This window comes from Triticum aestivum, chromosome 6B (assembly GCF_018294505.1).
Source record: "Triticum aestivum cultivar Chinese Spring chromosome 6B, IWGSC CS RefSeq v2.1, whole genome shotgun sequence".
Taxonomy (NCBI): Eukaryota; Viridiplantae; Streptophyta; class Magnoliopsida; order Poales; family Poaceae; genus Triticum; species Triticum aestivum.
Window position 1 is genome coordinate 688871103 of NC_057810.1, and position 72089 is coordinate 688943191.

Here is a 72089-nt window from a genome sequence, read left to right on the forward strand (position 1 = left end):
GTGCCCACCGCGCTGTTGAATCCGCCGCTGATTGTAGCCACTGCATACAGTGTTCGCGCCGCCATGATGGTGCCCGACGAGGACGGCACAGGGCGGCGGAGTCGTGCATATCCAGCGGTGAGATCGAACAGCGAGGCGAGGTGACCGGCAGCGAACGGGCAGGGCCTGCGGCGTCGGCTGCAGATCTCCTGGAACAGAGAAAAAGAGAGAGAGGTAGAGACTGAGGAAGGAGAGGTAGGGCGCAGGAAGAGGAGAGGGATACTGGTGTCCATGGCGAGGCCTCCGTTGTCTACCGGCAAACCTCCATGGCTAAGGTAAGGTGCACCTACACCCGTAACACACCAGCATGACCTGACGGTGAACGGGTTCACGTGACGAGCGCGGGGCTGGCAATCACCATTTCCTGGTCCTCCTCGCTGATGCATAACGGGCACGCATCGCTGCCTGGGTCGCTCACCATGAAGAAGAAGATAGGGTGGAGGAATTGAGCGAGGGATGAGGAATCAAGCGGCTTGTACGGCAGGGGGCCAAACCATGATAAAAATCAGTACAACCCGTGCGAGGTGGAGAACGAAATGACTTACCTATAGCTCATGATTCGATTGAGATGATAGGGAAGGAAGGAAAATTGTGATTTAGTCAGACAAAGTTTTGGAAAGTTCTGATTCAGCTGAGAAATAGATGGAAATAATGCCTCAGGATGAGAAGGTCACGATTAGGGTATGGCAAGAAGAACTTTTTTGGAAAGCTTTGATTCTGGTGATAATTACCATATTCGAAATTTCCTTAGTTACAGCCTTACCCTAATCGTGGATTAATTGTGATTGATTAATTGTGATTTCTGAGTTTATAGCCTTACCATACGTGGATTAATTGTGATTGATTACCATAAATACGTTGGGTATTGTCGGCCAGATTATAGCATTACCATACATGGATTGATTTATTACTATAATTATCATATTTGAGATTTCTAAGTTTATAGCCTTACCATACGTGGATTAATTGTGATTGATTACCATAAATACGTTGGGTATTGTCGGCCAGACGAGAAAGAGAAAAACCGGTAGGAGGGGGGTGGTGGGAGGTGGGACGAAGAAAAACCAGTTGAAAATAAACCGGTTGATATTAAACCGGTTGAAAGTGGGGGGACTATTCAACCAATTCGTCTATTAGGAGTAGAGATTAATCAATTTGTGTTGACTTTCAAAAAAAAAACTTGTGGACGAGAGAGAGGTGATCCTCCTCCAGTTATCTTATCCTTCCCCTCCTCTCCTTCTCCAACCCCACTACTCCTTCCTTCTAGATCCGATTGAGAGAGAAAGAGAGCTCAGGGTAGATCGGGCTCGTTACACTGCCCTAGACTCGACCCGAGACGTTTCCTCCAAACTGCAAGCCCTCGATTTAGATCCGGAAGCCGATCGACCGATGGACGCGACAAGACCGACGACCGAGCAGACGCCGCAACTTACCATCATCGAACAGATCCGGCGCCATGCAATCTCCGGCGCCGTCTGCGGCTCCGTCGTCAACTTCGTCGAGGGCGCCTTGAACTCGCCGAGCGGGAGACGCCTCTCCGGCGGAGCTCTGGCCGTCCCCAAGAACGCGCTCAGAATCGGCAGTTTTGCGGCCTGGTTTGGCGTCGTCAAATCGATTAGGTTGGCCGTGGCACCGGATTACCCCTTTGAAACCACGGTCGCCTGGGGCGTGACCGATGCCCTCTTCTCCATGCGTCATGGGCTGCGCGCGGCCGGCCGCTCCGGGATCAGAGGTGCGGCCCTCGGCGTGCTCGTCGACATGGCCGAACATAGCTATAAACGCCCCGGTGCCTCACATCCACCGGCGGCAGATGATTGCTGCAGCACCCCTGAGTCGCCTGCTTGCCCGGCTGGGATTCCCGCTGCCACACGTCGTGTTTGCTTCCTGTTAGTTTGTGTTTACTTTTTTTTTGTTGCGGGTAAGTTTGTTTTTACTTTGCATGCTAGTCAAACTGTATTCTTTATCTCTAAAAAATTAGAGTATAACCCAACATTTCTCCAGCTTCTCATGCGAAACAATATTACCAACTGGTATTTTTTATGTATATATATAAATTCGGTGCAGCAATAAAAATCTGTTTCCTAGCCCATCACCCTTTTTGAGGAGTCCAGAAATTTAGCATGTCTTCTCCTTTGCCCGAATTTATCTTCTCATCTCAAAATACAAATTTGCACAAGCTACACGGATTAGGATAACATAATTCATGATTAATTATACATAATATTGCCACATTGAACTCAAAAGTACTCAAAGTAACCTTAATTCTCGTTGGAGCTTATTGTTTCGCTGGTGCCCCTCGGTAGACTTGTTTCCTGTTTTTTTTTTAGAACGAAGACGCTTAGACGCGTCCGGCTTTAAATTAATAAAGCCCACATAAGGCAACGTATCGGACATAGACTTGAACGGACGACACGAGCACGGAGGCTCCAGGCCAACGGTAACATAGAGTTTACGGACGAAAGACCTGACCAAACGAAGTACGCAGCGAGGCAATTACATGGCACTTAGCCAGAGCTTAGAGCACGCAGGCTCGCTCGATCGCGGGGCAAAAGGGCCACTATCATGACAAAGAAGTGGTGTTTCGTGTTACCTACCTGTAATTTTTCATGTACTCCTATGAACTTGGTGTTGTGTCTTGCCTTTATCTATAAAGCGAAGCAAATTCATTTATCTGGCTCTTTGCCCTTGTTGGAGCCCAATGCCTCGGCGTTGTCGGTACGTGAGCTCGGTAATCAACTCCAATGGTGCCCTTTCCGTCGCCATGCATGGCGGGCAGTAGCCCTAGGCCTCGCCCGTGGAGTCAACCAAGCCTCGATTGTGAGGTGCTCCATGGCAGCGAGGGGTAAATGCAGATGGCGGCATGCGTGGCCTCGTCGACACGCTCTGTAGTGAGGTGCCCCTCGAGCTCACCCTTTGTCACCATCTCGATCTCACACTCAGTGAACTCCCCTTCTCCTCCTCCTCTTCCTCGTTCGATCACGCCATCTCCTTGTCATTGGAGCTTGATGAGCACAGCGCCGCCATGGCAACCACCATTGTGGCGGCCAACTCGGCCCTCCACGGACCCAATAGATGTAACAATGCGGGTGGCTAGCTCATCACCATGGTGCGCCGGCAATTTGGTCAAGGCGGGGCTTGTATTGGGCAACGTTAACTAGGGGATCATTAAATCCCTGGTGATCATTAACAAAAAAAAATGACTGGCTATTTTGGTTTATTGAATTGTAAGAAAAAATAATTAGTGAATTATAAGAAAACAAAATCAACACTCCAAAATGCTTTTGAAAATGGCATTTTTGGAGCGTCGATTTTTTTCTTTTTGCCACCACTTCCACAAATATGATTTCTTGATGAAATTTGGCAAGCACACAGAAAAGTTGCCAATGTTTCGCACAAACAAAATTCAGAATTATTTGAATTGTTTTCAATTTTTTATGATTTTACTCTTCATACGGGCTCATTTGAGCTTGATCTGAGAATAGTTGCGTCCATATTGCATTAGCTATTGTTCACATCGTGATTTGTAATTTTTGTTTCTAGATATGCTTTTTGAATTTGGATCTAAAATTTTGTGTCAATGGTACTCCTCAATTTTTTTAATGCTTGTTACGTCCTTAAAAAAAGGTTATTTTCTATTTCTTCTAAAGCAGGTCACAGAGATCAGGTGCATTAGTGCACCAAATGCTCCGGTGCATTAGATATCTTCCCGTGATGCAGTGGTTGCGGCAATAAACTCCTTCCATCTCTCTTGCTAGCGAGAATTTCTCCTAGCATATACTCCTAGTGTTAATATCCGGTAAATGCTCTGGTGTAATTACTAGTTAATGTATATACAGTATCCTAGGGTTAGCTGTATCAATCAAATAGTATTGATCTGATTATTAGATGTACGTATTGTATATGCCTAGCACTAATATAAATAGAGAAGACGTTGGCTGGTGTAGACCAATACTATTTGTCTTTCCTCTCCCACAGACAAACTGAGAGAGTGAGATGGTCTGAGAGGGAGGTCTCGTGTCTTGCTTTGCCTTGGAAAGCAAGCACCGTCGTCGATGCCTTCCGCCGGCGGCTACAGGTGAGCTGATCCAGTGATACTCATGGATTCTTTGTCTGTCTTCTCCATGTGTTTGCTCTCCCTCACCGACTCACTCTCTGTCCAACAACTCCACGGCTTCGGCGCAGGCCACCCGCTCGACAAAATGTCCGAGCGGCTTGATGATGAGGAAAGCATGGAAACGGCTGTGGCCGGTGGTGAGGACCGCCTCGGCGCCCTCCTGGACGAGCTCCTCCTACACGTGATGTCATTCCTTGCCTCCCGCGAGGCCGTGCGGACGTGCGTGCTCGCCCGGCGTTGGGGCACCCTCTGGAAGTCCGTGCCCGCCCTCCGCATCGACGACCCCGACACCTGCCACGGCACAAAAGGCTCCAGCACGTTTGTGAACAACCTTCTTCGCCTCCGTGACCCGGTGCCTCTGAATGTGTGTGACATCAGTTCCCATAGCTGGGGAATGGATTGGTCCGGTAAGACGTTTCGAAGAATAATTGAACCGTGGGTCCAGCATGCCGCGTCATGTCAAGCTTGGGCGCTTCAAATTTCCTTTGTCTGCCATGCGGCCAACATGACTCTCGTCTCCTCGCACTTGAAGAGGTTACGGTTCAGCCGCATGACCTTCTGCGGAGGCTCTCTGGATCTGTCGAGCTGCCGTGTGCTAGAGGAGTTGAAGATGTCAGGTTGCGACATCGTCGTGGATGCTATCCTGTGCCTTTCATTGCAGCATCTTAACATCCACGACGGATGCTTTGGTAGTGATTACCGGACTCGTATTTCTGCCCCGAACCTCATTAGCTTGAAGCTGACTGCAATGGAAGGTTTGAGTCCTTTGCTTGATGGCATGCCATCATTGGTAGCATCGATTTTTACGCCTGAAGAGATCGACGATGAGTGTGACTCTGACGACGGATCACGTGAGACTGAGGGTGCGTGTGACTGTGATGACGGATCATGTGGTGCATGTGTCATGTAATGTGTTGTCAGAATGATTACAAACACCCTACAGTTTGTTTGTGGGAATTACATTATGTATGCCGGTACTTGGGTACTCTTTAGTCACTTGAAACATGTATGGTTGAGATTACTCTGTGAGCCATTTAAATTTATGCAATGCTTGAGTTGTATTTCGGAGCAGTCCAGGGACTTGCTAAACCTTCTTCACTTTGCCCAGTTTATATTTTCGCCATATGTTTGGCAAGTTTAAAATGTTGTTGCTCAATAACTGGTGTGCGGCTAATGACTTCGAGGGCGCAAAGCTGGCGGAACATTCGTGCTTGTCAAGCTGCCGTTGTTGGCATTTTTGTCTTCTTTTTTCTTCGGGCTTGTTGTGCCGTTCGCCCCGGCAGTTACCTTGTGATCGGTGTTCGTGCTTTATAATATAAAGTGGGGAAAACCCTATTTCGTCTAGGATTCACCAATTCTAGAGGCGCTTATGCTTCAGCTTGATTCTGAACTAGTGAGATATTTCAAGTATGATAGTTTTCTGTCTTTGAAGTCGCCATGTGCGTTTTGTTGACTTCAGGATCAAAGCTGTAACTCAAGGCCGCAAGTTTACAACTCAACTACTCAAAGGGAACAATCACTGTTGTCGCAGCATCTCAAGGTAGTTAAAATTGTATGTGTCCGGAAGGAAAATGTAATAGTTGACCCAATAGCAACCGTAGTGCACCTATCTACGTTTTTTAGTTTATTAGAGGTGACCTTACCTACCGGGGAAATAACCAGCATGAGCAGAGAGGATAGCACTGCAATAAAAAAAATTCTGAACTTTATGCATGATTAGCAAAGTTTTTTTTAAAGAAAAGAGGAAGATCCCCGGCCTCTGCATCAGAACGATGCATACGGCCACATTTATTAAAAAGCAAATAAGTTCAACATAGGTCCTCAACTCTCAACATGAATGAAGCAAAAAAGCTCACAAAGAGCATGAAGGTAAAAATAAAGTCACAACCGGCTGGCCAAAAGAAAGATAGAAAAACTAATTGTCTATCATATTACATGACCGCCATCCAAACCGATTGAATATAGCCCGAGCTACCATCTCCCATCGGATAGATCCAGTAACCAAACGCTCCCTGGCGTCCGTCTGAGTGAGTAGCGACCACATACAGATCAACGCAGTGGCTCGGAAGATAACCTGCAAAAAATGAGTATTTGTTGTTCTGTTAAAAACTAAATCAATTCTGCAGTTCCAGACTGCTCACAGTAAAGCACATACTCCTACACGAATGTGTCTCGCTGTTTCGGAATCTATCCCATCAAGCCACGTCCGAAATAACGTGTTGATATTATTCGGAGGAGTAATATTAAGAAGCAATGTGAACAGTCCGCCATAAATTTTTTGCCATCGAACAGTCAAGAAAGAGGTGTTTGATGGTCTCATCCCGATCACAAAAACTACATCTTGAAGAACCAATCCAGTTGCGTTTTGTCAAGTTGTCCTTAGTTAAAATGACTTGTTTGTGTACAAACCACATAAACACTTTAACCCTCAAAGGTACTTTGATATTTCAAACATGTTTCGAACTAGGAATAGAGCTAAAGTTGATAACATCCAGATACATGGATTTAACTGTAAATTCTCCATTCCTGGTTAGCTTCCAGCACAACTGGTCTGGAAGTTGAGAAAGTTGCACGTCCATCAGTCTTCTTATCAGATGGAGCCGGGTTTCCCAACGGGCACCGGCAAGTGTTCTCCTGAAATGAATGTTAAGAGGAGTGGACTGAAGCATGGTTGCAACGAAAGCATGATTAGCAAAGATAGCTCTAGTCCATGCTAATGTAGCCAGTACTGGAGGTAGAAGACTTTAGTGAGTGTACACTTTCCCCCTCATAATGGGACAGTTTGAATGCACCTATTCGTATGAACTCATATGCTATGCTGCGTGGGCATGGCTTGTTGCTTGGGTGCACCTGGAGTAGGATCAAGTGTCAGTGCGTCACCGTGCTGCGAGCGGTGCACTCTGCTTATTTCCTCAATTCGGCGACAGGCCTGAACTGGTTTGCCGGCTCAAGAACTATGCTCATTTTTGTTAAGACGTACGTGGAGCCTTTCCAGTGTTGTTTTCAGGCTCGGCTTTGCAAATTCCGACCCGGAGCGTATGAGTCGGCGTATGCAACTGCTCTGAAATTCAGACTTATGGTTTCATCTGGCAAAACCAATCCTGAAATTTAATCCGAAACACGCGGCTCGATCCTTGGTACCAGTCTCTGGAGCGGGGTCTTGTGGGTTCTTTTTTTAACTTCGGCAACTTTAATTAATTAATACCCATGTCTTTTACAAAAAGAGGTCTGGGGAAATCAGGAGGTTTATCAAGCCACACCCCTGATTCTTGCCCATAAAACTAGAACGTGCAATAGCATGAACACGTTCATTGACCTCTCACACACAATGATTTATAGTCACCTTGCCGAAAGAACTTATCAACTTTTGACAATCATGCTTTCCGCAAAAAAAAAACTTTTGACAATCATCAGTAATAACTGCTTCTGACGCCCGATAGTCAGACGGATTCCGAATAGCTTGAACAATCTCCATAGAATCGCTCCCAATAGAAATCGAAAAAATGCCAAGCTCTTCTGCTAGTTGTAGACCGAATAACAATGCAAAGGCCTCCATTGTGGCAGCGTAGAGAGCGTGTTGTTTAAATTCCATTGCCGCAGCCACAAAACCTCCCTTAGAGTCACGTAAGTTGCACCACATGCACCTGCACCTGCACCTGAGTCCAAATGGTAAGAAAGGGTCTTGTGGTTTTTTATGGAGGTTGCAAACCAATTATGAATACACAGCTCACTGATTTTCTCCAAAGTTAATCTCCATAACCTTTAAGCAAATTTATAGAAAAAAAATCTACATCTACAATACCAAATTTATATCCTATGGTAATATATTTCCTGATGATTATAATGCTATTGATATAGATCTGGTATTCTAGATGTTGACAATCTTTTTCCCATATCCGCACCAAAAAAAAGACAATCTTTTCCTATAAACTTGATCAAAGTGAACAAAGTTTTACTTCTACAAGTCTAATACAAAGTTTACCAGCCCAGCCAGTCGTATAAGATTTTTCTTCCATGTGCCACGCAACAGCAGCAAGCGGACGCGGCAATAAGACATTAAAAAATGAGATGCTCACCTAGCGTTGATTTTTTTTTTAAAGACTGAGAATAAATTGTGAACATTTTTTGCGGGGATTCTACACATATTTAAAGACCGAAAATATGTTACCACGTAGATGCACCATTTCCTTTGTTGTGTTCCAAATTTTGTACACAAATTAGACTTTCAGCTCAGAAACAAAAGAAGTGAAAACATGCTACGAATGGTAGTTGGCTGAGGATGGGCCACAGTTTTGGCCCATTAACATGATCAATGCCAAATCTGTTTCTCAAGCCATGTTTCAAGTTTGGACATGGAATTTTGTGACATTGTATTGCTTCTATGTCGTAAAAAAACAGACATTTTACAACCAGTTTCACCACAAGTGCGAGTGCACTGGCTAAGATCTCCTGCTCTGGTCACCCTTTGCTGCCTCGATGTGACTTCACTTGCACGTGCACCTTGAGTCCAAATGGTAAGAAAGGGTCTTGTGGTTCTTTATGGAGGTTGCAAACCAATTATGAATACACATCTCATTGATTTTCTCCAAAGATAATCTCCATAACCTTTAAGCAAATTTATAGAAAAAAATTCTACATCTACAATACCAAATTTATATCTTATGGTAATATATTTCCTGATGATCTGGTATTCTAGATGTTGACAATCTTTTTCCCATATCCCCACCCAAAAAAAAAGACAATCTTTTCCATAAACTTGATCAAAGTGAACAAAGTTTTACTTGTAAAAGTCTAATACAAAGTTTACCATCCCAGACAGTCGTATAAGATTTGTCTTCCATGTGCAACACAACAGCACCAAGCGGACGCGGCAATAAGACATTCAAAAATGAGATACTCACCTAGTGTTGATTTTTTTTAAAGACTGAGAATAAATGGTGAACATTTTTTGCAGGGATTCTACACATATTTAAAGACCGAAAATATGTTAACACGTAGATGCACCATTTTCTTTGTTGTGTTCTAAATTTTGTACACAAATTAGACTTTCAGCTCAAGAAATAAAAGAAGTCAAAACATGTTACGGATGATAGTTGGCTGAGGTTGGGCCACAGTTTTGGCCCATTAACATGATCAATGCTAAATTTGTTTCTCAAGCTATGTTTCAAGTTTGGACATGAAATGTTGTGGCATTGTATTGCTTCTAGGTTGTAAACAACAGACATTTTACAACCAGTTTCACCACAAGTGCGAGTACACCGGCTACGATCTCCTGCTTTGGCCACCCTTTGCTGCCTTGATGTGACTTCAGTGGCACATCGAAGCAAAGATTTCATGTTTCAAAGCAATTTTAACTTCCCACATATCCAACAAAATGCACCACCCTAGACGTAATCACTCGGCCCGGGCCCGAAAGCTTGACCTCCGAGCTGAACTCAGGCTCCACTTTTCCTCTCAAAGCTCAAAAAAAGCACTAAGTGACCAAATCTGTTACTTTATATTCAAAAATAGGAATGGTGCAGTATGTTTTGCCCCAAAATTGATTGCCTAAGTTGTGAAAGTGACATTGTTCATGGAGTTTGGCCGGGCTTGGAATTTTCAGACTGGGCTCTGTCAAGCCTGGCCCGGCCCAGAGAACGATCAGGTTTACACCACCCGCTTGCAGCTTGCTCGACCGTGGCAAGGCCCCTGTTTCCAGGTGGGAAAAAAAAATCAAATCCCCTGCTTCTGTTCTCCTCCCCGCGAGCCATCCCCATCTCCTACCGACCCCGCCGCTTCATCGCCGCCGCGGCCGCCGACGATGACATGAACCAGTCGATGCAGAAGAACACCCTCTACATAGGTACGCGGTAGCACCATACTCCCCACACTAACCTCCTCTCCGTCGCCGTTCTCCGCGCTCGCTCGCCACCTGTTCGACGAAATTTCTCAGCGAGATGCATGGTTTCTCCCCGGGGGAGTCTCCTGGTTGCTTCCCCGCCTTTTCTTGCTCCCGTGCGATGGAGAACTAAGCCGAGCTTCGTTCCCCAGTTGTCGTCGGTGCAGGTGGGCTCGCGGAGGAGGTGGTCGAGAAGATCCTGCACTCGGCGTTGGTGTCGTTTGGGGAGGTAAGGACATCAAGATGCGGCTAGACCAGGCCACGCAGAAGCACCGCTCCTTCGGCTTCGGCACGTTCCTTGAGCGCGAGGACGCCGCCGCCGCCATGGACAACATGAACGGTGCTGAGCTCTTCGGTCGCGTCCTCCCCGTCAACTAGGCCTTCCCGAGAAAATTAAGGAAGGAGAGCAGGGATGGGCCGTGCAGCCAGGTATGTCAGGCGCTCCGCGCTTTCTCCTCTGTTCATTTAGCAGTTACGCTCTGCTTTCGTGCTTGCCTGCTTGGTTGCTTCACACTAGGGTTAGAGCTGCCAAATGTTGTTCTTACCTGGTATGAAGTTGGAAGATTAAGGGCGAGGAATTTCCAGGGCTTGTGATTAGAGAGACTTGATATGGTGTCAATGTCCGTGAATTATGCTTTTGTATTGTGGTTTGTCTTTATGTTTTCATTATAATGATTTTCTCTAGTTCGAATTGGGTAGAAAAATGAATGTTCATGTACATTTAGTTCTTGTGCTGACCAACAAGTTGTGGGTCCTAGATAGTTCTGTATTGGATTTATTCTAGAGTGGCCGGCAATTGCTTTCTACTTAGATCTGTCTGTATTGGAAATATATTAGCTCTTGTTTGGTTTGGTACGAACAATATTCAGAATTGGTGCGCGCAGGACGGTGGCGTTGTCTGGCGCCATGGTGGTGTCGACGGCAGGCCTGGCAAGGTTGGTGCGTCAGTGCATACTCTGGAGATGGATCGGTGGAAGACGGCAGCGATGGCCTCTACGGTAGGCCTGACAAGGTTGGTGCGTCAGTACATACTCTGGAGAGTACACTCTGGAGATGGATCGGTGGAAGACGACGGTAGCGGCCTCTAAGAGTATGCCAGACCGGTTTGTGACCCTGTCCCGGTATTGTGGCTTGGCTGGGGCATCCGGCTTTAGATGTTAGACTTTGGTGCGATGTCTGTTTGGTAATTCGACTCAGACATTCAGCATCCCTTCACCAATGGGATAGGAGTAGCGACAGGTTGCCAAGATGGTGGCTTCAGGCTTACTGAAGTATTACTTTGTAAGGTCTTTATGAATAATTAATAAAATGACTGCATGCATCCTTCAGATGTAGAGGCTGGAGGCATATCCTCATTTTCTATAAAGATAAATAAACAGTGAAAATTGCTGCGGCAGCTACACCCACACCCAGCCTTAACAGGCTCTCATCTTCTATCTCGTTGCACAAGCTAATAATGTGCACCGGGTGCTTCATCTCTTGCAGTGCAGCCACGAGAACAGCCGCGTCATAGTCGCCCACCACTGTCAGCACACTCTCGTCCCCGTTAGATGTCATCGACTTGATCCCTGACATCATTACACACCATCAGTCGAGAAAAAAGACATGAAGACAAGAGATCGGAAATCACGCGTATAGTGGATAGAAAGTCTAGGGAATACCTTTGATGTTTGCCACAATCTGCATGATGCATGATCTGCATTTCCCACAGTTGATAGACACCTTAATCTGGTTCAGAACAACAATGGCTAATCAGTAAATCACATATATACGGAGTATATAGTATCATCTTTGTTGAAGGACAGTTGAGTTTCTTTGCACATGTTTCATATACTCCATCCGTCCCAAAATAAGTGTCTTAATCTTAGTACAACTTTGTATTAGAGTTAGTATAAAGTTGAGACACTTATTTTGAGACGAAGGGAGTACTAGATTGCACGTTTTTTTAGACATGTCTCTACATAAAAGATGCTTTTATTTAGACATGTCCCTACGTATTGATTTTCACACATGCAGTCAAAATATTTTCAGAAATATCTGTGGTCAGCTTTTAAATTTTTCTTTTACAAAAGTTGTGCCTCTACAGCTGAACTTAACAAACCCGGACCACTATACGTCCACGGGCGCATACGAGCACGTCCCGACCTCTTATATTTTGCGCGGTACATTCACATATTTCAAATGCCGATTCTCGAATCCATACAATTCATGAACGTCGATCATACGATACAAATTATCCGAATTCAACAGTTCGAAACAAAGCAAAGCAAATCAAAGTTCAACAAACCGGACAAGCCAAAATGAAATCAATGTCCAAGCGTGACAGATGGCGCGCTTGTTGGATCACAGAGCAGGCGCCATCGTCCTGGTCCGCCTGCATCCGGGCTGCATGCTCCGCCTGCATCCGTCCTGCCTCCTTCGCCTGCATCCTGGCCGCATGATTCGCTGCTGCTGCAGCCCTTGCCGCCTCATGCTCCCTACGGTTGTTGGTCTCCTTGTCCGCAAACCACTTCTTTTCATACTCATCCAAGAGAGTTTCGTCCACCAACATGATCTTCGAATTCTCCGCGTCCCGTGCGAATTGCAACCTCTCCAAATGCATTGGCCTTCTTGAGTTCCCATTTGATTGCAGCTTCTTGCTTTTCCAACTCGATCTTCTCTCTCTCTCTCTCGCTGCCGGAGTCGCCACAACTTCCAGGCAACATTCTCCGCCTTGCAAGATGAGGCCGATGGACGAGGCAGACTGCGTCTCTGTTGGGGACGGGGTGGACGACATCTCTGACGGTGGATCGGGACCGGTGGTGAGGATGGGGAGCAAGGGTGGAGGGCGGCAAGGGCTCATGCGTAGAAAACGTTGGAGGGCGACCGGAGGAGGAGGAAGGGTTTGGTGAATTTGGTGCAATTTGCGGTGGGGTCGAGCTGTCGGGCCTGACATGGCGGGCGGGCCTGGGCTTCCCCATATCCACCCCATATTTGGGCTGGATATGAGGGGTGCCGATCAGCCGGGCGTTTGAGGCCCGTTTGAAGCACCCGTTTGTGTCCAAATTTCGCGAACGGACAGTGGCCGGGCGGCCCACCCGGGCATATGAGACGGGTTCAGGCGCCCGGCTGTAGTTTCTCTAGGACTTCATTTTTTATTATTATTGGAGGGAGCAGGAAAATCATTCTAATTTTTCCGCTTTTCTTAGGAACTTCGAACTCACCTTAAAGTCCAGCGACTGTAGTCCTCCTAATCCTAGCACACGTGGTAGCCAACGCACCACCGGTGAAATCATCTGCATGTTCGCCATCAAGTTAGTCACTATATATGTTGTCAGTTCAAATTAAGTTTTGGTCAGGACTCGGGACTAAGTATATTTGCGACCAAGATGCATCTGAAGATTTCCTCTACACAGATACTCGAGGAAGACAAGAATTTTGGGATGGAGGGAGTACTCCCTCTGTTTCTAACTCTGTAGATATTCTACTATGGCCTACATACGAAGCAAAATGAATGAATCTATACTTTAAAATGCATCTATATACATTTGTATGTGGTTCATAGTGAAATCTCTACAAAAACTTATATTTAAAAACGGAGGGAATACTTGACGATTCTCATATATCAACAAGCATCCAGCCAAATAAATAGAAGAATGACATTGTGTAGTTCATAACAGCACACTATAGCAGCAAGCCATAAAGTAAAGAACTGTGCTAGATTTCAGTTTTGGACCCTCCAAAAAATGGGCCAATGCGGCGGGAGATATAGCCTAACGCTAAATGACGACCAGATTTAGCGCTGAATGGTCTTTAGTGCCGCTATTAGCGCTCGTACTATTTTGACCTGAAATACATCTTAGCATAGCACAGCTCCTCTCTGGTGGCTATAACGACGCTATAGCGCGCTATTTAAAACAATGATTTTTATTTACATTCACAAAAATTGAGTCAAGTATGGCATACCTTGTAAATAATTTCTAAACTACTTGGAGCAATATTGGGATCGTCGGAGCAAGTATCCGTTGTGTCCATGTCCGGGACATGATGTTTGTAAGCTTGGTCTGAGAAAAAAGATGAAAGGTGTAAAAGAAGAGTGAGGACACTCAATTTGGGACTTTGGAGGGCTGCGTGTTCACCTGGCGAGCTAGTAACCCGAGCTCTGCTCGATTCTCCTTCATCTGGGTTACGATAAAGCGGTACTTTGACCTGAAAAGGTACGCAACCATGTTAAAGCTTTACCTTTAAAGAATGGTATAACTTCGTTCATTTAACATATACATCTGTCAATTTGCCTACCTCAGTTTCGGTCTTCGCTGGTCCGATATTCTCATAAACATCCGTCAATTTGGCATGATGGTCTCCAGAGCCTTCCTCTTGATCATGGCTAATCTGCAATTCAAGGACTGCTGGTTCAGTTGATTGGGGGCATCACGTTGTTTCAAATTGACAATCTGGAAAAGGGATTAATGGATCTACATCGTGTGATGATATCAAAATTTATAAATTTTCATAAGAAAATAATGGTTGAAGTTGTATACACAATCCATGTCCAAACATCATCTATTGATGGAGTATTTTTCCAGTCCATGTAAAAACATTTGTCAAGAAACTTGGGTCACTGGGGACACGTCTTATGACGTGATTGAACATACCTCCGTTGACGTCGGAGTACAACTTACCCCAATTTCGATAGGTCCATCCATAATAATCAGTTTACCGAGCTTCTTGATGATATCCTTTGTAAATGGTCTATTGTCTGGGTTACATTCAACACATTGTATCCCTAACTCAGTGCATACTTGTATTTGTTCCAACATCACAGAGTATCCTGATCCTATCTTCAGCCTATTTCTCCAAGCTCCAAGTATCTGTAAAATTGCACTCGTGAGTTTATGAAAAAAAAAAGGGTCAGGATCCTTAGCAAAATATGTGATACATACAAATCCATTCATCATGTTAAAGCGTAGTAAAGCATCAAACAATGGAAAATCTTAAGAAGTAACCATAGCTTCAAGTCAACCATAGCATCATGTACACTATACAAAAACATCGTGAAAATAGAAGGTAAGTGTTTCTTACAGATAGTAAATTAAATGAAAATAGTTATTTGCAGCCTTTTATTACTATACCTTCTTGTTTAAAGTTAACTGTGTTATCTTTTAGCAGTCGTATGATTCTTTAAAGACTATGTTCACCTTACCATAGTTTGACCAGATTTAATGAAAATTAAAAAAATTAAAAAAAACTGAAATTTGAGCATAACTTTTTTCCTTTTAGAATTTGTGGATTCTAAAAATTTGCTAACAGGCCGTAGGCAGTCAAAATCGGATGCGGATTTTCGTGCTAAACATTTTGATATATTATATGTTTTTTTCTGACATAGTATGTAAAAGTTATAGCCGTTTTACATTTTCCCTACACTTTTTGCAAAACATGTCCAAATTTAAGTTTTTAATTTTTCCTAACTAGTAGATGTAGTAACATAACTACATCTCGAAGGATTTTAATTTTTGAAGTTTTTATCATTTTCTTTTGCTTTTTACAAAACTGAAAAGGCGATCCACTAGGGGGGGGGGGGGTACAGTTTGAAAATGGGACCTTTAGTACCGGTTCGTGCCACGAGCCGGTACTAATGGGCATCGCACCCATTAGTACCGGTTCGTGGCACCAACCGGGACTAAAGGTCCCAATTGAACCGGGACTAATGACTTTGCCGCATGAACCGGGACCAATGCTCACATTAGTCCCGGTTCATGACTGAACCGGGACTAATAGGCTAACCCGGCCTGGACCAAAACCTTGTTTTCTACTAGTGTTGTTAAACACTTATTGGTAAGAATTTATTGACTTACCTAAGAAAAATATTATTAGGAAGAAAGATCAGAGATAGGAGAAAAAATGTCATCTTATTGTTAAACACTTATTTGGTAAGAATTTATTGACTTAATAAAGAGTATTATTATTTGGGAGAAACTCAGAGATGCGAGGAAAAAAATCAAACAGGAAAAGGGAAGGGGGAGAGGTTGGACGAAGGAGGGAGTGAAACGGGAACCTTATGTTCTTTTTAAGTAGTAGAGATTTTAAGTAGTAGAGATAGAGATTTAAGTAGTAGAGATAAAGATATGTACATAAGCTTGATTAGTTCGTCTTACTCTGTCTTTGAAGTGCTGGAAAGATGTGTCTGTACTATGGGGACTGTTGTCCTCGTTGAAGTGTAGGGGATAGTCTCTAGAACCGGTGAGTATCTCAATAATGGTGACACCCAAACTGTATATATCTGCCTTGACGGAGATAGTGCCTTGAATTGAGTACTCTGGCGCCATATATCCCTGCAGCGTGCTTTCAAAATTTGAGTCACTGCAAGAAGGAACACGATGCTATAAGAAGACATAGCTTACATCGTTCCCTGACGATTTTGAGTGATGGTTCGGGTTTGCTCAACACCAAATATCCTTGACAAACCAAAGGCCGCAATCTTTGGCATCATAATAGCATCCATCAATATATCTTGAGGCTTCAGGTCTAGATGAACAAGATGGCATTCCTCATGAAGGTAATGCAAACCAGCACAGATGCCCCTGATTATTTTATATCTCATTTTCCACTCAAGGCCCGAAGATTCATCTGTTAAGTTGATAAATAAAGGAAATAAAAAGTTATAAAGCCGTTGAAAGATTATACCCGTGGTACCCCTAACAGCACCACCCACCTCGTTTGAGTGGTTTAGTCTATGTTCTCATAAAGAAAACTTCAGAAAGGGTAATGATAAGGAAATGGACAGCGTAGAGTTTTTCATAATCGTACCGGAGATATACTTGTCAAGGCTTCTATTACATACATGCTCAAAGCAAAGCAATCTTTCTGGTCTTTCGGCCAAAATATAATTGCTTCCTCCTTGCGGGTATTCCACCGCCTCGGCACTTGATACAGCACAGTAACCAACAAACTGCACTACATTCTGGTGCTTGGTCATCATAAGAGAATTGACCTCTTTTAGGAATTTTTCATCTCCCAGCCCATGTAAGTGAAAAAGCTTCTTTACAGCAATGCTTTTCCCATCTGAAAGAATTCCCTGTGATGCAAGTTAAACCTATGTCATATATATGTCCTTGTTCTTCCCTTGGTCAATGGCTATTACTCCCTCCGGTCCATATATTAGTTAGTCGCAGATATAGTACAAAATTGTACTAAACCTATGAGAATTAATATGCATCGGAGGGAGTACTGATTTCTAACAAACATTTGATGATTTTTGGAGCGGAAGGAATTAGGCATACCTTGTAAACTACTCCGTACCCACCCCTGCCGAGTTCTCGCTCGGAGGAAAAATCACATGTGATGGCTTTCAAAAATTCTAGTGGCAGACACACTGGAGTTGCACTTGGATCCTGCAGCTTCTTCTCCCACATATCATTTGCACTAGCCATTTCCAGGAGCGACTCTCCCGGGGATCACCTACACCATCTACTCCTGGAAACAGATAAGATTAACATTTAAGTTGAGTATATGTTAATCTTATCTGTTTCCAAAATCCCAACTTTGAATTTCAGTTATCACGCCACGATGATCCACCAGAAGGAAGAAAAGCATATATATTGGAATAACGGACGATATGTATGATGTAGCTGGGTGGGGTTTTAACCCTGAGCGCAGCACACATCACACCGCTAGCGCTATGATACAATCATAGTACTCATAACTAAAAGTGATATCAGTCAGACGTATAATACTGCAGGATCTGCTTGTTGAAGCGCACCCGAAAGATATAACCAGGGAGCAGAAGAAGGTAATACTCACCGTACCTGGTTAGCTGAAGGCTTGTAGTGCTTGTACTCGAGTCAGCAGGATAGTTTGGCTCCCGACGCATAAAGGAGCTTAACTAGAGGAGAGACGACGACGCGGTCAGGGATAAACGCGTACCAGCCCCTTGTCGCCCTCCTCCAATTAAAGAGTAGGTGGGTGGGAGCTTACAAAATAGACCGTCCACACGCATGCGGAGTTGCATTGCATCAAGCGGCAAAAGAGACCTTGCATGCACGTAGAGAGTCGCACCAAGCGACGACGAGGACGCGGCAAGGCCAGGAGGGGTTGACGGCTTCGGTTCAGATGACGCGGGACTGAGCAAGTGGCTACGATCTTCAACCAAACGTCAACGTTGTTCATAGAATCATAGCAGCAGCTTCTTGGAAGCCGACGGGCGTGTGCATGAAGGCTGGCGCCGTCCTCCAGCATGCGCGCCAACATCTCTCCGCTTCATCTTTTGTTTTATTATTAGGAGTATCTCTCGGCTTCATCTAGACGCATGGCATTGACGTACCAAGAGTAGGCGTTCCTTTTAGGCGTTGTGTCGAACGGCCTACATGCGGGAGACATCGACGCCACCGTGGCGATACTGCGCGTACAGGTTGAGCAGCGACTCACGGAGGACGGGCACGGCGAAGGAGGTGCGCGTGGACCGACCTCCCGAGACGCAGACCGGGCGGGTCGCGCGGCGTGGTTGAGGAGCGCGCGCGCGCCTAGAGATAGAGGCCGGGACCGCCCTGGCGACGTGTACCGTTACCAACATCCCCGGGCTCATCACCTTCTTCGCTCTACCTCATTTTGTCGAACAAAACATTTACGTTAGGGCGAAAAACAATCGGAAACACGCCCACACGTGTGGGCGTTTACATCTCGCCCACACGCTTGGATCCGCGTCCGTTTATGGATGCATAAATCTTGGCATGTTTGTGGTGCCACGTAGGACTGTGCTAGTGTGTGGGCATTCATCCGGTCGCCCACACGTCCGTTTCACCACACGAAGGGGTTGGTGTGTGGGCATTTAGCAGTTCGCCCACACGCCTCACGCACAAGGGCTGATGTGTGTGCATTTGTCTTCTCACCCACACGCCCGTCTCCTCTCCCACACCCAAGCTGCAAGTTGCCATGTGTTTTGCAGTGTATATGACAACTGCCCTAATGTGCTTGTAAGCAGATGGCAACTCTCTTTTACCCGAGTTGCCATGTGAGTTGCAGGGTACACGGCAACTGCCTAGTGTACACGTAAGCATAGGCAACTTTCTTTTACCCGAGTTGCCATGTGTTTTTGCATTGTACATGCAACTGCCCTAGCGTGCACGTAAGCAGATGGCAACTCTTCCTTTTACATGGCAACTGCCCTAGCGTGCTTGTGAGCACATGGCAACTCTCTCAACTGCCTAGTGTTAGTATGTGGCAATTTCTAAAGTTTGAAATCATGGCAACTGCAGTAGACCAGACCATACATGGCAACTGCAGTTGAGCAATCATGACAACTGTAGTTGTCCAACATGGCAACTGTAGTTCAACGACATGGCAACTACAATTAAATAAACATGGAAGAGTGTCCAGACCATGACAACTGCGGGGCGCTGGTGACTGTCACGCGGTGCGTGCAGGACCATAAGATAGGAGGCCTGACGTACAGGCGTGTGGGCGATATCTATTTTGCCCACACGCAGGCATGTGAAAGGGACCACGAGGAAAAAAAAACGTGTGGACATTATTTGTTTTGCCCACGCATAGGTGTGTGGGCTGATCTACTTAAACACCACACAAACTGTGTGGGCAGACCCCTTAACACCTACACGTGTGGACGTTATCGGCGTCCAAAACAATTTGCATCCTGAACACAATGTTTGCGACAGGCTGCCGCGTCTTGCCGACAATACCTTGCCTTACGTTCTAGCACCCTTTTGTAACAGCTCATGGTGACGGCGCTTTGAGTAATGCATTTAGGTGGGGATCATCTCCCTGTCATTTAAAATGAAAACAACGTTTGCGGTACAACTTCAGATTTCCTGCAACGTGTCGCTCGCGTATTTGCAATAAACAACACATGAAGTCCCAGCTTGACAAAAAATATACTTCCTCCATTCCACCGAATAAAGTGCAAGTTGTAAAAATTTATTTTTTTTAGCCATTTTTCATTTGAGATATTTTTTTGACCATTAATTTGTTTATCAAAATAATTTAACCAATCCCCTCAAAAAATTAATTTAAAAGAAATCAAATACTAGTATGAGTCAAAGTCACTTCTCTTCTTAAAAAAATTGAGGGGATATAAAATTATTATTAAAAAAAGGTACAAGTGATTACTTGGGCTGATGCCCTAAAGCCCATGCCGAAAATCTGGGCCCATGAAAGGTAGCCACTAATGCGGCATGCAGTCTGGTCGTCTCCCAAATTTAGACCGCCGCAGTCCACTTTAAGAGCAACTTCAACTTCGTACGTCCATAGCCGTTTCCGTTTAGATCGCCGCGGACAAAAACGTGAGCCCAACGCAGCGATCCAAACCTAAAATGCGTCTGCTTCATGTCCGCGTCGACAGATTTCAGACTCAAAATTGGGTCTAAAATGCGTCGGCGCGGACAACGAAGCGGACGCGTCGTGCGTCCCTCGGTGTCCGCCAACACCCCACATGTCGGCCGGCCAACCACCACACGCGGTCGTAATTAACGCGACCGCCTAACGAGGGCCCGCCTTGCAATGTTTGGAAGGGCAGTGTGTCCATCCTTTTTAATGGAGGCGTGCGGCAGGGCCGGCCTCATCCACTTTCTGTTCACATCTGACCACCATTGCTCCCTCACTGGCGACCATTAAATCCTAGCCAGCCAGCTCGAAAACCCTAGCAAGCCATGGGCTTCTTCAGCGGGAAGGGGAAGGGGAGGTTCAGCACCGGCGTGAGCTCTTTTGGATGACTCCAACGCACGACCGCCCCGTTGGAGTAAGGCTAACTCCAACGCACGACCCCAAATGGATATCCGTTTCGTCCGCTTTTTATTCGTTTGGGGTGGCAATGGGGTCGTGTCCGCCCGAATTTCTGGATGTGGCGGCCGTGCGCCCAACGCATGGTCGCATTTCGGCTGCATCTCGTCCGTGCACAAAACACAAGCATACTAAAATGAAGCATAGTAAATAGTTCAAATCAAACATAGCAAATAGTTTCACATCCGAAATAGTCTTACAACCCAATCGAAATAAAAACAATATGAATAGTCTTTACAACCCAATCGAAATTTGGTTGTAGGAGGTGGCTGCTCAGACTCAACATTTTCACCCTGGAAATCAAACCCTTGGCCGTAGATGCTATCATCACGCTCATCCTCCACGATCATGTTGTGCATGAACACACAAGCAGTCATCACCTCCCAATGCTTCTGAGTGCTCCATGTCAATGTAGGGTTTCGATTACCCATCGAGACTGAAACGCACTGAAAGCACGCTCCACATCCTTCCTAGCATTCTCATGTATTTGGGCAAACCTCTATCTCTTCTCTCCTTGCGGATTGGGTATGGTCTTCACAAGAGTGGATCACTGTGGCTAGATATCATCAGCAAGGTAATATCCTTGTTGTACTGGTGGCCATTGATCCCAAAGTTGACCTCCGGGCAGTGGCCTTCTACAAGCCTTGCAAACACAGGAGAACGCTGAAGAACACTGATATCATTACGAGAACCGGTCATGCCGAAGAAAGAATGCCATATCCATAGATCTTGTGAAGCCACTGCTTCAAGTATGACAGTAGCACCTTTCACATGCCCCTTGTATTGCCCCTGCCAAGCAAATGGATAGTTCTTCCACTTCTAGTGCATACAATCAATACTACCAAGCATGCCCGGAAAGCCCCTCTCGGCATTGATTGCCAACAACCTATCTGTATCAGTGGCAGTTGGCTCTCTCAGGTACTCAGGGCCGAACACTGCTACCACGGCCTTGCAGAAACTATCCATTGAGTGGAGACATGTGGACTCCCTCATATAAACATACTCATCCACAAGATCACCGAGAATTTCATATGCAAGCATGCGGATAACCGGAGTGCATTTCTGGTAAGAAGAGAAGCCAAGCTTTCCAAGGGCATCCTCTTTGCACTCAAAGTATGGATCATATGCTACCACTCCCTCCCGAATATGATTGAACACATTTCTCGCCATACGGAAGCGGTGGCAAAATTTGTGTGGTTTTAAGAGTGTGCTATGCTCAAAGTAATCGGCATAAAGAAGGGTGTGGCCTCTCTCTCCCTAGCTGTCAGTTGGTGCAGTTCCAAGTAGAGCGCCGTGGCGGGATCTATGTGTGAAGCGGAGTACATAGCTACTTCGAAAGCAGCACATGAAGGAGTATGAATGAAGAAGTTCATATCCGATCTGGATGTAATACCCAGTGCATCAGGTCCAACAAAAATCATTTGTGACAACACTGGAGCAATTGCCTTGGCGAAGGAACCCAGGTTTCACAAAGAGAACCAAACACATCAAGAGACGCTTCAACTCCATTCATGAAAAGGTCAAGGATGGAGACACAGAGATTTGCAAAATACATACGGATATAAATGTATCAGACCCGTTGACTAAGCCTCTTCCGCGAGCAAAACATGATCAACACCAAGACTCCATGGGTGTTAGATTCATTACAATGTAATATAGATTATTGACTCTAGTGCAAGTGGGAGACTGAAGGAAATATTCCCTAGAGGCAATAATAAAGTTGTTATTTTATATTTCCTTATTCATGATAAAAGTTTAATATTCATGCTAGAATTGTATTGATTGGAAACTTGAATACATGTGTGAATACATAAACAAATACTGTGTCCCTAGTAAGCCTCTACTAGACTAGCTCGTTGATCAAAGATGATTAAGGTTTCCTAACCATGGACATGTGTTGTCATTCGATAATGGGATCACATCATTAGGAGAATGATGTGATTGACAAGACTCATATGTTAGCTTAGCATATGATCGTTCAGTTTATTGCTATTGCTTTCCTAATGTCAAATACATATTCCTTCGACTATGAGATTATGCAACTCCCGGATACCGGAGGAGTACCTTGTGTTCTATCAAACGTCACGACATAACTGGGTGATCATAAAGATGCCCTACAGGTATTTACGAAGGTGTTTGTTGAGTTGGCATAGATCAAGATTGGGATTTGTCACTCCGTGTATCGGAGAGGTATCTCTGGGCCCTCTCGGTAATACACATCATAAGAACCTTGCAAGCATAGTGACTAAGGAGTTAGTTACAAGATGATGTATTACAGAATGAGTAAAGAGACTTGCCGGTAACGAGATTGAACTAGGTATGAAGATACTGACAGTCGAATCTCGGGTAAGTAACATACCGACAGACAAAGGGAATTACATATGTTGTCATAAGGTTCAACCGATAAAGATCTTCGTAGAATATGTATGAACCAATATGGGCATCCAGGTTCCTCTATTGGTTATTGACCGGAGAGGTGCCTCGGTCATGTCTACATAGTTCTCAAATCCGTAGGGTCCGCACGCTTAACGTTTGTTGATGATATAGTGTTATATGAGTTATATGATTTGGTGACCGAATGTTGTTCGGAGTCCCGGATGAGATCATGGACATGACGAGGAGCTCCAGAATGGTCTGAAGGTAAAGACTGATATATAGGACAACACTATTTGGACACTGGAAGAGTTTTAGAGTGCACCAGGTAGTCATCGGATCGCCCGAAGGGGTTCCGGAGACACCCGGGAGGTCTATGGGCCTAATGGGACAAGGGAAGGGACGCACCAGCCCACAAGGGGGCTGGTGAGCCATCTCCCTGGCCTCCGGCCCTAGGGGAAGGAAAGGGGGAGGGTTGGCCCCTCCTGCCTTTCCCTCCTCATGTCAGAAAGGAAAGGGGGCGCCACCTCCTCCTGCCTTCCTCCCGCACACAAACATGGCAGGGGGACGCGGCTAGGGGCAGGAGCCCAAGTAGGATTCGGCCCCACTATGGCCGCCTCCTGGATGCCTCCCCTCCCCCCTCACCTATATATATGTGGGAGGGGGCGCCACACATAGCCCACGACAATCTCTTAGCCATGTGAGGCACCCCCCTCCACAGTTTTGTCCCTCGGTCATATTTTCGTAGTGCTTAGGCGATGCGGAGATAGCATCACCACCACTATCACCACACCGACGTGCTTCCAGAACTCATCCACTACTTCGCTGTCTTGCTGGATCAAGAAGGCGAGGACGTCACCGAGCTGAATGTGTGCTGAACGTGGAGGTGCCGTACGTTCGATACTCGATCGGTTGGATCATGAAGAAGTTCGACTACATCAACCACGTTACTAAATGCTTCCGCTTACGGTCTACGAAGGTACGTAGACACACTCTCCCCCTCATTTCTATGTATCTCCTTGGATAGATCTTGCGTGTGCGCAGAATTTTGTTTTTCCATGCAACGTTTCCCAACAGGAACATGGGGTACCAACGCCTTGGAAGCCATGGTTATGTGGGGAAGAGGCCCATATGGGCCAAGGAGGACGCGAAACGTGAAAGTCTAGGGCTCCCAGACCCCTTGGTAGAGTTCACCGTCTCGCAGGAGCGTGACGTCATCAGGGCCCGGTACCATTGGGACCTAGTCAAGAAGGTTTTCGAAATGGACGCGGTCACGAGGGAGTTCATGAGACTACTGGTAATTATTAATTTACCACCTTACTTTAGCTTCTGATCAATTTGACTGTATGTTTAGTCACATTTGTAAACGATCCACGTTCCTTTTGTAGAAAGAGCAACACAGGATTGCGGCCAAAAGCGACTCATAGTCTGAGGCATTGGCGAGGCCCAAGTGGGACACCCCTTTCAACCGGGCCTTGAACGTATTGGAAAGACTCCGGGTGGACACTTGGCCGTCGTATGGACGCATGCATGGCGTCGGAGACTTTGCCATGTGGGAGCACTACTACCGTGAGGAAACCGAGGAGAGAAAGCAAAGATGGAGGTTAAACGAAATAAACATCGACAAGAAGGTTGAGATTGCGGTTAATAAGAAATCAGCTGAGACCAAAGAAGCGATACGACCTGAGTTGCTAAGCGAGGCAGTCAAAGCAGCGGTAGCTGCCGCAAGAAAGGAAATGGTATCTTCTTCTGGTGCCTTGATTCCGGATGTCATCAATTGGACCAAGAAAAATCCAAATAAAGAGGTAACGTACTTTCCCCTTCCCAGCTTCATCGGGAGAAACTCGTTTATCATTGCACCAGCACCTGCTCACGCAACCGCACCCGCTCATAGCAGCCCGTCCTCCATCTCTGGCGTCCTCGGCGGGGCTTTGTCTTTCGCTGAGCTTGACGCCCTCATGGTAACTACATGTCACACTGACCCTCTTCAATATATGTATAATCTCTCGTTTATGTTGCCTTTTGGATGTCTCACGTCGTAGACATGTCTTCGCAGGCCGACAAAACCCCATGCACCATACTGTACTGCATCAGCAGCCAGAAGGTGGACGTGGGAAAGGCGACGATAGTGAAGCCGAAGGAACAATTGTTCCACAACCGGCCGATGCCCCCTGGCGTTTTGAAGGTTTCTGTGGCCAGTATCAAAGCGGGCTACGAGAATTTGGCTCCTCCGGTACCACAAGGGGGTGATGACGACGAGACCCCGTCATGGCTTGGCAATTGCTAGAGTTGGGTTCTATCATGGCCGAAGAGTCTCCTTCATCTAGAGGTGGCCGGGAGCACACCAACGACCAAGCAGCCTCAGGAAGGTATGAACACCACCACCCCACCTACCGAATTAGCGGCGACTATCATGTCGAGTGATAGCGGACGCCGTGAGGAAGAGGCTCCATTAGTGGCTGATGACGTCGCTGCCGTTGAATAAGCAATGGATGATGTCATGGACAAGGATGATGACCCTCTACAATATCTCAATACCGGCGGCTATGATGATGGAGGATTGATGGCTCAGCAGTATGACTCAGGGTTTGAGCGTGATGAGTTGATGCCTGAATTGCCGGAGCAGGATCGTCTTAAGGCTGATTGCAAGAAGTCTCTCTTCCTGCAATCCTCACAGGACATGCCTTCAGATGCCGTCTCAACCCAGCACCAACAACAACAACAACAACATGCGGCTTGTGCATTAATGCTGAGCCCGAGAACACTTGGGGCGGTTGATGACCCACAAGTGTAGGGGATCTATCATAGTCCTTTCGATAAGTAAGAGTGTCGAACCCAACGAGGAGCAGAAGGAAATGATAAGCGGTTTTCAGTAAGGTTTTCTCTGCAAGCACTAAAATTGTAGGTAATAGATAGTTTGTGATAAGATAAATTGTAACGAGTAACAAGCAATGAAAGTAAATAAAGTGCAGCAAGGTGGCCTAATCCTTTTTGTAGCAAAGGATAAGCCTGGACAATTTCTTATAATGAGAAAAGTGCTCCCGAGGACACATGGGAATTATCGTCAAGCTAGTTTCATCACGTTCATATGATTCGCGTTCAGTACTTTGATAATTTGATATGTGGGTGGACCAGTGCTTGGGTACTGCCCTTACTTGGACAAGCATCCCACTTATGATTAACCCCTATTGCAAACATCCGCAACTAACACAAAAGTATTAAGGTAAACTTAACCATAGCATTAGACATATGGATCCAAAGCAGCCCCTACCGAAGCAACGCATAAACTAGGGTTTAAGCTTCTGTCACTCTAGCAACCCATCATCTACTTATTACTTCCCAATGCCTTCCTCTAGGCCCAATAATGGTGAAGTGTCATGTAGTCGACGTTCACATAACACCACTAGAGGAAAGACAACATACATCTCATCAAAATATCGAACGAATACCAAATTCACCCATGTCCTCAGGAACAAATGTAACTACTCACAAAGCATATTCATGTTCATGATCAGAGGAGTAATAATATGCATTAAGGATCTGAACATATGATCTTCCACCAAGTAAACCAATAAGTATCAACTACAAGGAGTAATCAACACTACTAGCAACCCACAGGTACCAATTTGTGGTTTTAGATACAAGATTGGATACAAGAGATGAACTAGGGTTTGAGAGGAGATGGTGCTGATGAAGATGTTGATGGAGATTGACCCCCTCCCGATGAGAGGACCATTGATGATGACGATGGTGATGATTTCCCCCTCCCGGAGGGAAGTGTCCCCGGCAGAACAGCTCTGCCGGAGCTCTAGATTGGTTCCGCCAAGGTTCTGCCTCATGGCGGCGGAGTTTCGTCCCGTAAGCTTGCCCATGATTTTTTCCAGGGTAAAAGCCTTCATATAGCAGAAGATGGACACCGGGGGGCCACCAGGGGCCCAGGAGACAGGGGGCGCGCCTAGTAAGGGTGGGCGCGCCCCCACCCTCCTGGCCAGGGTGTGGGCCCCCTGAGGTGTTTCTTTTGCTCAATAATTCTTATTAAATCTAAAAATAAGTTTCGTGGAGTTTCAGGTCTTTTGGAGCAGTGCAGAATAGGTTTCCAATGTTTGCTCCTTTTCCAGCTAGAATTCCAGCTGCCGGCATTCCCCCTCTTCATGGTAAACCTTATAAAATAAGAGAGAATAGCCATAAGTATTGATATATAATGTGTAATAACAGCCCATAATGCAATAAATATTGATATAAAAGCATGATGCAAAATTGACGTATCAACTCCCCCAAGCTTAGACCTCGCTTGTCCTCAAGCGGAAGCCGAAATCGAAAAATATGTCCACATGTTTAGAGATAGAGGTGTCAACAAAAATAAAATACGGACATGAGGGCATCATGATCATTCTTATAACAGCAACATATATAGATTTTGTCATATGAATTCTTATGCTCAAGTAACAATCAATTCACAATGTCAAGTATGGTTCAGAAACTTCATTGAAAGCTAGCAAACTATAATCTCAGTCATTGAAGCAATTGCAATTTATTGTAACATCACAAAGAGTCAAGAATAGAGCTTTTCAGCAAGTCCACATACTCAACTATCATATAGTCTTCCACAATTGCTAACACTCACGCAATACTTGTGGTTATGGAGTTTCAGCCGGACACTGAGAAAGATAGGGGCTTATTGTGTTGCCCCCCAACGTATTCACCTTTAGGTGATGTCAACAATAATAGTCCATGCTAACGAACATCCAATTGGATATATATATCATGATCTTTCAAACACGAGGAGCTTGCCAAAGGATAAAGTGAAAAAGGGGAAAGGTGAAGATCACCTTGACTCAAGTATAAAGTAAAAAACATAAAGTAAAAGCATAAAGTAAAAGATAGGCCCTTCGCAGAGGGAAGCAGAGGTTGTCATGCGCTTTTAGGGTCGGATACACAAAATCTTAGTACGAAAGAACGACACTTTATACTGCCACTTGTATATGGACCTTTATTATGCAGTCCGTCGCTTTTATTGCTTCCATAACAAGATCGTATAAAGCTTGTTTTCTTCATACTAATAAGTCATGCATAATTAGAGAGCAATTTTTATTGCTCGCACCGATGACAACTTACTTGAAGGATCTTACTCAATCCATAGGTAGGTATGGTGGACTCTCATGGCAAACTGGGTTTAAGGGCATTTGGAAGCACAAGTAGTATCTCTACTTAGTGCTAGGAATTTGGCTAGCATGAGGGGGAAAGGCAAGCTCAACATGTTTGGAAGGTCAATGACAATATACTTTAACTGAGATGTGAAAAAACATAAACCATTATGTTGTCTTCCTTGTCCAACGTCGACTCTTTTAGCATGTCATACCTAATGAGTGCTCACAATCATAAAAGATGTCCAAGATAGTATATTTATATGTGAAACCCCTCTTTCCTTATTACTTCCTATTAATTGCAACGATGACCAAAACTATGCTTATCAACTCTCAACAACTTTTAAGCCTCATACTTTCTATGTGTGAAGTCGTTACTATCCATAAGATCAATACGCACTCTTTTATTCTTTTTACTCTTTCAAGATCGTAGCAAGATAGCAAAGCCCTTGACTCAACACTAATCTTTATTATAGATAACTCACGGACTCGATTACATCAAGAGATCACAAAGCAAAACTCAAAACTACTTGATATCAAAATTTTAATCTACTAGATCAAGATACTACTAAAAGGATCAAACTAAAAAAATTGTAAAGATAGGATAGTGATGGTGATACGATACCGGGGCACCTCCCCCAAGCTTGGAAGTTGCCAAGGGGAGTGTCCATACCCATGTGATTATGTCTATTTCTTCACAGTCGGTGTTATGATCTTTTTGGCGATGATGCCCTTGAGGATACGGTTCTCCTCCTCGAGCTTATTGATTTGTTGTTTGAGGTCCATAATTTCTATACGGAGCTTACACGTAACGGTTAGAGCTCCCTTTACCCAAGGATGCTGCATAGCTTCTGGAGAACAAGTGACGCTCTTTTTCATATTTTCATAAGAAAGAAATCTAAAGTTGGAAGGGATGACCGAATTTGGAATAACCAAGCTGTGTAGTTCCCCCATGGTGAATTCTGCTTGGGGACGAGAGGTAACTTCTTGATCTTCCTCCATGGCATCTATCCTTTTCAAGTCGGCCTCCATCTCATCCTCCGTTGATGGTCCAAAGTGATAAGCATCGCTATTTGCTCCTGGTCCCGGTGTTGGGTGAGACACCCGACTCTCCCCGACTGACTCTTGGGAAGACATCTTGCTCTTAATCTGCTACAGGAACAACTCGAAACGAAACAGAGGATAATTGCGTGATACGGTGGTCAAAACCTTTGGGAGTTTATATAATGAATTTTTACCGACCAAAATACGTAAAGTGCAAGAAAACGGATTCCGAGAGACACACGAGGTGTCCACAAAACAGGGAGGCGCGCCCTCCACTCTCGTGGAGGCCTCGTGTCCTCCCTGGACTACTTTCTTCCTAAAATTCTTAAATATTCCAAAACTGATAAAAATTGCCTTTAGAATTGTTTTGGAGTCGGTTTACTTACCGTACCACATACCTATTCCTTTTTGGAGTCTGGAATGTTCTGGAAAGTGTCCCTTATGTATTCCTCCGGGGTTACGATTTCAATAATGTTAGTTTCAACATTTATAGGATTACCTGAGATATAATGTTTAATTCTTTGACCGTTCACCACCCTCGGACTTGTGCCTTCGAAGTTCTTGATTTTTATGGCACCGGAACGATAGACCTCCTCGACAACGTAAGGACCTTCCCATTTAGAGAGAAGTTTTCCTGCAAAAAATCTTAAACGTGAGTTGAATAATAACACATAATCACCTACGTTAAACTCACGCTTTTGTATTCTTTTGTCATGCCAGCGTTTGACTTTTTCTTTGAATAGTTTGGCATTCTCATAGGCTTGGGTTCTCCATTCATCAAGTGAGCTAATATCAAACAACCTCTTCTCACCGGCAAGTTTGAAGTCACAGTTGAGCTCTTTAATAGCCCAATATGCTTTATGTTCAAGTTCTAGAGGTAAATGACAAGCTTTTCCATATGATTCAGAGTGACACTTGTGTAGGATCTGTTCCTGTTCATGCTCAGGCACACAACGTCTAATAACACCATCTACTCCTTTATAAAGATGTGGGTCATCCCAAAAGTAATGTCTTAAATCATAAAAGAACTTTTTCTTTTGCTGGTATGTGAAACTAGGTGGTATAAATTTAGCAAAAATATAATTAGCATAATCAGCATACCATGGAGCAGTACGAGAAGCATTAATGTCCGCTAATTGTTCATCAGGAAACCTATCATCAATAAGCCGTGGGGCATCAAGAACATTCTCTAACCTAGACAAGTTGTCTGCAACGGGGTTCTCAGCTCCCTTTCTATCAATAATATGCAAATCAAATTCTTGGAGCAAGAGAACCCATCTAATGAGTCTAGGCTTAGCATCTTTCTTTTCCATAAGATATTTAATGGCAGCATGATCAGTGTGAATAGTAACTTTGGAATCAACAATATAAGGTCTAAAATTATCACATGCAAACACAACTGCTAAGAAATCTTTTTCAGTAGTAGCATAATTTCTTTGGGCAGTATCAAGAGTCTTACTAGCATACTGGATAACATTCAATTTCTTATCAACTCTTTGCCCTAGAACAGCACCTACGGCATAATCACTAGCATCACACATAATTTCAAAAGGTAAATTCCAATTAGGTGGCTGGACAATAGGTGCAGTGATCAAAGCTTTCTTAAGTATTTCAAATGCTTCTACACAATCATCATCAAAGACAAAAGGAATATCTTTTTGGAATAAATTAGTCAGAGGTCTAGAGATTTTAGAAAAGTCCTTAATGAACCTCCTATAAAAACCGACATGACCAAGGAAACTTCTTATACCTTTTATGTCCTTGGGACATGACATCTTTTCAATAGCATCAGCTTTAGCTTTATCAACTTCAATACCTCTCTCGGTGATCTTGTGCCCCAAGACAATGCCTTCATTAACCATAAAGTGGCACTTTTCCCAATTCAAGACGAGACTAGTGTCTTTGCATCTCTGCAAAACTCGATCAAGGTTTCTCAAACAATCATCAAAAGAGGATCCATAAACAGAGAAATCATCCATGAATACCTCACAAATCTTTTCACAAAAATCAGAGAATATAGCCATCATGCATCTTTGAAAGGTAGCAGGTGCATTACATAAACCAAAAGGCATACATCTATAAGAAAAAGTACCGAAAGGGCAAGTAAAAGTAGTTTTAGATTGATCCCCCGCTGACACAGGTATTTGAGAGAAGCCAGAATAACCATCTAGAAAGCAGAAATGTGTGTGTTTGGATAGTCTTTCTAGCATTTGATCAATAAAAGGTAAAGGGTAATGATCTTTCTTAGTAGCTTTATTTAATTTACGGAAGTCAATTACCATCCTATAACATGTAATAATTCTTTGCGGAATCAGTTCATCTTTATCATTAGGAACAACAGTAATACCTCCCTTTTTAGGAACACAATGGATAGGGCTTACCCATTCACTATCAGCAACGAGATAAATTATACCTGCCTCGAGGAGCTTTAGTATCTCCTTTCTTACCACTTCTTTCATCTTGGGATTTAATCTTCGTTGAGGATCTCTAACTGGTTTGGCACCTTCCTCCACTTTAATTTTGTGTTGACATAACGTGGGACTAATGCCCTTGAGATCATCCAGAGTATATCCAAAAGCAGCGCGGTGCTTCTTCAGAGTTTTCAATAATCTTTCCTCTTCCTGCTCTGAAAGGTTAGCACTAATAATAACATGATATATTTTATTTTCATCAAGATAAACATACTTAAGATTATCAGGTAATGGTTTTAACTCAAACACGAGATCTCCCTTGGGTGGAGGGGGGTCCCCTAGAATTTCAACGGGAAGGTTATGTTTAAGAATAGGTTCCTCTTTAAGGAACACTTCATCTATTTCCCTTCTTTCTTTCATAAACATATCATTTTCATGGTCTAGCAAGTATTGTTCTAGCGAATCAGTAGGAGGTACGGCAATAGAAGCAAGACCAATTATTTCATCCTTACTAGGTAATTCTTTATCACGAGGTTGTCTACGAAATTTAGCAAAGTTAAACTCATGAGTCATATCATCCAAGCCAATCGTAACAACATCCTTTTCGCAATCAATCTTAGCTTTAATAGTGTTCAAGAAGGGTATACCAAATATAATGGGACAAAAGTCATCTTGTGGGGAACTAAGAGCAAGAAAATCAGCAGGGTATTTAACCTTCCCACACAAGACTTCAACATCCCTAACAATCCCAACTGGTGAAATAGTATCTCTATTAGCAAGCTTGATAGTAACATCAATACCTTCCAATTCAACGGGTGCAATGTCATGCATAATTTCTTTATATAAATCATAGGGTATTGCACTAGCACTAGCACCCATATCACATAAGCCATGATAACAATGATCTCCTATTTTAATAGAAATAACAGGCATGCCTACGACAGGTCTACGTATCTTAGCATCTGGTTTTGCAATATTAGCAGCTTCGTCACAGAAATAAATAACATGCCCATCTAAATTATCATCCAAGAGATCTTTAACTATAGCAATATTAGGTTCAACTTTGATTTGCTCGGGAGGTGTGTAAGTTCTAGTACTACTCTTACGAACAACAGTCGAAGTTTTAGCATGATCCTTTATCCTAACAGGGAAAGGAGGTTTCTCAACATAAGTAGTAGGAACAATAGGATCACTATAGGTGATAGTCTTTTCTTCGACTGTAATAGGTGCAACTACTTTCACTTCAACGGGAGGATTATATTTAAACCATTTCTCTTTAGGGAGATCAATGTGAGTAGCAAAAGATTCACAGAAAGAAGCTACTATCTCATAGTCAAGTCTATACTTAGCGCTAAATCCACGAAAATCATCGGTATCCATAAAAGATTTAACACAATCGAACTTAGGTGTCATACCTGACTCCTTACCGTCGTCGGATCCCCAATCTTTAGAGTTGCGTTTAATTCTTTCCAATAAGTCCCATTTGAAATCAATAGTCTTTATCATATAAGAACCAGCACAGGAAGTATCGAGCAGGTTGCGATCATTGAGAGAAAGCAGAGCATAAATTTTTTGAATAATCATTTCCCGGGAGAGCTCATGATTGGGGCATGAATATAACATTGATTTAAGCCTCCTCCAAGCTTGAGCGATGCTTTCTCCTTCGCGAGGGCAGAAATTATATATGTAATTATGATCACGATGAACAAGATGCATAGGATAGAACTTCTGGTGAAATTTCAACTTCAGTCGTTTATAATTCCAAGATCTCGTATCATCACATAGTCTATACCATGTCAATGCATCTCCCTTCAAAGATAAAGGGAAGACCTTCCTTTTAACAACATCATCGGGAATACCTACAAGCTTAAATAATCCACAAACTTCATCCACAAAGATAAGGTGTAAATCGGGATGCAATGTTCCATCTCCTGTAAACGGATTAGCTAGCAGTTTCTCTATCATACCCGAAGGAATCTCAAAGTAAATATTTTCAAAAAGTTCAGTAGGTTGAGGATCAACTCCTTACTCTTCTGGTCGGGGTGAAGATACCCCGAACAAGCCCCTCAAAGGATTAGTTTCCATAGTAATAAGTAGCAGAAAATTTCAGCACATTATATAAATGTTTCCTTACCAAGTTCCACTCACCAAAAGCGCTACACTCACCGGCAACGGCGCCAGAAAAGAGTCTTGATGACCCACAAGTGTAGGGGATCTATCTAGTCCTTTCGATAAGTAAGAGTGTCGAACCCAACGAGGAGCAGAAGGAAATGATAAGCGGTTTTCAGTAAGGTTTTCTCCGCAAGCACTGAAATTGTAGGTAATAGATAGTTTGTGATAAGATAAATTGTAACGAGTAACAAGCAATGAAAGTAAATAAAGTGAAGCAAGGTGGCCCAATCCTTTTTGTAGCAAAGGATAAGCCTGGACAATTTCTTATAATGAGGAAATCACTCCCGATGACACGTGGGAATTATCGTCAAGCTAGTTTCATCACGTTCATATGATTCGCGTTCGGTACTTTGATAATTTGATATGTGGGTGGACCAGTGCTTCGGTACTGCCCTTACTTGGACAAGCATCCCACTTATGATTAACCCCTATTGCAAGCATCCGCAACTACAATAAAAGTATTAAGGTAAACCTAACCATATCATTAGACATATGGATCCAAATCAGCCCCTAACGAAGCAACACATAAACTAGGGTTTAAGCTTCTGTCACTCTAGCAACCCATCATCTACTTATTACTTCCCAATGCCTTCCTCTAGGCCCAATAATGGTGAAGTGTCATGTAGTCGACATTCACATAACACCACTAGAGGAAAGACAACATACATCTCATCAAAATATCGAACGAATACCAAATTCACATGACTACTAATAGCAAGACTTCACCCATGTCCTCAGGAACAAACGTAACTACTCACAAAGCATATTCATGTTCATAATCAGAGGAGTAATAATATGCATTAAGGATCTGAACGTATGATCTTCCACAAAGTAAACCAATAAGTATCAACTACAAGGAGTAATCAACACTACTAGCAACCCACAGGTACCAATTTGTGGTTTTAGATACAAGATTGGATACAAGAGATTAACTAGGGTTTGAGAGGAGATGGTGCTGATGAAGATGTTGATGGAGATTGACCCCCTCCCGATGAGAGGATCGTTGGTGATGATGATGGTGATTATTTCCCCCTGCCGGAGGGAAGTGTCCCCGGCAGAACAGCTCTGCCGGAGCTCTAGATTGGTTCTGCCAAGGTTCCGCCTCGTGGCGGCGGAGTTTCATCCCGTAAGCTTGCCCACGATTTTTTCCAGGGTAAAAGCATTCATATAGCAGAAGATGGACACCGGGGGGCCACCAGGGGGTCCAGGAGACAAGGGGCGCGCCCAGTAAGGGTGGGCGCCCCCCCCCACCCTCCTGGCCAGGGTGTGGGCCCCCTGTGGTGTTTCTTTCGCTCAATAATTCTTATTAAATCGAAAAATAAGTTTCGTGGAGTTTCAGGTCTTTTGGAGCAGTGCAGAATAGGTTTCCAATGTTTGCTCCTTTTCCAGCCAGAATTCCCCCTCTTCATGGTAAACCTTATAAAATAAGAGAGAATAGCCATAAGTATTGATGTATAATGTGTAATAACAGACCATAATGCAATAAATATTGATATAAAAGCATGATGCAAAATGGATGTATGAGCGGTGGTCAGGGACGGTATGATAGGCTCACTTTCGGAACCAAAGAAACATAGGAAGAGACCGAAGAAAGGTCCTAATTGCGCCAAAGTTGCTTCTATGAGCCAGCCGCCTCCTCAACCTCGGGTTGTAGACCGTATACCTATCAAAGGTGAGGCTAAATACCATATCCCCGATGATGCGATACTACCTAAGGTAGCGGTAGAGGCCATAAACGGTGATATAAGGAGACTTCATGATGATGTGTTGTTGAGAAAGAAAAGCCTTATCGCCATGAAAAATCCAGGATACCCGCTCTACGTGGTTAATGAGCTACAACAAAGGTTGTTCTACGTCCACACATTCCCCGTGGATAAGTTCTTCGTTCAATTTGATTACATCTTCGACATGTTTCACATGACAAAGCTGGATTTTACATTCGTCCACCTTTATGCCTTGTACATGAACTACATCATCAGGCGCGAGCAAATATCTTATATCTATGTTGCTGACCCATACTTTATGCATGAGGGCTTCTTGGCAGTCTTCTCAAAGCACCGTGAATATCCAAGGAGCTACATCGTCGATTTCATGGTTGCCAATAAGGACAAGGAGACGATTCTCCTGCCTTAGCATCCCATGTAAGTCATCTGCAGATATCCTTCCTTTGATCTCAATCATTCATTTGCATGCGTGGATGCTAATTTGAGGTGTACTTATTTTGCGTAGCAAGGGGCGCACCGTCCTCATCATTCTTTACCCTCGATTCGCCCACGCTCTTTACTTGGACTCATCGAAGAACATAAAGAAAAAGGATTACACCCACATCAAGGTTGTTCTCGACAGTGCTATCTTAAGCTACGGCCACCGGGGTGGAGAGATTATGGTCAAGAAGACAAAGAACTGCGCACCCTGCTTCGGCCATAAGACCAACTTCTGCTGCATCTAGCAACCTAGAGGTACTCTTAGTGATGGATTCTATGTCATCCACCACATGCTGGAGTACAGACAGTATCGCTAGATCCTTCGCATGTCACCTCAATCCGGCGATGTTGATATTCTGTAATGGGACAAGAAACTAGGAAATGTATCGGATCATCGACTCCAAGCTGAGTTCTATCACATCCAGCATGAACTTGCCCAAGTCATCATGAAGGAGGTCCTCGAAAAAACAGGGATGTTCTATGAAGAAGGGCAAATATCACGGGAAGACATCTGAGCAAGCATAGCCGCTCAGTGTCTCGACATGAAGCCTTTCACTTTGCTCGGAGACTTCCTCCCTGATTTGGAAGGATGGCATGACATGTTGGGGTGATTGACGATATATGACAATGTGTCTGTTTAGTCACTACTTTCTCTATGATGAAAGTTTGAATTTATGCACGATGAAACTTTGTGACGTAATTAAACCGTCCTCCTCAACTAGCGAAGATCACTCTAGTTAGGGCAGTTTGGGTACGGTGAACTTTGTTATTTATGCTTATGATATGTGGCTTCTATTTTTGCTAAGTCTCTTTCTTTTGCTCAAGTATATTATGTTGCATAATATTGATGATTTCATTATGTCTTGATGTAGGTTTATAGATCATCGATGGCCTATAAGTGCTACGCCATGTATGTAGGGAAGGTTCCAGGAGTATATGATGAGTGGCCAGAGTGTCAGGCCCAGGTGTCGAGGTACTTGGGCGGCAGCCAGAAGGGGTTCAAGAGCAGAGCCGAAGTGGAAGCTAGTTACTTGAGGTTCATGCTAGCGCGAAGGAGGGATCGGAACCGTGCCTCAAAAACTACTAAATTATCGCGTTCTTGCTCATAGTGACCACTCTTCGCTTCTATATCTTAGTTTAGATATAGATTATGAAACATGTGTATGTGATGAACATGCAGTTTCTTGTATTCGAGACATGCCACTTAACTTTTATCGCTATATCGAGATTATGATAAGAGAAGGCATCATTTGTGTTGGATGATGTGATGAGACTATTATGTATATGATATGATGAGCATATTGTATGTTTATGATATGATTAAACTACTGTATAAAACATGTAGAAATGTAGCACAAATACATAGTAAAAAATACATGTAAAATTAGCAGTAGCGCTGGTTTAGCAGTAGCGCTGGTAAGGAACAGCGCTACAACTACCTAGTAGTAGCGTTGGGCCAACAAGCGCTACTGCTACAAGTTAGTTGTAGCGCCATAGTAGTAGTAGCGCGGCCACCCGCGCTACTACTAGCACTATTTCCAGCACTACTACTAGGGTTTTCCCTAGTAGTGTCACCTACACCACTTGAGTGGAATGGAAAGGTAACATAGGTGATGGTGATGCTCTAGTCCCACTAGTGGACTATCTTGACATAGATTGTCTGCATGATGTTGATGTTGGGGAATGTAGCAGTTTCAAAAAAAATCCTACTCTCACACAAGATCTATCTAGGAAATGCATAGCAACAAGAGGGGGAGAGTGTGTCCACGTACACTCGTAGACCGAAAGCGGAAGCGTTTGGCAATGCGGTTGATGTAGTTGAACTTCTTCTTGTTCCGACCGATCAAGCACCGAACGTACGACACCTCCGAGTTCTGCACACCTTCACCTCGATGATGTCCCTCGAACTCTTGAACCAGCAAAGTGTCAAGGGAGAGTTGCATCAGCACGACAGCGTGGTGACGGTGATGGTGAATTGATCCGCGCAGGGCTGCGCCTGAGCACTACGTAAATATGACCGGAGGCGTAAATTGTGGAGGGGGGCGCCGCTCACGGCTAGGAATCAATATTGTGTGTTCTAGGCACCCCCTCCCCATGTATATAAAGGAGTGAGGGGAGAGAGGCAGCCTAGGGTGTGCCCAAGTAGGAGGAATCGTACTTGGGCCCCTAGTCCAATTCGGCCTCCCCCCTTTCCTTTACCGGAGGGGGAAAAGAGGGAAGAGCGAAGGTGGAAGGAAAGGGGGGCGAACCCCACCTACTTCTACTATTTGTCCTCCTACCATAAGGGGGGCGCCACCCCTTGTGGGTTGTTGTGCTCCCCTCAGATGGCCCATATGGCCCATATCTTCCCCCGGGGGGTTCCGGTAACCCCCCCTCCCGATACTCCGATATGTACCCAATACACTCCTGAACACTTCCGGTGTCCGAATACTATCATCCTATAAATCAATCTTTACTCTCTGCCATTTTGAGACTCCTCGTCATGTCCGTGATCTCATCGGGACTCCGAACAACATTCAGTCACCAAATCACATAACTCATATGATACAAAATCGTCATCGAATGTTAAGCGTGCAGACCCTACGGGTTCGAGAACTATGTAGACATGACCGATACACCTCTCCGGTCAATAACTAATAGAGGAACCTGGATGCTCATATTGGCTCCCACATATTCTACGAAGATATTTATCTGTCGAACCGTTATGACAACATACATTATGCCCTTTGTCATCGATATGTTACTTGCCCGAGATTCGATCATCGGTATTGATACGTCTCCACGTATCTACTTTTCCTAACGCTTTTCCTCTTGTTTTGGACTGTAATTTCCATGATTTGAATGAAACTAACCCCAGACTGACTCTGTTTTCAGCAGAACTACCATTGTGTTGTTTTTGTGCAGAAATAAAAGTTCTCAGAATGGAATGAAACTTTGCGAGGATTTTTTATATCAATAATAAGAATTTCTGGAGCCAAGACCTTCGGGAGAGGAGCACCTGGGTGGGTACAACCCACCAGGGCACGCCCCCTCTCCTGGCGCGCCCAGGTGGGTTGTCCCCAGCTAGTGGCCCCGCATACGACCCCCCTGATACTATAAAATTACATATTTCCAGAAAAAATCAGGGAGAAAGAATTATCGCGATCCACGGGACGGAGCCGCCGCCAAGCCCTGTTCTTCCTCGGGAGGGCAGATCTGGAGTCCGTTTGGGGCTCCGAAGAGGGGGATATTCGTTCTTCATCATCACCAACCCATCTCCATCACCAATTCCATGATGCTCCCCACCGGGAGTGAGTAATTCCTTCGTGTTGGGGAACGTTGCATAAAATAAAAAATTTCCTACGTTTACCAAGATCAATCTATGAGTTCATCTAGCAACGAGAGAAGAGTGCATCTACATACCCTTGTAGATCGCGTGTGGAAGCGTTCAAGAGAACGGGGTTGAGGGAGTCGTTTTCGTCGTGATCCAAATCACCGGAGATCCTAGCGCCGAACGGACGGCACCTCCACGTTCAACACACGTATGGTCAGCGTGACGTCTCCTCCTTCTTGATCCAGCAAGGGGGAAGGAGAGGTTGATAAAGATCCAGCAGCACGACGGCGTGGTGGTGGATGCAGCAGGGCTCCGCCAGGGCTTCGCCAAGCAACTACGGGAGGGAGAGGTGTAGCAGGGAGGGGAGGGAGACGCCAGGGTGTTGTGTGCGGCTGCCCTCCCACCCCCCCTCTTTATATAGGGACCCCAAGGGGGGGCGCTGGCCCTAGAGATGGGATCTCTAGGGGGGGCGGCGGCCAAGGGGGGTGGAGTGCCCCCCAAGGCAAGTGGAGGCGCCCCCTCCCCTAGGGTTCCCAACCCTAGGCGCAGAGGGGGGCCCAGGGGGGCGCACCAGCCCACTAGGAGCTGGTTCCCCTCCCACTTCAGCCCATGGGGCCCTCCGGGATAGGTGGCCCCACCCGGTGGACCCCCGGGACCCTTCCGGTGGTCCCGGTACAATACCGGTGGACCCCGAAACTTTCCCGATGGCCGAAACTCGACTTCCCATATATAATTCTTTACCTCCGGACCATTCCGGAACTCCTCTTGACGTCCGGGATCTCATCCGGGACTCCGAACAACTTTCGGTTTGCTGCATACTCATATTCATACAACCCTAGCGTCACCGAACCTTAAGTGTGTAGACCCTACAGGTTCGGGAGACATGCAGACATGACCGAGACGGCTCTCCAGTGAATAACCAAAAGCGGGATATGGATACCCATGTTGGCTCCCACATACTCCTCCATGATCTCATCGGATGAACCACAATGTCGAGCATTTAAGCAACCCCGTATATAATTCCCTTTGTCAATCGGTACGTTACTTGCCCGAGATTAGATCGTCGGTATCCCAATACCTCGTTCAATCTTGTTACCGGCAAGTCACTTTACTCGTACCGTAATGCATGATCCCGTGACCAGATACTTGGTCACTTTGAGCTCATTATGATGATGCATTACTGAGTGGGCCCAGAGATACCTCTCCGTCATACGGAGTGACAAATCCCAGTCTCGATCCATGTCAACCCAACAGACACTTTTGGAGATACCTGTAGTACACCTTTATAGTCACCCAGTTACGTTATGACGTTTGGTATACCCAAAGCACTCCTACGGTATCCGGGAGTTACACGATCACATGGTCTAAGGAAAAGATACTTGACATTGGAAAAGCTCTAGCAAACGAACTACACGATCTTTGTGCTATGCTTAGGATTGGGTCTTGTCCATCACATCATTCTCCTAATGATGTGATCCCGTTATCAATGACATCCAATGTCCATAGTCAGGAAACCATGACTATCTGTTGATCAACGAGCTAGTCAACTAGAGGCTTACTAGGGACATGTTGTGGTCTAAGTATTCACACGTGTATTATGATTTCCGGATAATACAATTATAGCATGAATAAAAGACGATTATCATGAACAAGGAAATATAATAATAATCCTTTTATTATTGCCTCTAGGGCATATTTCCAACAGTCTCCCACTTGCACTAGAGTCAATAATCTAGTTACATTGTGATGAATCGAACACCCATAGAGTTCTGGTGTTGATCATGTTTCGCTCGCGGAAGAGGTTTAGTCAATGGATCTGCGACATTCATATCCGTATGTACTTTGCAAATATCTATGTCTCCATCTTAAACCTTTTCACGGATGGAGTTGAAACGACGCTTGATGTGCCTGGTCTTCTTGTGAAACCCGGGCTCCTTGGCAAGGGCAATAGCTCCAGTGTTGTCAAAGAAGAGAGTGATTGGCCCCGACGCATTGGGTATGACTCCTAGGTCGGTGATGAACTCCTTCATACATATTGCTTCATGTGCTGCCTCTGAGGCTGCCATGTACTCCGCTTCACATGTAGATCCCGCCACGACGCTCTGCTTGCAACTGCACCAGCTTACTGCTCCATGATTCAACATATACACGTATCCGGTTTGTGACTTAGAGTCATCCAGATCTGTGTCGAAGCTAGCGTCGACGTAACCCTTTACGACGAGCTCTTCGTCACCTCCATAAACGAGAAACATATCCTTTGTCCTTTTCAGGTACTTCAGGATATTCCTGACCGCTGTCTAGTGTTCCTTTCCGGGATTACTTTGGTACCTTCCTACCAAACTTACGGCAAGGTTTACATCAGGTCTGGTACACAGCATGGCATACATAATAGATCCTATGGCCGAGGCATAGGGGATGACACTCATCTCTTCTTTATCTTTTGCCGTGGTCGGGCATTGAGCCGAGCTCAATCTCACACCTTGCAATACAGGCAAGAACCCTTTCTTGGACTGATCCATTTTGAACTTCTTCAAAATCTTATCAAGGTATGTGCTTTGTGAAAGACCTATGAGGCGTCTCGATCTATCCCTATAGATCTTGATGCCTAATATGTAAGCAGCTTCTCCAAGGTCCTTCATTGAAAAACACTTATTCAAGTAGGCCTTAATGCTGTCCAAAAGTTCTATATCATTTCCCATCAAAAGTATGTCATCTACATATAATATGAGAAATGCTACAGAGCTCCCACTCACTTTCTTGTAAACGCAGGCTTCTCCATAAGTCTGCATAAACCCAAACGCTTTGATCATCTCATCAAAGCGAATGTTCCAACTCCGAGATGCTTGCACCAGCCCATAAATGGATCGCTGGAGCTTGCATACCTTGTTAGCATTCTTAGGATCGACAAAACCTTCCGGCTGCATCATATACAGTTCTTCCTTAAGATAGCCGTTAAGGAATGCCGTTTTGACGTCCATCTGCCATATCTCATAATCATAGTATGCGGCAATTGCTAACATGATTCGGACGGACTTCAGCTTCGCTACGGGAGAGAAAGTCTCATCGTAGTCAACCCCTTGAACTTGCTGATAACCCTTAGCGACAAGTCGAGCTTTATAGATGGTAACATTACCATCCGCGTCCGTCTTCTTCTTAAAGATCCATTTGTTTTCTATCGCTCGCCGATCATCGGGCAAGTCTGTCAAAGTCCATACTTTGTTTTCATACATGGATTCTATCTCGGATTGCATGGCTTCAAGCCATTTGTTGGAATCTGGGCCCGCCATCGCTTCTTCATAGTTCGAAGGTTCACCGTTGTCTAACAACATGATTTCCAGGACAGGGTTGCCATACCACTCTGGTGTGGAACGTGTCCTTGTGGACCTACGAAGTTCAGTAGCAACTTGATCCAAAGTACCTTGATCATCATCATTAATTTCCTCTCCAGTCGGTGTAGGCACCACAGGAACATTTTCCTGAGCTGCACTACTTTCCGGTTCAAGAGGTAGTACTTCATCGAGTTCTACTTTCCTCCCACTTACTCCTTTCGAGAGAAACTCTTTTTCCAGAAAGGATCCGTTCTTGGCAACAAAGATCTTGCCTTCGGATCTAAGGTAGAAGGTATACCCAATGGTTTCCTTAGGGTATCCTATGAAGACGCATTTTTCCGACTTGGGTTCGAGCTTTTCAGGTTGAAGTTTCTTGACATAAGCATCGCATCCCCAAACTTTTAGAAACGACAGCTTAGGTTTCTTTCCAAACCATAATTCATACGGTGTCATCTCAACGGATTTAGACGGAGCCCTATTTAAAGTGAATGTAGCTGTCTCTAGAGCGTATCCCCAAAATGATAGCGGTAAATCGGTAAGAGACATCATAGATCGCACCATATCCAATAGAGTGCGATTACGATGTTCGGACACACCATTACGCTGAGGTGTTCCAGGCGGCGTGAGTTGTGAAATGATTCCACATTTTCTTAAGTGCGTACCAAATTCGTGACTTAAATATTCTCCTCCACGATCTGATCGTAAGAACTTTATTTTTCGATCACGTTGATTCTCTACTTCATTCTGAAATTCCTTGAACTTTTCAAAGGTCTCAGACTTGTGTTTCATCAAGTAGACATACCCATATCTACTTAAGTCATCAGTGAGAGTGAGAACATAACGATATCCTCCGCGAGCCTCAACGCTCATTGGACCACACACATCAGTATGTATGATTTCCAATAAGTTGGTTGCTCGCTCCATTGTTCCGGAGAACGGAGTCTTGGTCATTTTGCCCATGAGGCATGGTTCGCATGTGTCAAATGATTCATAATCGAGAGACTCTAAAAGTCCATCAGCATGGAGCTTCTTCATGCGCTTGACACCAATGTGACCAAGGCGGCAGTGCCACAAGTATGTGGGACTATCATTATCAACTTTACATCTTTTGGTATTCACACTATGAATATGTGTAACATTACGTTCGAGATTCATTAAGAATAAACCATTGACCATCGGGGCATGACCATAAAACATATCTCTCATATAAATAGAACAACCATTATTCTCGGATTTAAATGAGTAGCCATCTCGCATTAAACGAGATCCAGATACAATGTTCATGCTCAAACTTGGCACTAAATAACAATTATTGAGGTTTAAAACTAATCCCGTAGGTAAATGTAGAGGTAGCGTGCCGACGGCGATCACATCGACCTTGGAACCATTCCCGACGCGCATCGTCACCTCGTCCTTCGCCAGTCTCCGCTTATTCCGCAGCTCCTGCTGTGAGTTACAAATGTGAGCAACGGCACCGGTATCAAATACCCAGGAGTTACTACGAGTACTGGTAAGGTACACATCTATTACATGTACATCAAATATACCTTTAGTGTTGCCGGCCTTCTTGTCCGCTAAGTATTTGGGGCAGTTCCGCTTCCAGTGACCCTTCCCTTTGCAATAAAAGCACTCAGTCTCAGGCTTGGGTCCATTCTTTGACTTCTTCCCGGCAACTGGCTTACCGGGCGTGGCAACATCTTTGCCGTCCTTCTTGAAGTTCTTCTTACCCTTGCCCTTCTTGAACTTGGTGGTTTTATTGACCATCAACACTTGATGTTGTTTCTTGATTTCTACCTCTGCTGACTTCAGCATTGAAAATACTTCAGGAATAGTTTTCACCATCCCCTGCATATTGTAGTTCATCACAAAGCTCTTGTAGCTCGGTGGGAGCGACTGAAGGATTCTGTCAATGACCGCCTCGTCCGGGTGGTTAATGTCCAGTTGGGACAGGCGGTTGTGCAACCCAGACATTTTGAGTATGTGCTCACTGACAGAACTGTTTTCCTCCATCTTACAACTATAGAACTTGTCGGAGACCTCATATCTCTCGACCCGGGCATGAGCTTGGAAAACCATTTTCAGCTCCTCGAACATCTCATATGCTCCGTGTTGCTCAAAACGCTTTTGGATCCCCGGTTCTAAGCTGTAAAGCATGCCGCACTGAACGAGGGAGTAATCATCAGCACGTGACTGCCAAGCGTTCATAACGTCTTGGTTCTCTGGGATGGGTGCTTCACCTAGCGGTCCTTCTAGGACACATGCTTTCTTGGCAGCTATGAGGATGATCCTCAGGTTCCGGACCCAGTCCGTATAGTTGCTGCCATCATCTTTTAGCTTGGTTTTCTCTAGGAACACGTTGAAGTTCATGTTGACATGAGCGTTGGCCATTTGATCTACAAGACATATTTTGCAAAGATTTTAGACTAAGTTCATGATAATTAAGTTCATCTAATCAAATTATTTAATGAACTCCCACTCAGATTTGACATCCCTCTAGTCATCTAAGTGTTACATGATCCGAGTCGACTAGGCCGTGTCCGATCATCACGTGAGACGGACTAGTCATCATCGGTGAACATCTCCATGTTGATCGTATCTTCCATACAACTCATGTTTGACCTTTCCGTCTCTGTGTTCCGAGGCCATGTCTGTACATGCTAGGCTCGTCAAGTTAACCCTAAGTGTTTTGCATGTGTAAAACTGTCTTACACCCGTTGTATGTGAACGTAAGAATCTATCACACCCGATCATCACGTGGTGCTTCGAAATGACGAACTTTAGCAACGGCACACAGTTAGGGGGAACACTTTCTTGAAATTATTATAAGGAATCATCTTATTTACTACCGTCGTTCTAAGTAAACAAGATGCATAAACATAATAAACATCACATGCAATTATGTAGTAGTGACATGATATGGCCAATATCATATAGCTCCTTTGATCTCCATCTTCGAGGCTCCATGATCATCTTCGTCACCGGCATGACACCATGATCTCCATCATCATGATCTCCATCATCGTGTCTCCATGAAGTTGCTCGCCAACTATTACTTCTACTACTATGGCTAACGGTTTAGCAATAAAGTAAAGTAATTACATGGTGTTAAATCATTGACACGCAGGTCATACAATAATTAAGACAACTCCTATGGTTCCTGCCGGTTGTCATACTCATCGACATGCAAGTCGTGATTCATATTACAAGAACATGATCTCATACATAAAAATATATCATTCATCATTCATCACAACTTTTGGCCATATCACATCACATAGCAATTGCTGCAAAAACAAGTTAGACGTCCTCTAATTGTTGTTGCATCTTTTACGTGGCTGCAATTAGGTTCTAGCAAGAACGTTTTCTTACCTACGAATAACCACAGCGTGATTTTGTCAACTTCTATTTACCCTTCATAAGGACCCTTTTCATCGAATCCACTCCAACTAAAGTGGGAGAGACAGACACCCGCTAGCCACCTTATGCAACTAGTGCATGTCAGTCGGTGGAACCTGTCTCACGTAAGCGTATGTGTAAGGTCGGCCCGGGCCGCTTCATCCCACAATACCGCTGAAGCAAAATAAGACTAGTAGTGGCAAGCAAGTTGACAAGATCTACGCCCACAACAGATTTGTGTTGTAGTCGTGCAATATAGAACTACGCATAGACCTAGCTCATGATGCCACTGTTGGGGAACGTTGCATAAAATAAAAAATTTCCTACGTTCACCAAGATCAATCTATGAGTTCATCTAGCAACGAGAGAAGAGTGCATCTACATACCCTTGTAGATCGCGTGCGGAAGAGTTCAAGAGAAAGGGGTTGAGGGAGTCGTTCTCGTCGTGATCCAAATCACCGGAGATCCTAGCGCTGAATGGACGGCACCTCCGCGTTCAACACACGTACGGTCAGCGTGACGACTCCTCCTTCTTGATCCAGCAAGGGGGAAGGAGAGGTTGATGAAGATCCAGCAGCACGATGGCGTGGTGGTGGATGCAGCAGGGCTCCGGCAGGGCTTCGCCAAGCAACTACGGGAGGGAGAGGTGTAGCAGGGAGGGGAGGGAGGCGCCAGGGTGTTGTGTGCGGCTGCCCTCCCACCCCCTCTTTATATAGGTATCCCAAGGGGGCGCCGGCCCTAGAGATGGGATCTCTAGGGGGGCGGCGGCCAAGGGGGGTGGAGTGCCCCCCAAGGCAAGTGAGGCGCCCCCTCCCCTAGGGTTCCGAACCCTAGGCGCAGAGGGGGGGCCAGGGGGGGGCACCAGCCCACTACGGGCTGGTTCCCCTCCCACTTCAGCCCATGGGGCCCTCCGGGATAGGTGGCCCCACCCGGTGGACCCCCGGGACCCTTCCGGTGATCCTGGTACAATGTCGGTGGACCCCGAAACTTTCCCGATGGCCGAAACTCGACTTCCCATATATAATTCTTTACCTCCGGACCATTCCGGAACTCCTCGTGACGTCCGGGATCTCATCTGGGACTCCGAACAACTTTCGGTTTGCTGCATACTCATATTCATACAACCCTAGTGTCACCGAACCTTAAGTGTGTAGACCCTACGGGTTCGGGAGACATGCAAACATGACCGAGACGGCTCTCCGGTCAATAACCAACAGCGGGATCTGGATACCCATGTTGGCTCCCACATACTCCTCGATGATCTCATCGGATGAACCACGATGTCAAGGATTTAAGCAACCCCGTATACAATTCCCTTTGTCAATCGGTACGTTACTTGCCCGAGATTCGGTCGTCGGTATCCCAATACCTCGTTCAATCTCGTTACCGGCAAGTCACTTTACTCGTACCGTAATACATGATCCCGTGACCAGACACTTGGTCACTTTGAGCTCATTATGATGATGCATTACCGAGTGGGCCCAGAGATACCTCTCCGTCATACGGAGTGACAAATCCCAGTCTTGATCCGTGTCAACCCAACAGACACTTTCGGAGATACCTGTAGTGCACCTTTATAGTCACCCAGTTACGTTGTGACGTTTGGTACACCCAAAGCACTCCTACAGTATCCGGGAGTTACACGATCTCATGGTATAAGGAAAAGATACTTGACATTGGAAAAGCTCTAGCAAACGAACTACACGATCTTTGTGCTATGCTTAGGATTGGGTCTTGTCCATCACATCATTCTCCTAATGATGTGATCCCGTTATCAATGACATCCAATGTCCATTGTCAGGAAACCATGACTATCTGTTGATCAACGAGCTAGTCAACTAGAGGCTTTCTAGGGACATGTTGTGGTCTAAGTATTCACACGTGTATTACGACTTCTGGATAATACAATTATAGCATGAATAAAAGACGATTATCATGAACAAGGAAATATAATAATAATCCTTTTATTATTGCCTCTAGGGCATATTTCCAACACTTCGTAGGCTCGCTGGTTGGTGAGGAGTTGGATGAGATTCATCATGTAATCGAGTTAGTTTTGTTAGGGCCTGATCCATAGTATCCACTATGTTCTTAGATTGATGTTGCTATGACTTTGCTATGCTTAATGCTTGTCACTTTGGGCCCGGGTGCCATGATTTCAGATCTGAACCATTTATGTTATCACCTTTATATCCATGTTCTAGATCCAATCTTGCAAGTTATAGTCACCTACTACGTGTTATGATCCGGCAACCCCGGAGTGACAACAACAGGGACCACTCCCGGTGATGAGCGTAGTTTGAGGAGTTCATGTATTCACTATGTGTTAATGCTTTGTTCCATTTCTCTATTAAAAGGAGGCCTTAAATCCCTTAGTTTCCAATATGGACCCCGTTGTCACGGGAGGGTAGGACAAAAGATGTCATGCAAGTTCTTTTAATAAAGCATGTATGACTATTTACGGAATACATGCCTACATTATATCAATGAACTGGAGCTAGTGTCATATCACCCTAGGTTATAACTGTCACATGATGAATATCATCCAACAAGTCACTGATCCAATGCCTACGAATTTACCTTATATTGTTTCTGCTAAGTTACTACTGTTGCTACTGCTATCATTACTGCTATCATATCACTACTATCACTGTTAGTGTTACTTTTGCTGCTGTCACTACTATCAAAACTATCAAACTACTTTGCTACTGATCACTTTGCTGTAGATAATTAATCTCTAGGTGTGGTTGAATTGACAACTCAGCTGCTAATACCTTCAAATATTCTTTGGTTCCCCTTGTGTCGAATCTACAAATTTGGGTTAAATACTTACCCTCGAAAACTGTTGCGATCCCCTATACTTGTGGGTTATCAAGTATCATCATACCCAGTTCAATATCGTTACCGTCAAGTCTATTTACTCATTTCGTAATGCATCATCCTACAACTAACTCATTAGTTACTTTGCTTGCAAGGCTTCTTATGATGTGCATTACCGAGAGGGCCCAGAGATACCTCTCCGATACTCGGAGTGACAAATCCTAATCTCGATCTTCGGAGATACTTGTAGAGCATCTTTATAATCACCCAGTTACATTGTGATGTTTGATAGCACATAAGGCATTCCTCCGGTATCCAGGAGTTGCATAATCTCATAATCGGAGGAATATGTATTTGACATGAAGAAAGCAGTAGCAATAAAACTGAACGATCATAATGCTAAGCTAATGAATGGGTCTTGTCCATCACATCATTCTACTAATGATGTGATCCCGTTCATCAAATGGAAACACATGTCTATGGTTAGGAAACTTAACCATCTTTGATTACCGAGCTAGTCTAGTAGAGGCTTACTGTGGACACAATATTTTGTCTATGTATTCACACATGTATCAAGTTTCCGGTTAATACAATTCTAGCATGAATAATAAACAGTTATTATGAAATAAGGAAATATAAAATAACAACTTTATTATTGCCTCTAGGGCATATTTCCTTTGGTCTCCCACTTGCACTAGAGTCAATAATCTAGTTCACATCGCCATGTGATTTAACACCAATGTATCACATCTTTATGTGATTCACACCCATAGTTCACATTGCCATGTGACCAATACCCAAAGGGTTTACTAGAGTCAATAATCTAGTTCACACCGTTATGTGATTAACACCCAAAGAGTACTAATGTGTGATCATGTTTCGCTTGTGAGAGAAGTTTAGTCAACAGGTCTGCCACATTCATATTCGTATGTGTTTTGCAAATTTCTATGTCTATAATGCTCTGCATGGAGCTACTCTAACTAATTGCTCCCATGTTCAATACATATCTAGATTGAGACTTAGAGTCATCTAGATCAGTGTCAAAGCTTACATCAACGTAACTCTTTACGACGAACTCTTTATGACCTCCATAACTGAGAAACATTTCCTTAGTCCTCTAAGGATAATTTTGACCGCTGTCTAGTGATCTACTCCTGGATCACTATTGTACCCCCTTGCCAAACTCATGGCAAGGCACATAACAGGTCTGGTACACAATATGACATACTTTATAGAACCTATGGCTGAGCCATAGGGAATGACTTTCATTCTCTCTCTATCTTCTGTCGTGGTCGGGCTTTGAGTCTTACTCAACTTCACACTTTACAACACATGCTAGAACTCCTTCTTTGAATGGTCCATTTTGAAATCCTTTCAAAATCCTGTCAAGGTGTGTGCTTTGTGAAGGTCCTATTACGCGTCTCGATCTATCTCTATAGATCTTGATGCCTAATACATAAGTAGCTTTACCGAGGTCTTCTTATTGAAAAATTCTTATTCAATTATCCTTTTATGCTATGCAGAAATTCTATATCATTTCAATTCAACAATATGTCATCCACATATAATATCAGAAATGCTATAGAGCTCCCACTCACTTTCTTGTAAATACAGGCTTCACTTTAAGTCTGTATAAACCATATGCTTTGATAACCTCATCAAAGCGTATATTCCAACTCCGAGAGATGCTTGCACCAGTCAATAGATGGATCGCTGGAGCTTGCACACTTTGTTGGTACCTTTGGGATCGACAAAACCTTCTGGTTGCATCATATACAACTCTTCTTAGAGATATCCATTTCAGGAATGCAATTTTGACATCCATTTGCTTGATTTCATAAAATGTAGCAATTTTGCAAACATGATTCGGATGGACTTAAGCATCACTACGGTTGAGAAAGTCTCATCGTAGTCAACCCCTTGAACTTATCGAAAACCTTTCGCGACAAGTCGAGCTTCATAGACAGTAACATTACTATATGTGTCTGTCTTCCTATTGAAGATCCATTTATTCTCAATGACTTGTCGATCATCGGGCAAGTCCATCAAAGTCCACACTTTGTTCTAATACATGAATCCTATCTCAGATTTCATAGCCTCAAGCCATTTGTCAGAAGCCGGGCTCATCAAAGCTTCTGCATAATCCGTAGGTTCATCATGGTCTAGTAACATGACTTTCAGAACAGGATTACCGTACCACTCTAGTGCGGATCATGCCCTGGTCGACCTATGAGGTTCAGTAGCAACTTGATCTAAAGTTTGATGATCATCATCATTTGCTTCCTCTCTAGTTGGTGTAGGCATCATGAGAACGGGTTTCTCTAATGCGATACTTTCTTAATTCGAGAGAAGGTACGTTTACCTCATCAAGTTCTACTTTCCTCCCTCTCACTTCTTTCGAGAGAAACTCCTTCTCTAGAAAGGACCCATTCTTGGCAAAAAAAAGATCTTTCCATCGGATCTATGGTAGAAGGTGTACCCAATTGTTTCCTTAGGGTATCCTATGAAGACGCACTTCTCCGATTTGGGTTTGAGCTTATCAGGCTGAAGCCTTTTGACATAAGCATCACATCCCCAAATTTTAAGAAATGACATCTTAGGTTTCTTGACAAACCACAATTCATACGGTGTCATCTCAACGGATTTAGACGGTGCCCTATCTAACGTGAATGCAGTTGTCTCTAATGCATAACTCCAAAAGATAGCGGTAAATCGGTAAGAGACATCATAGATAGCACCATATCTAATAAAGTACGGTTACGATGTTAGGACACACCATTATGCTGTGGTGTTCCAAGTGGCATGAGTTGTGAAACTATTCCACATTGTTTTAAATGAAGTCCAAACTCGTAACTCAGATATTTGCCTCCGCGATCAGATCGTAGAAACTTTATTTTCTTGTTATGATGATTCTCCACTTCACTCTGAAATTCTTTGAACTTTTCTAATGTTTCAAACTTGTGTTTTATTAAGTAGATATACCAACATCTGCTCAAATCATCTGTGAAGGTCAGAAAATAACGATACCCGGCGCGTGCCTCAACACTCATGGGACCGTATACATCGGTATGTATTATTTCCAATAAGTCATTGGCTCGCTCCATTGTTCCGGAGAATAGAGTTTTAGTCATCTTGCCCATGAGGCACGGTTTGCAAGTATCAAATGATTCATAATCAAGTGATTCCAAATGTCCATCTGCATGGAGTTTCTTCATGCGCTTTACAACAATATGACCTAAACGGCAGTGCCACAAATATGTTGCATTATCATTATCAACTTTGCATCTTTTGGCATCAATATTATGAATATGTGTATCACTACGATTGAGATTCAATAAACCATTAACATTGGGTGTATGACCATAGAAGGTTTTATTCATGTAAACAGACTAACAATTATTTTTTGTCTTAAATGAATAACAGTATTGCAATAAACACGATCCTATCTTGTTCATGCTCAACGCAAACACCAAATAACATTTATTTAGGTTTACACTAATCCTGAAAGTATAGGGAGTGCGCGATGATGATCATATCAATCTTGGAACTACTTCCAACACACATCATCACTTCACCCTCAACTACTAGTCTCCATTTATTGTGCAACTCTTGTTTCGAGTTACTAATCTTAGCAACGAACAGGTATCAAATACCTAGGGGCTACTACGAGCACTAGTAAGGTACATAATAACATGTATATCAAATATACCTTTGTTCACTTTGCCATCCTTCTTATCCGCCAAATATTTGGGGTAGTTCCACTTCCAGTGACTATTTCCTTTGAAGTAGAAGCACTCAGTTTTAGGCTTAGGTCCAGCTTTGGGCTTCTTCACGGGAGTGACAACTTGCTTGCCATTCTTCTTGAAGTTCCCATTATTTCCCTTGCCCTTTTTCTTGAAACTAATGGTCTTGTTAACCATCAACACTTGATGCTCTTTCTTGATTTCTACCGTCGCCGATTTCAGCACCACGAAGATCTCGGGAATCATTTTCATCATCCCTTGCATATTATAGTTCATCATGAAGTTCTAGTAGCTTGGTGATATTGACTAGAGAACTTTGTCAATCACTACCTTATCTAGAAGATTAACTCCCACTTGATTCAAGTGATTCTAGTGCCCAGACATTCTGAGCACATGCTCACTAGCTGAGCTATTCTCCTCCATCTTGTAGGCAAAGTATTTGTCAAAGGTATCATACCTCTCGACACGGGCATGAGTCTGAAATACCAATTTCAGCTCTTGGAACATCTCATATGCTCCACGACGTTCAAAACTTTTTTGAAGTCCCAGTCTAAGCCGTAAAGCATGGCACACTGAACTATCGAGTAGTCATCTGATCGAGCTTGCCAGATGTTCATAACGTCAGCTTCTGCTCCTGCAGTAGGCCTTTCACCTAGTGTTTCATCAAGGACATAATTCTTCTATGCAGCAATGAGGATAATCCTCAAGTTAGGGACCTAGTCTGTGTAGTTGCTACCATCATCTTTCATCTTAGCTTTATCTAGGAATGCATTAAAATTCAAGGGAACGGTAGCACGGGCCATTGATCTAGAACATAGATATGCAAAAACTATCAGGATTAAGTTCATGATAAATTAAGTTCAATTAATCATATTACTTAATAACTCCTACTTAGATAGACATCCCTCAAGTCATCCAAATGATACGTTATCCAAATCAACTAAACCATGTCCGATCATCACGTGATATGGAATAGTCATCAATGGTGAACATCTCTATGTTGATCATATCTACTATATGATTCACGTTCGACCTTTCGGTCTCCAGTGTTCCGAGGCCATATTTGTACATGCTAGGCTCGTCAAGTTTAACCCAAATATTCCACATGTGCAAAACTGGCTTGCACCCATTGTATGTGAATGTAGAGCCTATCATACCCGATCATCACATGGTGTCTCAGCGGTGCATACTCGGGGAGAACACTTATACCTTGATATTTTAGTTAAGGGATCATCTTATAATGCTATCGACGTACTAAGAAAAATAAGATGCATAAAGATAAACATCATATGTAATCAAAATATGTGACATGATATGGCCATCATCATCTTGTGCTTTTGATCTCCATCTCCAAAGCATCATCACGATCTCCATCGTCATCGGCTCGACACCTTGATCTCCATCATAGCGTCATGGTCGTCTCGCCAACTATTGTTTCTACAACTATCGCTACCTCTTAGTGATAAAGTAAAGAAATTACATGGTGTTTGTATTTCATACAATAAAGCGGCAACCATAAGGCTCTTGCCAGTTGCCGATAACTTTTACAAAACATGATCATCTCATACAAAAATGTATATCACATCATGTCATGACCATATCACATCACAACATGCCATGCAAAAAAAGTTAGACATCCTCTACTTTGTTGTTGCAAGTTTTATGTGGCTGGTACGGGCTTCTAGCAAGAACCGTTCTTACCTATGACACAAAACCACAATGGTGATTTATCAAGTTTGTTGTTTTAACCTTCAACAAGGACCAGCCGTGCTACCTCTTGAGCTTGCATTGGTTTTTCCCTTGAAGAGGAAAGGGTGATGCAGCAAAGTAGCGTAAGTATTTACCTCGGTTTTGAGAACCAAGGTATCAATCCAGTAGGAGACGACACACAAGTCACCTAGTACCTGCACAAACAATCAAGAACCTTGCAACCAACGCGATAAAGGGGTTGTCAATCCCTTGACGGTCACTCTCAAAAGTGAGATCTAATAGAGATAATAAAGTAAATATTTCAGGTATTTTTGTTGTATAGATTGGAAAGTAAAGATTTCAAAATAGTAAACGATATTCAAAGAGATGCATATATAACGAAAAAGAGACCCGGGGGCCATAGGTTTCACTAGTGGCTTCTCTCGATATAGCATGTATTACGGTGGGTGAACAAATTACTGTCGAGCAATTGAAAGAAAAGCGCATAATTATGAAGATATCTAAGGCAATGATCCTGAACATAGGCATCACGTCTATGTCAAGTAGACTGAAACGATTTTGCATCTACTACTATTACACCACACATCGACCGCTATCCAGCATGCATCTAGAGTATTAAGTTCATAAGAACGGAGTAACACATTAAGCAAGATGACATGATGTAGAGGGATAAACTCAAGCAATATGACATAAACCCCATCTTTTTATCCTCGATGGCAACAATACAATACATGACTTGCCGCCCCTACTGTCACTGGGAAAGGACTCCGCAAGATTGAACCCAAAGCTAAGCACTTCTCCCATTGCAAAAAAGATCAATCTAGTAGGCCAAACTAAACCGATAATTCAAAGGGACTTGCAAAGATATCAAATCATGCATATAAGAATTCACAGAAGAGCCAAATGATATTCATAGATAATCTTGTTCATAAATCCACAATTCATCGGATCTCGGCAAAAACACATCACAAAAGAATATTACATCGAATAGATCTCCAAGAACATCAAGGAGAAATTTGTATTGAGAATAAAAGAGTGAGAAGAAGCCATCTAGCTAATAACTATGGACCCGAAGGTCTGTGGTAAACTACTCACCATTCATCGGAGAGGTAATGGTGTTGATGTAGAAGCCCTTCGTGATCGATTCCCCCTCCGACAGATCACCAGAAATGGCCCCAAGATGGGATCTCACGGGTACAGAAGGTTGCGGCAGTGGAAAAGTGGTTTCGTGGCTCCCCCTGATGTTTTTAGGGTATAAGAGTATATATAGGCGAAAGAAGTACACCAGTGGAGCTACGAGCGGCCCACGAGGGTGGGGCGCACCTACCCCCCTAGGCGCACCCTCTTGCCTCGTGGACCGCTCGTGGCGTTTCTGACTTCAACTCCAAGTCTTCTGGTTTGCTTTCGGTCCAAGAAAGGTCATCACGAAAGTTTCATTCTATTTGGACTCCGTTTGGTATTCCTTTTTTGCAAAACTCTAAAATAGGCAAAAAAAATAGAAACTAGCATTGTGCCTCCGGTTAATAGGTTAGTCCCAAAAATAATGTAAAATAGCATATTAAAGCCCATTAAACATCCAAAATAGATAATATAATAGCATGGAACAATCAAAAATTATAGATACATTGGAGACGTATCAAGCATCCCCATGCTTAATTCCTGCTCATCCTCGAGTAGGTAAATGATAAAAACAGAATTTTTGATGTGGAATGCTACCTAACATAATTATCAATGTAATTTTCTTTATTGTGGCATGAATGTTCAGATCCGAAAGATTCAATACAAAAGTTTAATATTGACATAAAAATAATAATACTTCAATCATACTAACAAAGCAATCATGTCTTCTCAAAATAACATGGCCAAAGAAAGTCCATCCCTACAAAATCATATAGTTTGGCAATTCTCCATCTTCATCACACAAAATATTCAAATCATGCACAACCCCGATTTCAGCCAAGCAATTGTTTCATACTTTAGTATTCTGAAACTTTTTCAACTTTCAGCAATACATGAGCGTGAGCCATGTACCTAGCACTATAGGGAAGATGTTCTCACATCAACTTGGCATATTAATGGGCTATGGAGATGCCCATCAATAGATATCAATGTGAGTGAGTAGGATTGCCATGCAACGGATGCACTAGAGCTATAAACGTATGAAAGCTCAAAAAGAGACTAAGTGGGTGTGCATCCAAATTGCTTGGTCACGAAGACCTAGGGCATTTTGAGGAAGCCCATCATTCGAATATACAAGCCAAGTTCTATGACAAAAATTCCCACTAGTATATGAAAGTGACAAAATAAGAGACTCTCTATCATGAAGATCATGGTGCTACTTTGAAGCACAAGTGTGGAAAAAGGGTAATAGCATATTGCCCCTTGTCTCTTTTTCTCTCATTTTTTGTTTGGCTTCTTTGGCCTCTTTTTTTTCATTGGCTTCTTTTGCCTCTCTATTTTTTCCTCACACGGGACAATGCTCTAATAAGGATCATCACACTTCTATTTATTTACAACTCAAGGATTACAACTCGATACTTGGAACAAATTATGACTATATGAATGTCTCCGGTAGTGTACCGGGATGTGCAATGAATCAAGAGTGACATGTATGAAAGAATTATGAAAAGTGGCTTTGCTACAAATACGTTGTCAGCTACATGATCATGCAAAGCAATATGACAATGATGAAGTGTGTCATAGTAAATGGAACGGTGGAAAGTTGCATGGCAATATATCTCGGAATGGCTATGGAAATGCCATAATAGGTAGGTATGGTGGCTGTTTTGAGGAAAGTAAATGGTGGGTTTATGGTACCAGCGGAAGTTGCGTGGTACTAGAGAGGCTAGCAATGGTGGAAGGTGACAGTGCGTATAATCCATGGACTCAACATTAGTCATAAAGAACTCACATACTTATTGCAAAAATCTACAAGTGATCAAAACCAAGCACTACATGCATGCTCCTGGGGGAAGGGTTGGTAGGAGTTAACCATCGCACGATCCTGACCTCCACACATAAGGAAGAAAATCAAAGAAACACCTCATGCTTCAAATTTGTTACACAACGGTTACCATACGTGCATGCTATGGGACTCACAAACCTCAACACAAGTATTTCTCAAATTCAAAATTACTTCACTAGCATGACACTAATATCACCATCCTCATATCTAAAAACAATCATCAAGAATCAAACTTCTCATAGTATTCAACGCACTTTTTGTGAAAGTTCTTATTATATCCATCTTGGATGCCCATCATATTAGGACTAGTTTTATAGCCAAAGAAAATTACCATGCTGTTCTAAAAGACTCTAAAAATAATATAAGTGAAGCATGAGAGGTCAATAATTTCTATAAAATAAAACCACCACCGTGCTCTAAAAAGATATAAGTGAAGCACTAGAGCAAAATTGTCTAGCTCAAAAGATATAAGTGAAGCACATAGAGCATTCTAATAAATTCTGATTCATGTGTGTCTCTCCAAAAAGGTGTGTACAGAAAGGATGATTGTGGTAAACTAAAAAGACTCAAATCATACAAGATGCTCCAAGGAAAACACATATCATGTGGTGAATAAAAATATATATAGCCTCAAGTAAAGTTATCGATAGACGAAGACGAAAGAGGGGATGCCTTCCGGGGCATCCCCAAGCTTAGGCTTTTGGTTGTACTTTAATTTTACCTTGGGGTTCCTTGGGAATCCCCAAGCTTAGGATCTTGCCACTCTTGATTCCAAAATCCATCAAATCTTTACCCAAAACTTGAAAAGTTCACACAACACAAAACTTCAACAGAAAATCTCATGAGCTCCGTTAGTATAAGAAAATAAACCACCACTTTAAGGTACTATAATGAACTTATTCTTTATTTATATTGGTGTTAAACCTACTGTATTCCAACTTGTATATGGTTCATACCCCCTTATACTACTCATAGATTCTTCAAAATAAGCAAACAACACACGAAAAACAGAATCTGTCAAAAACAGAACAGTCTGTAGTAATCTGTAACTTCCGAATACTTCTGTAACTCCAAAAATTCTGAAATAAATTGGTTGACTGTGAGGAATTTGTCTATTAATAATATGAAAAAATAATCAACCTAAAATCACTCTTCTATATAAAATGACAGCTATTCTCATTAGCGCAAAATTTCTGTTTTTTACAGCAAGATCGCAAAGACTTCACCCAAGTCTTCCCGAAGGTTCTACTTGGCACAAACACTAATTAAAACATAAAACCACATCTAAAAAGAGGCTAGATGAATTATTTATTACTAAACATGAGCAAAAAGCAAAGAACAAAAATAAAATTGGGTTGCCTCCCAACAAGCTCTATTGTTTAATGCCCTTAGCTAGGCATAAAAACACAAATAGATCTAGGTATTGCCATCTTTGGTATGCAATTCTTCAATTGGACACAAATAACCCTTAGGAGGTTCTTTGGTTTTGTTACTGATCAAACTCCTAGGCAAGAAATCAAGAAATTCATTTGTGGAAAAGGGTTCCTTAATGATATCGAAAAAATTGGGGTGAACACTTATTGATTTGAGATCTTCATTTTCCTTACTAGAAGATTCACCTTTATTCTTAGGAACGTAGATAAACTTGGCAACTTTGGTAGGAGGAGGATTTGAGGTGTTTTTAACGGCAGAAAAAGCGGAACCCAAGTTGGTAATAATATCTTTGAGTTTATCAATTCTAGTAGAATATTGATCCATCTTTTCATTAACTATGGGTTCCTTTTCCCTAAGATTCTTCAGAGTAACTCCTACCTTAGATCCATATTGAGTAATTTGATTGTGGATCTTTTTATCCAAATTTTTGATTAACTCAATAGTGTCAATTTTATTTTCAATAATATCAAGCCTTTGCATCACATGTTCCAAGGTTAAAATAGTTCCATTGACCAAAAGAGGTGGTGGGCCTAACAAATCTACCATGGCATTATAAGAATCAAAAGTATGGCTTCCCAAGAAATTCCCTCCAGTAATGGTGTCAAGAACATATCTGTTCGAAGGAGTAATGCCTACATAAAAATTGCGAAGGAGAACGGAGGTGGATTGCTTTCTAGTAGATCTATTTTGAGCATTGCAAATTCTATGCCAAGCATCTTTTAGATTTTCTCCCTCCCTTTGTTTAAAATTGAGAACTTCATTATCAGGAGTACTAACAATGATAGGAGGACTAGCCATGAGGGAGAAACAAACGATCTAACAAACGGTCGCACAAGAAGCAAGCGAGAAGAGACGAACAGAAGAGGGGCGAAGAAAAGGCAAAGGTTTTCGAAAATCGATTTAGAAGTGGGGGAGAGGAAAACGAGAGGCGAATGGAAAATAATGTAATTCGAGGGAGAAGAGCTTATGGTGGGTACTTGGTATGGCTTGACTTGGCGTAGATCTCCCCGGCAACGGCGCCAAAAATCCTTCTTGCTACCTCTTGAGCTTGCGTTGGTTTTTCCCTTGAAGCGGAAAGGGTGATGCAACGAAGTAGCGTAAGTATTTCCCTCAGTTTTGAGAACCAAGGTATCAATCCAATAGGAGACGACACACAAGTCACCTAGTACCTGCACAAACAATCAAGAACCTTGCAACCAACATGATAAAGGGGTTGTCAATCCCTTCACGGTCACTCGCAAAACTGAGATCTAATAGAGATAATAAAGTAAATATTTTTGGTATTTTTGTTGTATAGATTGGAAAGTAAAGATTTCAAAATAGTAAACGAGATTCAAAGAGATGCAAATGTAATGGAAAAGAGACCCGGTGGCCATAGGTTTCACTAGTGGCTTCTCTCGAGATAGCATGTATTACGGTGGGTAAACAAATTACTACCGAGCAATTGATAGAAAAGCGCATAATTATGAAGATATCTAAGGCAATGATCATGAACTTAGGCATCACGTCCGTGTCAAGTAGACCGAAACGATTCTGCATCTACTACTATTACTCGACACATCGACCGCTATCTAGCATGCATCTAGAGTATTAAGTTCATAAGAACAGAGTAACGCATTAAGCAAGATGACATGATGTAGAGGGATAAACTCAAGCACTATGGCTTAAACCCCATCTTTTTATCCTCGATGGCAACAATACAATACGTGCCTTGCTGCCCCTAATCTCACTAGGAAAGGACACCACAAGATGGAACCCAAAGCTAGGCACTTCTCCCATTGCAAGAAAGATCAATCTAGTAGGCCAAACTGAACCGATAATTCGAAGAGACTTGCAAAGATATCAAATCATGAATGTATGAATTCAGAGAAGAACCAAATAATATTCATAAATAATCTTGTTCATAAATCCACAATTCATCGGATCTCGACAAACACACTGCAAAAGAATATTACATCGAATAGATCTCGAAGAACATCGAGGAGAACTTCGTATTGAGAATCAAAGAGAGAGAACAAGCCATCTAGCTAATAACTATGGACCCGAAAGTCTATGGTAAACTACTCATGATTCATCGGAGAGGCAATGGTGTTGGTGTAGAAGCCCTCCGTGATTGATTCCCCCTCCGACAGTCGCCGGAAAAGGCCCCAAGATGGGATCTCATGGATACAGAAGGTTGCGGGGGTGGAAAAGTGGTTTCGTGGCTCCCCCTGATGTTTATAGGGTATAAGAGTATATATAGGCGAAAGAAGTACGTCGGTGGAGCTACGAGGGTCCCACGAGGGTGGGGGCGTGCCTACCTCCCTGGGCGTGCCCTCCTGCCTCGTGGACGCCTCGTGGCGTTTATGACTTCAACTCCAAGTCTTCTGGTTTGCTTTCAGTCCAAGGAAGATCATCCCGAAGGTATCATTCCATTTGGACTCCGTTTGGTATTCCTTTTCTGCAAAACTCTAAAATAGGCAAAAAACAGAAATTGGCACTGGGCCTCCAATTAATAGGTTAGTCCCAAAAATAATATAAAGAGCATATTAAAGCCCATTAAACATCCAAAACAGATAATATAATAGCATGGAGCAATCAAAAATTATAGATACGTTGGAGACGTATCAGGCCGTAGTCAAATTCGATTCAACTAAAGTTGGAGAAACAGACACCCGCTAGCCACCTTTATGCAAAACTAGTTGCATGTTTGTCGATTCAACCGGTCTCATGAACGTGGTCATGTAAGGTTGGTCCAGGCCGCTTCATCCAACAATACCACTGAATCAAAATAAGACATTGGTGGTAAGCAGTATGACGGTCACCGCCCACAACTCTTTGTGTTCTACTCATGCATATCATTTACGCATAGACCTAGCTCGGATGCCACTATTGGGGAACGTAGCATGCAATTTCAAAAAAAATCCTACGCTCACACAAGATCTATCTAGGAGATGCATAACAACGAGAGGGGGAGAGTGTGTCCACGTACCCTGATACGTCTCCAACGTTCCATGCTATTATATTACCCGTTTTGGATGTTTATGGGCTTTACTTTACAATTCTATATCATCTTTGGGACTAACCTACTAACCGGAGGCCCAGCCCGAATTGCTGTTTTTTTTTGCCTATTTCAGTGTTTCGAAGAAAAGGAATATCAAACAGAGTCCAAACGGAATGAAACCTTTGGGGGCGATCTTTTTGGAACAAACGTGATCCAAGAGGACCTGGAGTGGAAGTCAAGAAACAAGCGAGGCAGCCACGAGGGTGCCCGGCGCGCCCCCTACAGGTGGGCACGACCCCACCCTCATGGGCCCCTCGAGCGTCCACCGACCTACTTCTTCCTTCTACATATACCCATGTACTCCGAAACCATCAGAAGCGACCATGAAAAACTATTTCCACCGCCGTAACCTTCTGTATCCGTGAGATCCCATCTTGGAGCCTTCGCCGGCGCTCCGTCGGAGGGGGAATCGATCATGGAGGGCCTCTACATCATCCCCAAGGCCTCTCCGATGAGTTGTGAGTAGTTTACCATAGACCTTCGGGTCCATATTTATTAGCTAGATGGCTTCTTCTCTCTCTTTGAATCTCAATACAAAGTTCTCCTTCCTCTTCTTGGAGATCTATTCGATGTAACTCTTTTTGCGGTGTGTTTGTCGAGATCCGATGAATTGTGGGTTTATGATCAAGTTTATCTATGAGAAATATTTGAATCTCCTCTGAATTCTTTTATGTGTGATTAAGTTATCTTTGCAAGTCTCTTCGAATTTTCAGTTTGGTTTGGCCTACTAGATTGATCTTTCTTGCAATGGGAGAAATGCTTGCTTTGGGTTCAATCTTGCGGTGTCCTTTGCCAGTGACAGCAGGGGCAACAAGGCATGTATTGTATTGTTGCCATCGAGGATAAAAAGATGGGGTTTATATCATATTGCATGAGTTTATCCCTCTACATCATGTCATCTTTCTTAATGCGTTACGCTGTTCTTCATGAACTTAATACTCTAGATGCATGCTGGATAGCGATCGATGTGTGGAGTAATAGTAGTAGATGCAGGCAGGAGTCGGTCTACTTGTTATGGACGTGATGCCTATATACGTGATCATGCCTAGATAATCTCATAAATATGCGCTTTTCTATCAATTGCTCGACAGTAATTTGTTCACCCACCGTAATAATTATGCTATCTTGAGAGAAGCCACTAGTGAAACCTATGGCCCCTGGTTCTATCTCTTATCATATAAGCTTTCAATCTACTTTTATTTGCATCTTTACTTTTCCAATCTATATCATAAAATACCAAAAATATATTTATCTTATCATATTATCTCTATCAGATCTCACTTTTGCAAGTGGTCGTGAAGGGATTGACAACCCCTTTATTGCGTTGGTTGCGAGTTCTTGTCTGTTTGTGTATGTGCGTTGGACTTGTGAGGAGCCTCCTACCAGATTGATACCTTGGTTCTCAAAAACTGAGGGAAATACTTACGCTACTATTGCTGCATCACCCTTTCCTCTTCAAGGAAAACCAACGCAAGCTCAAGACGTAGCAAGAAGGATTTTTGGCGCCGTTGCCTGGGAGGTCTTCGCTCAAGTCAAGACATACCAAGTACCCATCACAAACTCATCTCCCTCGCACTTACATTATTTGCCATTTGCCTCTCGTTTTCCTCTCCCCCACTTCACCTTTGTCGTTTTATTTGCCCTCTCTTTCCCAATCTCCTCTCTCTTTTGCTTGCCTTTTTGTTTGCTTGTGTGTTGGATTACTTGTCGCGATAGCGCAAGATAATACCAAATTGTGTGATTTTCCCAATACCAATAATAATAATTTCCTTAGTACTCCAGTTGCTCCTCTTAATGATGTTGAGTCTTGTGAAATCAATGTTGCCTTGCTAAATCTTGTTATGAAAGATCAATTATCCGGCCTTCCTAGTGAAGATGCCGCTACCCATCTAAACAACTTTGTTGATTTGTGTGAGATGCAAAAGAAGAAAGATATGGATAATGATATTGTTAAATTGAAGTTATTTCCATTTTCACTTAGACATCGTGCTAAAATTTGGTTTTCGTCTTTGCCTAAAAATAGTATTGATTCATGGAATAAGTGCAAAGATGCCTTTATGTGTAAGTATTTTCCTCCCGCTAAGATCATCTCTCTTAGGAACGATATTATGAATTTTAAACAACTTGATCATGAGCATGTTGCCCAATCTTGGGAAAGAATGAAATTGATGATTCACAATTGCCCTACTCATGGTTTGAATTTATGGATGATCATACAAAAGTTTTATGCCGGATTGAATTTTGCTTCTAGAAATCTTTTAGATTCGGCCGTGGGAGGCACGTTTATGGAAATAACCTTAGGAGAATCTACTAAACTACTTGATAATATTATAGCTAATTATTCTCAATGGCACACTGAAAGATCTACTAGTAAAAAAGTGCATGCTATAGAAGAAATTAATGTTTTGAGTGGAAAGATGGATGAACTTATGAAATTTTTTGCTACTAAGAGTGCTCTTATTGATCCCAATGATATGCCTTTGTCTACTTTGATTGAGAATAATAATGAATCTATGCATGTGAATTTTGTTGGTAGGAATAATTTTGGTAACAATGCTTATAGAGGAAACTTTAATCCTAGACCGTTCCCTAGTAATCCCTCTAATAATTATGGAAATTCCTACAATAATTCTTATGGAAATTTTAATAAGATGCCCGCTGATTTTGAAAATAGTGTGAAAGAATTTACGGTCTCTCAAAAGAATTTTAATGCCTTGCTTGAAGAAAAATTGCTTAAAGTTGATGATTTGGCTAGGAATGTTGATAGACTTTTGCTTGATGTTGATTCTTTGAAACTTATATCTACTTCTCCTAAGCATGATATCAATGAGTCTGTCAAAGCTATGAGAATTTGCATTGATGAGTGCAAAGAAAGAACCGCTAGATTGCGTGCCAAGAAAGATTGCTTTGTGAAGGCGTGTTCTTCTAGTTTCCATGAAAATAATGATGAAGATCTAAAAGTTATTGATGTGTCCCCTATTAAATCTTTGTTTTGCAATATGAATCTTAATAATGATGGGACTGGAGATGAGTCAGCTTTAGTTAAAAGGTGTCCCGATGATTCGGAGTTTTAAGATCTTGATGCTAAATTTGGTAAAAGTGGGATTGGAGAGGTCAAGACTTTAAATAGCATAGAACCAACTATCTTGGATTTCAAGGAATTTAATTATGATAATTGTTCTTTAGAATATTGTATTTCCTTGTTGCAATCCGTGTTGAATTCTCCTCATGCTTATAGTCAAAATAAAGCCTTTACCAAACATATTGTTCACGCCTTGATGCAATCTTACAATGAAAAACTTAATTTGGAAGTTTCTATACCTAGAAAACTTAATGATAAGTGGGAACCTACTATAAAGATTAAAATTAAAGATCATGAGTGTTATGATTTGTGTGATTTGGGTGCTAGTGTTTCCACAATTCTGAAAACTTTATGTGATATTCTAGGTTTCCATGATCTTGATGATTGCTCTTTAAATTTGCACCTTGCAGATTCCACCATTAAAAAGCCTATGGGAAAGATCAATGATGTTCTTATTGTTGCAAATAGGAACTATGTGCCCGTAGATTTTATCGTTCTTGACATAGATTGCAATCTTTCATGTCCTATTATTCTTGGTAGACCTTTCCTAAGAACGATTGGTGCGATTATTGATATGAAGGAAGGGAATATTAGATTCCAATTTACATTAAGGAAAGGCATGGAAAACTTTCCAAGAAAGAAAGTCAAATTACCTTATGAATCTATCATGCAAGCTACCTATGAATCAAGTGCCAAAGATGGCACCATTTAGATCTATCCTCGCATCTATGCCTAGCTAGGGGCGTTAAACAGTAGCGCTAGTTGGGAGGCAACCCAATTTTATTTTAGTTTTGTTGTTTTTGGTTATGTTTAGTAATAAATTTTGCGTCTACCTTCTGTTTAAATGTGTGTTCTTGTTTTAATTAGTGTTTGTGCCAAGTAGAACCTATAGGATAACCTATGGTAAGAGTTAATTTGATTCTGCTGAAAAACAGAAACTTTGTGCTCACAAGAAAAAAATCAATAAATCAGAGAAACATGCTTTTGCGTTGATTTCTTTGCTGTAGATCAATAGACAAATTTCCTAGGACTTCCTATTTTGGTAGGATTTTTAGAGTTCCAGAAGTATTCAAAAGTTACAGATTGCTACAGACTGTTCTGTTTTTGCCAGATTCTGCTTTTAGTGTGTTGTTTGCTTATTTTGATGCATCTATGGCTAGTATGTAGGGGTATGAACCGTAGATAAGTTGGAATACAGTAGGTTTAACACCAATATAAATAAACAATGAGTTCATTACAGTACCTTATGTGGTGGTTTTTCTTTCTTGCACTAACGGAGCTTATGAGATTTCCTGTTGAGTTTGGTATTGTGAAGTTTTCAAGTTTTGGGTAAAGATTTGATGGACTATGGAATAATGGGTGGAAAAAGCCTAAGCTTGGGGATGCCCATGGCACCCAAATATATTCAAGGATAACCAAAAGCCTAAGCTTGTGGATGCCCCGGAAGGCATCCCCTCTTTCGTCTTCGTCTATCGGTAACTTTACTTGGAGCTATATTTTTATTCGCCACATGATATGTGTTTTGCTTGGAGCTTGGTGTATGATATTAGTCTTTGCTTTTTAGTTTACCACAATCATTCTTGCTGTACACACCTATTGGGAGAGAAATACTTGATTTGAAATTTATTAGAATACTCGATGTGCTTCACTTATATCTTTTGAGCTAGATAGTTTCGCTCTAGTACTTCACTTATATTTTTTAGAGCATGGTGGTGGCTTAATTTTGTAGAAATTGTTGATCTCTCGTGCTTCACTTATATTATTTTGAGAGTCTCTTAGAACAGCATGGTATTTGCTATGGTTATAAAATTGGTCCTAGAATGATGGCATCCAAGTTGGGTATAATAAAAACTATCATAGAAAGTGAATTGGATGCTATGATCAATTTGATACTTGATAATTGTTTTGATATATAGAGGTGGTGATATTAGAGTCATGCTAGTTGGGTAATTGTGAATTTAAAGAATACTTGTGTTGAATTTTGTGATTCCCGTAGCATGCACATATGGTGAACCGCTTTGTGATGAAGTTGGCGCACAATTTTATTTATTGATTGTCTTCCTTATGAGTGGCGGTCGGCGACGAGCGATGGTCTTTTCCTACCAATCTATCCCCCTAGGAGCATGCGTGTAGTACTTTGTTTTCAATTGCTTGTAGATTTTTGCAATAAGTATATGAGTTCTTTATGACTAATGTTGAGTCCATGGATTATACGCACTCTCACCCTTCCACCATTTCTAGCCTCTCTTGTGCCGCGCAACTTTCGCCGGTACCATACACCACCATATACCTTCCTCAAAACAGCCACCATACCTACCTATTATGGCATTTCCATAGCCATTCCGAGATATATTGCCATGCAACTTTACACCGTTCCATTTATTATGACACACATCATCATTGTCATATTGCTCTTTGCATGATCATGTAGTTGACATCGTATTTGTGGCAAAGCCACCTCATAATTTTTCATACATGTCACTCTTGATTCATTGCATATCCCGGTACACCCCCAAAGGCATCCATATAGAGTCATGTCTTGTTCTAAGTATCAAGTTGTAATTTTGAGTTGTAAATACATAAAAGTGTGATGATCTTCATTATTAGAGCATTGTCCCAGTGAGGAAAGGATGATGGAGACTATGATTCCCCCACAAGTCGCGATGAGACTTCGGACTTCAAACAAAAAAAGGCCAAATAAAAAATAAAATAATAAAAAAGAAAAAAATTGAGAGAAAAAGAGAGAAGGGACAATGCTACTATCCTTTTTACCACACTTGTGCTTCAAAGTAGCACCATGATATTCATGATAGAGAGTCTCCTACGTTATCACTTTCATATACTAGTGGGAATTTTTCATTATGGAACTTGGCTTGTATATTCCAGTGACGGGCTTCCTCAAAATGCCCTAGGTCTTCGTGAGCAAGCAAGTTGGATGCAGACCCACTTAGTTACTTTTGTTGAGCTTTCATACATTTATAGCTCTAGTGCATCCGTTGCATGGCAATCCCTACTCACTCACATTGATATCTATTAATGGGCATCTCCATAGCCCGTTGATACGCCTAGTTGATGTGAGACTATTTTCTCCTTTTTGTCTTCTCCACAACCACCATTCTATTCCACATATAGTGTGTGAAAATTGAAAAGGTTGGAGATTACTAAAGTATGAAACAATTGCTTGGCTTGTCATCGGGGTTGTGCATGATTAAATACTTCGTGTGATGAAGATAGAGCAACATCCAGACTATATGATTCTGTAGGGATAACTTTCTTTAGCCATGTTATTTTGAGAAGACAGGATTGCTTTATTGGTATGCTTGAAGTATTACTATTTCTTATGTCAATATGAACTTTTATTTTGAATCATTTGGATCTGAAAATTCATGCCACAATAAAGAAAGTTACATTGAGAAATATGTAGGTAGCATTCCACGTCAAAAATTCTGTTTTTATCATTTACCTACTCATGGACGAGCAGGAATTAAGCTTGGGGATGCTTGATACGTCTCCAACGCATCTATAATTTTTGATTGTTCCATGCTATTATATTACCCGTTTTGGATGTTTATGGGCTTTACTTTACACTTTTATATAATTTTTGGGACTAACCTACTAACCGGAGGCCCAGCCTGAATTGCTGTTTTTTCCTATTTCAGTGTTTTGAAGAAAAGGAATATCAAACGGAGTCCAAACGGAATGAAACCTTCGGGAGCAACCTTTTTGGAACAAACGTGATCCAAAGGACTTGGAGTGAAAGTCAAGAAACAAGCGAGGCGGCCATGAGGGTGGCCGGCGCGCCTGTCGGTGTCAAAACCGGCGGATCTCGGGTAGGGGGTCCCGATCTGTGCATCTTAGGCTCATGGTAACAGGAAGCAAGGGACACGATGTTTACCCAGGTTCGGGCCCTCTCAATGGAGGTAAAACCCTACTTCCTACTTGATTAATATTGAAGATATGAGTAGTACAAGAGTAGATCTACCACGAGATCGTAGAGGCTAAACCCTAAGAGCTAGCCTATGATGGTATGATGGTAATTATGATCGGCCTTCTAAGGACCATCCTCTCCAGTTTATATAGACACCGGAGAGGGCTAGGGTTTACATGGAGTCGGTTACAAGGAAGGAAATACAATATCTGGATCGCCAAGCTTGTCTTCCACGCAAAGGAGAGTCCCATCCGAACATAGGCCGGAGTCTTGAGTCTTGTATCTCCACGCTTTAATAGTCCGGATGATGTATATAGTCCGGCTGTCCGGATACCCCCTAATCCAGGACTCCCTTAGTAGCCCCTGAACCAGGCTTCAATGACGATGAGTCCGGCACGCAGTCTTGTCTTCGGCATTGCAAGGCGGGTTCCTCCTCCGAATACTCCAAGGTAATTATCGAACATGTAGACCGTGTCCGGATCTGCAAAATGATCTTCACATACCACCATGGAGAGAATGATACTTCAGCTGACAACTTTTAGACGACGTGATATGTTATTACGTTCAAGTCATTATTCGAACCGTTTTTCCACAACCATCTATAGCGCGTATTGCAAGGCGGTTTCCTTGACATGTCTTGTCAAAGCAGAGATTGTGTCCCCTTATCACGGGATTCTCATCAATACGGGCATGGGTAATCCCTCCGTGCCATCAATCGTGGCGCTTGGGAAGTAAGCGATTCCCAACGGGCAAGTGGGGAGGCGCACCACTTTCGTGGCCTCTATAAAGGGATAAAGGACCCTCATTTTCACCCACGCCCTCCTCCTCCTTTGCTCATCCTCACCTCCCCGAGATCCAGGGCCCTAGTCCAAGTCTTCTCCGCACAGCTAAACATGTCCGGAGGCAAGTGGGTGGTTTCCACCATGAAGGAGAAGAATATCACGAATCTTTGAGCGGCCGGATACTTGGCTGCAGACATAGCGCACCGGCTACCAGATGACGGGCAGGTCATTCCAACTCCAGGACCCCACGAGAGGGTCATGTTTCTCGCCCACTTCGTCTGTGGACTGGGGTTTCCACTTCACCCCTTCGTTCACGGGCTCATGTTCTACTACGGGCTAGATTTCCATGATCTAGCCCCGAACTTCGTCCTCTACATATCAGCGTTTATCGTCGTATGCGAGGCCTTCCTCCATGTAAAGCCTCATTTTGGCTTGTGGCTGCAAATCTTCTGCGTGAAGTCGAAGATTGTGAGCGGCCAGCAAGCGGAGTGCGGAGGAGCCATGGTGGGCAAGATGCCTAACGTCACCTGGCTTGACGGCTCCTTTGCGGAAACCGTAAAGGGGTGGCAGTCGGGGTGATTCTACATCACCGAGCCGCGCGACGCCAGCTGGGCGGCGGCCCCCGTGTTCCGATCCGGAACCCCCATGCGGCTCACCTCCTGGGAACAAAAGGGCCTGTTATGGGGCGAATCTACAGAGCTGACCGGACTCAAAAACTACATCAAGGGCATGAAGGACAAGAACATCAAGCTTGTCAACGTGATCCAGGTCATGCTCGTTTGCCGGATTCTTCCATGCCAAAGGTGGGCATTAAATTTGTGGGAGTTCATCCCGGCTGAACACCAGACGCTTCAGAGGCTCTATGGCATGAAGCACAAAAACGCGTGGAAGGCGTTGTTCAAGGCCTCCGAAGTAGCTCCTCACATATCCGAGGACCGTGGCTCCAAGTCGTGCGGCCTCCTAGTCAGGTGAGTTCTCAGGCTGCCACCGGATTCGGTTCTTCCCAATATATACATGGGGGAGCCTTAATTAATTGTGCATATTTGTTCAGGATTATGTGGAGACAGCGGAGCAGATTGACTGTCCGGCTCCACTGCCAGAAAGCCCAGCTAATGCTCTCCTGGCAGAGATGCTGGTCCCGGCGCCCTACAAGGGGCCGGAGAAGAAGGCCGATAAGAAGGCCCTGGGGATCCGAAAGGGTCTCCGGCGTAAGGTTGCACCAGAAGCCTCGTCCGAAGACGACGAGGCATACTCCTCCCCCGAATGGGAAGAAGAAGAAGCAGAAGAGGAGGAGGCCGCCCCATCCGGAAAGGGCGGGGGGCCTGAGAGGGCGGACCAGGGGGCCAGGAGAGTCCCCCGGCGTAAGGCCGTCATACCTTGGTCGTCCGATGATGACGAGGCAGATTCCTCCTGCGGAGGCGGGGGGAAACAAGAAGAAACTCCACCTCCCCGTATTGCGGGGGGGGGGAGAAAAAGAGGAAAGCCGCCCCGGAGGGGGAGGCTGGGTGGTCCAAGAAGGGAAAGGCGTCCCTTCCGGACTACTCCACCACCGCCGCCGATAGCGAGGAGGGGTGGCTGCCCAGGAAGAAGCCCCTAGTGCGATCGTAAGTATCCGCACTGTATCATAATTTTGCTTCATAATTTTGTTATAACGCCAAACTGGTATGTAGTCCGGCCAGGATCCATCCCGAGGTGTCGTCTTCGGACGGGTCCTTGAGTGACTCGGCAATGAACTCACTTCCGACGGCCACTACTCCTCGGCCTGTGGATGACACGGAGGTGTTGTCCCAAAGGCTCCCAGAGCGGGGAGAGGTGGATCTGGAGGCGCCCCAAGGCGGCATTCCAAACGTCGGATACGCGGGGTTCAAGGTCCCCACAGATCGTGTTGATGAGAGCCACAGTAGGCCGAGCTCTTAACCGAACACTGTTCCGGAGCCTTTAATGGTTCCGGACTCAGGCAGGCAACCCTCGTTAAGGAGGGCGAGTCGTCTATGTCGAGGCTTCTGTTGCACCCGAGGCGCCGGATTGTCTGCTAGAAGCGCTTCGCAGCGCTTCCGTAGATGAATAGCACTGTACTCTTATGAGTGTGGTGATTCAGAAGGTTTCGTCCGCCAAGAGCGGACTAACCGAAGCCTACACCAGCCTCCTAACAGGCTTTGAGGTAAGTAATAAAAATGTGTGAAATTACCACCCGATAGGTAGTAGCCCCTGATACTCTGTTTGGTGTTCGGAAGGAAAAACCAAACGGAGGGTCAATTATAATCCGCGGGAGTCTGACAATAAGTTTGAATGTGAATAAGCAGGCTGTGCTGCTTGCCGCTGCGGTCCATACGGCCGAGATTGCCGGACTAAAACAGGACCTGGAGCAGGCGCAGGGGGAGCTCGACCTCACGAGGAG

At 43.5% G+C, this 72089-nt stretch overlaps 2 protein-coding genes and 1 long non-coding RNA gene across 3 annotated transcripts; 2 read left to right on the plus strand and 1 right to left on the minus strand.

Annotated features, from left to right (window-relative positions):
• Nucleotides 1-1270: 1270 nt before the first annotated feature.
• On the plus strand, nt 1271-2109 carry LOC123139631 (uncharacterized). Its single transcript, XM_044559377.1, has one exon. The coding sequence runs from the start codon at nt 1429-1431 to the stop codon at nt 2107-2109; it is 681 nt and encodes a 226-aa protein (XP_044415312.1). The 5' UTR covers nt 1271-1428.
• Nucleotides 2110-9849: 7740 nt separating this feature from the next.
• On the plus strand, nt 9850-11879 carry LOC123134899 (uncharacterized). The gene is made up of 3 exons (XR_006465762.1): nt 9850-9995; nt 10184-10460; nt 10916-11879. It is a non-coding gene; the product is annotated as an uncharacterized lncRNA (long non-coding RNA).
• A 2172-nt stretch (nt 11880-14051) lies between these two features.
• Nucleotides 14052-17440, minus strand: LOC123139633 (putative receptor-like protein kinase At4g00960). Its single transcript, XM_044559378.1, has 6 exons — nt 17291-17440; nt 16818-17085; nt 16412-16637; nt 16166-16342; nt 14310-14881; nt 14052-14219 (listed from the first exon to the last, which is right to left on the minus strand). The coding sequence occupies exons 1-5, from the start codon at nt 17438-17440 to the stop codon at nt 14854-14856; spliced, it is 849 nt and encodes a 282-aa protein (XP_044415313.1). The 3' UTR covers nt 14052-14219; nt 14310-14853.
• Between the last annotated feature and the right edge of the window lie 54649 nt (nt 17441-72089).

Coding starts and splice junctions, on each gene's coding strand:
- LOC123139631 (XM_044559377.1), top strand. CDS start 1,429: ATGGACGCGACAAGACCGACGACCGAGCAGACGCCGCAACTTACCATC.
- LOC123139633 (XM_044559378.1), bottom strand. CDS start 17,440: ATGGCTAGTGCAAATGATATGTGGGAGAAGAAGCTGCAGGATCCAAGT. Junction 17,086..17,290: donor GGTACGGAGTAGTTTACAAG/GTATGCCTAATT, acceptor CTTGCATCACAG/GGAATTCTTTCAGATGGGAA. Junction 16,343..16,411: donor CAAAATCGTCAGGGAACGAT/GTAAGCTATGTC, acceptor AGCACGCTGCAG/GGATATATGGCGCCAGAGTA.